This window comes from Cricetulus griseus, chromosome X (assembly GCF_003668045.3).
Source record: "Cricetulus griseus strain 17A/GY chromosome X, alternate assembly CriGri-PICRH-1.0, whole genome shotgun sequence".
NCBI lineage: Eukaryota > Metazoa > Chordata > Mammalia > Rodentia > Cricetidae > Cricetulus > Cricetulus griseus.
In genome coordinates, this window is record NC_048604.1 from 43,781,411 (window position 1) to 43,849,421 (window position 68,011).

At 42.1% G+C, this 68,011-nt stretch overlaps 1 long non-coding RNA gene and 2 other non-coding genes across 3 annotated transcripts; all 3 read right to left on the bottom strand.

The window, feature by feature from the left end:
• Nucleotides 1-14,800: 14,800 nt before the first annotated feature.
• Nucleotides 14,801-14,872, bottom strand: Trnaa-ugc. The gene has a single exon. It is a non-coding gene; the product is annotated as a tRNA-Ala (tRNA).
• Nucleotides 14,873-29,641: 14,769 nt separating this feature from the next.
• On the bottom strand, nt 29,642-53,937 carry LOC113837578. The gene is made up of 3 exons (XR_003488258.2): nt 53,824-53,937; nt 47,193-47,311; nt 29,642-29,728 (listed from the first exon to the last, which is right to left on the bottom strand). It is a non-coding gene; the product is annotated as an uncharacterized LOC113837578 (long non-coding RNA).
• Nucleotides 47,356-47,427, bottom strand: Trnaa-ugc. The gene has a single exon. It is a non-coding gene; the product is annotated as a tRNA-Ala (tRNA).
• Nucleotides 53,938-68,011: the final 14,074 nt, after the last annotated feature.

A 68,011-nucleotide genomic window follows, 5' to 3' on the forward strand; every position in this document is an offset into this window, starting at 1 on the left:
CTCAATGTTAGACCTGACACTTTTAGAGGAGAGAGTATATATTGGGATAGAGATTTCTTTCTGAAAGGGATTCTGCTTACCCAGGAATAAGACTGACAATCAACAATTCATGAAATTGGAAAGCATTTGTACTTCAAGGAAGTAGTTAATCAAATGAAGAGGTAGCCGACAGAATGGAGTAAAATCTTTGCCAGCAGTACATCTGACACTACATACAAAGAACCAAAAACAAACAAACAACAACAAAAATCCAAACACCAAGAAAACAAGCAGCCTGATTTTTATGATTTTTAAAAATAATGTGCTATGGAGACTTGAGAGATTGTTCAATGAGCTCCAGCTTCTCCTCTATTAGATCCCCAGCACCCACATGGAAGTTTACAAACATTAGTAAGTCCAGGCCCAAGGGATCTCATACCTTCTTCTCGCTTTTGTGAGAAATACATGCACATGTTACCACAGACATGCATGCAGGCAACACACCCATACATGTAAAATAAAATTAAAAATAAAAGTTGGCTATGAAAGCTGAAGAAGTATAAATGGCTAAGAGATATTTTTTTCAAGTGTTCATCATCATTAGCCATCAGGAAAATGCAAATTAAAACTACTTTGACATTCCACCTTACTCTATTTAGATTTGCTATGATAAAAGAAAAGAACTGCTGGTGAGGATGCGTGGAATTGGGAAGCCTTATGCACCATTGATAAAACTACAAATTGGTGTCGCCACTGTGGAAATCAGTGGGGTGGCTCTTAATAAAACTAGAAATAGATCTAATAAGCCAGGCTTTGGTGGCGTATGCCTTTAATCACAGTACTGGGGAGGCAGAGGCAGAGGCAGAAGGATCTCTGTGAGTTCGAGGTCAGCCTGGTCTACAGAGCGAGTTCCAGGACAACCTCCAAAGTCACAGAGAAACGCTGTCTCGAAAAAAACAAAAAAGGAAATATATCTAATATGTAAACAGATTATATCAATTCTGTGCATATACCCAAAAGACTCTATTTACTACTATAGACACATATGATCATTCATGTTCATAGTGGCTCTATTCTCAATAGCTAGGACATGGAAACAACCTAAAATCTCCATCAACTGATAAATAGATATTGAACACATGCAGCCTATATACAACGAAGTTTTATTCAGCTGTCAAAAATGAAATTATCAAACTTACAGTTAAGTGAAAGGAGCTGGAACACACTATACCATTATATTATTTATGGTTTACTAAAGCCTGCCTGAGGATTCAAAAAGCAAAGTCAGCCTCAAGCCATAGAAGCCAGGCACACACCTTTCATTCCAGCAGCCAGAAGCTAGAAGGTGGTGGCACACAGTTTTAATCCTAGGACTCAGGATTAAGAGGTAGACAGATCTCTGTGAGTCCGAGGCCACCCAGATCTACACAAGAGTGAATCAGCCTAAAAAAGAAATATAGCTCACACCTCTAATCTCAGCACTCATGAGAGATGTAGAAGTCAGTATCAGGATTCAGTGTGAGGATTCATTTTCCAGCCACAATGAGGAGAGACAACAGTTTGAGACTCTTGTGTAGATCAGCCCTTTCTGCCTGAGCTAGAGGTGAGAGCTAGTAGCTGGCTGCTTCACTTTTCCGATATTCAGCTTGAAGCTTGAACCCAATATCTGTCTCTGGGTCTTTTATTTATTCATGTTATATTTTGGAACCCCACATTGAGTACCACATGTAAATGGATGTTTCTGTCCCACCCTATTCCCAAAGTCCAAAATAAACACACAGAGGCTTATATTAGTTATAAACTGGTCAATGGCTTAGGCTTCTTATTGGCTATCTCTTTCTTTTTTTCTTTCTTTTTTTGATTTTTTTGAGACAGGGTTTCTCTGTGGTTTTGAAGGATGTCCTGGAACTAGCTCTTGTAGACCAGGCTGGTCTCGAACTCACAGAGATCCTCTGCCTCTGCCTCCCGAGTGCTGGGATTAAAGGCGTGCGCCACCAACGCCCGGCTATGTCTTTCTTAATTAACCCACAACTGCTAATCTATGCATTTCCACATGGCTTTATCTTACCATAGAATGCCCAGGCATCCTACCTTCCCAGTAGCTACATGGTATCTCTCTGGAGACTCGACTCTTTGCCTTCTTCCTCCCAGAATTCTCCTAGTGTGGTAGCTCTGTCTATACTTCCTTCATAGCTACATCCTGCCTGTCCATTGGCCAAAACAGCTTATTCACCAACCAATAAGAGAAATATATATTCACAGCATACAGAAGGACATTCTCCCATCTCCCATGTGTGCCCACATGCTGTCAATGACCTGTGTTTTTTGGGAGATCTCTTGGACACTTATTAGTTGATGAATAAAACACTGTTTGGCCAATGGAGGCAGGAAGATAGGTAGGACTAGAGACAAAGAGAAGTGCTGGAAAGAGTTGCCATGTGGAGACAGGGAGGATAGGATGTGCCAGGCATTCTCCAGTAAGATAAGGCCATGTAGAAATACATAGATTAGTAGTTATGGGTTAATAATTAATACAGAGCTACTCAATAAGAAGCTCTAGACACCAGCCAACAGGTTTATAATTAATATAGCGTCCATGTGTTTATTTGGGGCTGAGAAGGGTGGCAGAAACTGGCAGGACAAGAAAACTATAGCAACACATGGGCATGCATATTTATTCTGGTCACTCACAACCTACTATTTCTTGTCTCCCTTCAATCCATATCAACATCCTTCCTCCTTCCAGTAAAGTCTCCTATCACTGTAATCTCCCTTTGTTTTCTTTTTCTTTTGTTAACAACTCAGTTGAACAAGGGCTACCTACATAGGGATGGATGTAGAGCTAGCCACTGAAGTGTGGGAGATGCAAAAGTGGGTGTATCACTGAAGATAATGATGCCCATTTCCCTAGCAAACATCAGTTAATTTCCTGTATCTGCCAGGGAGAGGAGGGGCTCCAGGAGTCCCTCATTCATCTATGACTTAATGTTGGAGGCTCCATTCAAGCAAGCACACCTGATGTGAGATCATGAGAACAATAGTCACGTCATAACTAGAGAGAGTATTTTAGGGTTCTCCTCACTGTTATCTTTTAACTGCTTAGCCATATCTCTAGACAATCAATAAAAATTTAATTCAACTTTAAAAAGAAAGACACTAATGGCTTTACTGGACTTGTTCTTGCAGAAAGAAGACCAAGGTTTGGTTCACAGCATCCACCAGTAGGCCCACAACCATGTATAACTCCAATTCCTTGGGATTCTGGTACCATTTCTGACCACTTTGGATACCAGATACCTATGTGGTACACAGACACTTATGCAGGCAAGATACATTCATGCATTTATTAAAATAAATTTCAGAAGAAATAAAGGAGAAGGAAAAAAGAAAAGTTCTGAGGCAGATAAGCGGCAAATCTCCGCAGATGTCCCAAGGAAAACACTGTAGGCAGATCTCTGTGAGTTCAAGGCCAGTCAGGTCTACAAGAGCTAGTTCCACTACAGGCCCCAAAATGACAAAGAGAAACCCTGTCTCAAAAAACAACCAAACATACAAAAAAAAAATAAAAGAATCTAAGCAATAGTGGAGAGGCCTTCAGCTATAATGCAGTTGATGACTACCTTAGAAAGCTAGCTGATGGAAGCAGACGCAGACATTCACAGCTAAGCACTGAGCTGAACTCCTGGAATCCAGATGTAGAGAAGGAGAAGTGATGAGCAGCGTGGTGAAGACATGCTGGGGAAACTACAGAAACATCTGACCTGAGCAATTGGGAGCTCAAGGACCCTAGTCAGACAGACAGCAGGGGAACTAGCATAAGACTAAGCCAGGCCCCCTGAACGTGGGTGTCAGTTGGGGGCGTGAGCAGTCTTTTGGGTCCTCTGGCAGTGGAACCAGTATTTATCTCTAGCAGACTAATGGACTTTGGGATCCCATTCCCTATGGAGGCATGATAGTCTCTCAGCCTGGACACATGGGGGAGAGACTTCATAAAGAGATCATAGAACCCTGAAAGGCACAGGCAGAAAACTTGTAAGAGCAAGAGGGCATGGAGGCCACCAAGAGAACACGGACTCTAAATCAATTGAACAAAGCTCATATGCAGTCATAGAGACTGAAGCAGCAGGCACAGAGCCTGCATGATGGCTCTACACCTGGTCCTCTGTGTCCATAGCATACTTTCGCCTAAGCATCTTCATGGAACTCCAGACTGTGTGAATGAGTGGGTCTGTGATTCTCACACTTTCTTTTGGGCTCTCATTTCCTTCTGTTGGTTTCCCTTGTCCACCCCGTATGTTATAGTGTTTTTTTCTTAGTCTAATTAACTTTGCGATGTGTTGTTGCATCTGTTAGAAGCCTGTTTTTTATTTTCTAATCAGAATCACAAATGGGGAGGGACTGGATGACATGGGAGTAGGGCAGGAACTGGGGATACTAAAGGGAGAGGAAACTGTAATCAGGATATATTGTACAGGAAAAGAAAGTATTTTCAATATGAGGGGTACAGAAGAAATGCCCTGAGGGTAGCTATTTCATTGTCAAGCTTCAATCTCAACCATGGTGAGCAACTGTTCTTGCACAGGGGAAACGCCTCTTGAGATGTAGTCCTCCCTTGTCTCCATACATTTCACTCAAAGCTAAATGTCTTCCTTAGAAGGGAAGCAATTGAGAAGCATAACTAAGATGATGTAGTTACCACTCAGCAATCGACAGAACTCAGAATTTGGAAATAATGTATCTCCCTTCAGGAATTTCTCTATTATAGTTATGAGCTTATGGAACTACCATGGATACATAGCATGTGTAAAGGACTGTGGAACCCCTCTTTAGAGAGATGCCCAAGATGCACAATCCATCTGTGGAAGAAACTGCAAACTTTTTCTCTAAAGCCTTCACTAAATAGCCAAGTAACATTTCTTCAGTCTCTTATAGACATGGGTGTGCTTATATTCTCGAGTTTATATTCTGAAGAAATAAGATGGGAAGAGATGATGTACTCATTACTGATGTCACACTAAATGGCCAGACTACCCTAACTTTTCCATGTCAGACCATTATGTGTTTTGCTAATGATCAAATATTGTTATCCTATGAGGAGAAAAACTCCAAACAATCAAATAGTTCATCTCACACTTGTTATACATTTTAAGACATCTGGAAGTCTAGCATTGTGGTTTATGCCTATAATCCCAGCATGTGGAAGGTAGAGGTGTATAGGCCTGTGTAAGTTCAAGGCCAGCATGGTCTACAAATTGATTACCAGGACAGCCAAGGTTAATTTGCAGAGAAACCCTGTCTCAAGGAACAAACCAAAATCAATGACACTTATAATAAAACACACGAGAAAAATAAGCAGTACCTCTTGAGGTTCTGGGTCTCATTAATAAACAACTTTTTAAAAAAGACTCAAGGGAAGTGTGATGACAATGAAAACATACATTGTTATGGTCTTTTTTTTTAAATTTGTGTGCATTTTGCCTGCATGCATACATGTACTGCCCTTGTTTTCCTGGTGCTGGAAGAGTTCAGAAGAGGGTATCAGTTTCCCAGGAACTGATCTTCCATTGGGGTGCTGAGAACTGACCAAGGGCTTCTGCAAGAACAATGGTTCCTAAGAGCTGAGCCATCTCTCCAGCCTCTGGAAGACAATGCTAATGCCTTTAGAGCACTTGTTCTTGCAGAACACCCAGGTTTGGTTCCCAGCATTCAACAACAGGCTCATAACCATGTATAACTCAAATTCAGGGAACTTGTTGCCATTCCTGCCATTTCTGATTCTTTGGATACCAGGTGCCCACATGGTACACAGACACTTATGCAGGTAAAATACTCCCACACATACAATAAAATAAGTTGTCCTGAGGAGGAAAACAAAGAAAACAAAAACTGAAAATCCAGAGGACAGATAAGTTGCAAATCTCTGCAGCTATCCAGAGGAAAACTATGTAGCAGACAAAGAAGAAAAAGTGTACCATCTGCAGTAAGCATGCATGGATCACACACACACACACACACACACACACACACACACACACACACACACACACACACACACACGGTTCATAAGCAGTCACACAGTAGGGAGGGAGCTTCAGAGGAAGAGAGAAGCCCACAGTGTTGGCGAAGCAAGAAGAGTTTCTGAAACCACACCCAGAAGAGAGAAGAAAAGTGAGCAGATTGAAGAGGCTGCAAGATTACAGCTCTGAAGGACACTGCTGCAGGAGCAGAGCTTATGGGAAGGGAAGACACGTTGCCTCAAGAAAGGATAAGCATACTCCACTTTGTCTTTTAGTATGACTTAGGGGGATGGATTCCTGTTTCTGAGAAGGGCTCCTATAGCCTGCTGGTTTGCTGACACAAGTGGATTAACTCTTAACCAGGGAGAGAGTGTCTTGTCTCCCATTAGATGGAAATGTAATTCTTTTGGAAGGGAGGCAAAAACATTCCATTTAAGAGGCTTCAAGACTACTGTAAGGGAACCAGCCAAAGGGTAATATGTGGGGAGGATGAGGCTACCGACATAAGCACAAAGAGAGGCTCCTTGTTTACAAGTTGATAAAGCCTGGGGGTCAGACAACTTTTGTGATTGTCAGAGATGCAAGCTAGAAATCTCTGTGATGGAGATATTTTTTGAAGACCTAAGACTTCAGGCATGGAGTCATGCAACAGGAATTTCTTTAGAAGATTAAACTGGGAACAAGGCATGCCACAGATTAGGGGGCATATTCAGATGTTTTTAAAGGCAAGGTAGGTAGAGAAGTCAGAACCTCCCAGGTACACCTACCTTCCATCCACACCCCACTCGGGCAAAGAGAATCACTGAAAGAGAGGGCATGGTAAATTCTCTGCCATTCAACCCCCCAAAACATTTTAATACCCAAGGGGAGGTCTAGAGCTGCTGCCAGAACTGAGAAAAATCACAGAATCCAAGGGAGCATCTGGGATTGGAGCCCAAGATTTGAAAAGAAATGGTGGCTAAGGAGGAGGGAGAGGTGTTGCAGGAAAAGATGGCGAACAGTCCTGGATTCAGGACAGGTTCCCAGTCACAGATTTCCACTGAGTGCACAGACCCTGCCTGTGTGTGCAGTCTGCCTATTTGAAGCTGCTGTTCCCAGCTCCTCTGGACTCTCCAAGAGGGGAAGGACCCAGGCTTGTATCCCTGCAGGTCGGTATACATAGGCAGTATTGGAAATAAATGATTAAAAAAGGCACACATTGGCCTAGTCTCTTCATATTTCTCAGTTCTGTGTGATAGTTCATGAAAGAAATATAATGGGATGGGATATGATGTGGTCCTCTTTAGACATAGAGAAAATGTGTTGGAGACTCTGTTCTTAGAAGGGTTCAAGTGAAGGGAATATATTCACAGTAATATCAGAAAGTTTAGACATGCAGGCACTCACCAGGTCAGAGTGCCTCCAGTATAACACCGACCAGGAAGTCCTGGAACAGTTGATATAATATAATTTACTGCAAAGTACATGGTCCTACCATCCATCTGAGATGACAAGGCATTGATGCCTCAAAGGTTTGCTGATGAACAAAAGACTGGATAGTGTGATCGCCCTTAATGGATAAGGATGCAGGAAGACAAGTGACTTACCCATAATGTCACCATGTTCCAGTCACCCTTTCTGTCTGACAGATGTCACATCACAATGTATTCTTCTCTACCAGCTCCAGCTTCTGGGATGCAGAGATTAAATCCTTTGCTTTTATACTGGAAGGCAGCATAAGAGGAAATATTACACATTAAACAGCGGAAACCAGGATGAGACAGCACATAAAAGCCATGATACGGAATGGTGGTGGCTTGCCTGTGCAGACTCCATCAGTGGAAGTTATGCAATGATGGTCTTCCTCTTCCCAGTTCATCACATTCCCCTGAACACACACAGTGAGACCCATGAATGCACAGACATAATGGAAATGTGAGATTGTTCACTTCCCATTACCTTGAAAAGTATCCTATCCTTCTTTTCATGTGCTCATGTCCATTCTGTCCTGCCAGAGCCATCACACTGACAGCATGAAAGAGGCAAGGGGAGTGTGCCAAACAAGACACACGAAACACTAGGTTTTGTTTTCTGTCTCTTTAAGTCTTGAACATGATCCTTGGATGTGAGCATCATTACCTCCTTTATATACACGGGGTCAGTGAGTGCAATGTTTAGACTCAGCAAAGACTCCAGAGGCACCAGATGAACACTGATGCCATTGTAAATGGATTCCTCTGGCCAATACTGGGACAACTTGGTCATCAATATAGACAAGGGCAATATGAGAAGATAATAATAACGTGTATTCTGAGTCATACTGATAGAAATCAATATAGAAGTATATAGGTACGGAAGTAAGGAATTGATATATAAACACCAGAGCATCACTGAAGAAGCACTTGTTGAATTATGTCACATAAATCCTCTCATAGCATTATGTAATTTAACTCACTTTCACAAATATATTATTAGTCTCTTCCAAATCCCACAGAAGTCATTATGGCCCTGTGGTAATGATGTGGGTTAAAAAAAAAAGACAAGGTGTAAAAAAGCACAATAGCAAACTTGTTCCTAATATGCTCTTGAATCTATGAATGACACCAGCTCATCATTTAACCCTCAGTGAAGCACAAGTTGAATTTGCCTGGAAACTTCAGGGACAAGTTTGCCCACACAAACCATATACAGAATACACACTTACAGATGAGGAAATGGTAAGTTGGCTGTTAGGTAAAGCAGAGAATCCTCAGCACAGGTGTTAGCTGCTGTGTGATGACATTCAGTCCTTTGACTGGTAGACTATTAAGACTTTGTTTTAAGGTTATATGTTCTGGTTTTTAAAAAACTCTGTTAGGATGTCAGGTCCAACTTCATGTGTCAGTGACAAGACGTGAGGTAGTTCCAACACAGGGGGACCAAGGAGTGTCTACTCATGGGGTAAGGAGAGCACACACTGTAATTAGCCTCTGGGCTCCAATATTCATTCCTCTCCACATCACTCAAGTTCTGTCCATCAATCCTTCAGTCTCTGCAGTCCCAACATCTGTCTAGGAATTCCTGTTCCACAGACACAACACCTCTCCCTCTCACTATCCTAGCTCCCTGCTACCCATTACAGTGTTTACAGAGAGATCAAGAGGTGAAATCACATCTTGCAACAGATTCATCTCTAACCACACTCGGGATGCAGGAAGCTACTAAATATGTTCTTTCAGTGTGGTTCCTGTGTGGATGGCCCGAGGACTTGTCTCTGGGGCATTCCTCTCAATAGACTGTCAATGACCTCTGAACTCTGAAGAATATGGGTTGGAGCGTGCACCAAAGATGAACTGTGATCCAGGATGGTGAAGTCTCTTTATTCAAGAAAACACCAGGGCAAGACGCAGACCAGAGTGAGGTTACAGGAACCCAGCAAGCGAGGCCAGAAAAGGGCTAGGGTCTTCTGGTGCAGCCCTTAAAAAGCTCCCTTACATCACACCGGATTTCCTTCACCACACCCTTATGGGCCAGTCCTGGGTCCACCTGGCACCTGTCCCATGACTATTGGGCAGGGCTAGGGTGTCTCCCTACAGAACTCTGATTTGAAAATATGGGCAAACTGCATCAATCAACAAATAAGTTCTCTATCCATGGAGTAATCCATGCTTTCAACCAAATACATCTTTCATGGGTACCATTGACATTTGTTTACTGACAGTTATCAGAAATTTTAATAGCTAGTTCACAGAAAAATTATTAGGATTGAATTTTAATAATAATACCAGGTATAGGTGAATCAAAACAGTGCAAAACTAATGAATCCTTCTGCCATATCAATCTGTAATACCTATAGATTGAAACAAGTCAAAACATTGCTGAATTGAAGACAACCTACATAAATGAAGGACATATTATGGTCATGTGCCAATCATCTAATTATTGGTAAGATGTTTATTGATTCAAAACTGATCTACAGATTCAACGGAAAACAGTAAGATTACCCTATTTTAAATGGGTGGGGTATTCTAAACTTTGTAGATCAATGCATTGAATTAGGGATCTTAGAAACATAAAGATAGAGAAGAGCATTGCCTGATAGGAGTTCTGCATATGAAACTACATTAAGTGGGCCATCCTGCTATAGGAATCCAAGCAGGGAAGTAAAGATACATATCAACACTCCAGGGTTACACCCACACATTTACAGACCACTGCCTCTTTTGAGACAACATCTTTCTATGTATTCCATGCTGCCATCAAACTCGTGTGTCATCTAGGCTGAGAAGGACTGACAATACTCCCCCTGCAGCCTCTCAGGCACTGGGATTATTGATATATGTACCATCCCTGGATTGCTGGAGAACTGATACTTGACAAATATGCAAAGGCAATTTGGTGTAGAAAGAATGTTCTTTAAGCAAAGAATACTGGGGAAAGTGTATATTCATATCCCACAAATATAAATTAGGACCTACATCGTATCATGTGCAAACACAATCCAAAACTGACAAAAAAACCCAGAAGGCCTGAAGCTGGAATTCCAGGCAGCTGTGAACCTCCTGACATGCTAGATGTGAACCATACTTGTTTCCTCTGCAAGAACAGTTGTTCTTTTAACTGCTCAGCCGTCTTTCCAGCTTTGATTAAAAAAATTTTAAAGTGGGAATTTCATGTTGAACAACTGACCAAATCTGTCCTATTACATATAAGTTTAGGCCTAGGGGACATAAGCTTTCTTTACATTGGCATGTGTAGTTCAAGGAAGACCTTGGGCATAATTACCTCCTTCAAATCATATTTTTGTATTTCCTCTGGAACTTTAGTATAAATTACTGGGATATATATATATATAATATATATTATATATATATTGAATGAGCTCAAATGAATACTTCTAAGTAAGTAAAATAAGAAAAATGTGTTTATAGTCATTATGCTTCAGAGATTATTATGTGGAAAGATAGTATTGTAAATCATGGATAGTTGCAAATTACAGAATGAATACTTGGCTTTCTTTTTTCAAGTGTATTTTCTTTTTTTTATTAGAAAAGAAATTATTTTACATGTCACTCCCAGGTCCCTCTCCTTCCCCTCCTCCCCTGTCCCCCCCAACTAACACACTACCAATCTCATACACATTTTGATCCCCAGGGACGGTGAGGCCTTACCTAGGGGGTCTCAAAACATGTCATATTCTTTGGCCAAGCCAACCCCCTTGTGTCAAGGCTCAGGCAGTATCCTACTATGCAGGCTGGGATCCCAAATTGCATTCCTATGATAGGGATAAGTACTGATTCACTACCAGAGGCCCCATAGATTTCCAAGGTCTCCTCACTTACACCCACATTCAGGGGGTCTGGATCTGTCCCCTGCTGGTTATGCAACTATAGGTCTGGGGACCAAGAGCTCTCCCTTGTTCAGGACAGTTGTTTCTGAGTGTTTCACCAGCCTGGTCTGGACCCCTTTGCTCATCAGTCCTCCTCTGCAACTGGATTACAGTTCAGTTCAAGGTTTAGCTGTGGGTGTCTGCTTCTACTTCCACAAGCTGCTGCATTAAGGCTATACTATGGCTTATGAATTTGTCATCAATCTCATTATCAGGAGGGGCATTTAAGGTAGACTCTCCTCTGTTTCTTAGACTGTTAGTTGGTGTCATCTTTGTAGCTCTCCAAAAATGTCCCTAGTGCCCGAGTTCTCTTTAAACCTATAATGGCTCCATCTGTTATAGTATCTCTTATCTTGCTCTCTTCTGTTCTTCCCCCAACTCAACCTCCCTGTCCCATCTTGTCTTCCTCACCCCTCTTCTCCCTTTTTCATTCTCCTAGTCCCCTCTCCCCTCCCCCCATACTCCCAATTTGCTCAGCAGAAGTTGTCCCTTTCCCCTTCTCCAGGGGAACATGTATGTCTCTCTTAGTCTCCTCCTTGTTTACTGGCCTCTCCGGAAGCATGCACTGCAGGCTGGCAATCCTTTCCTCTGTCTAAAATCCACGTATGAGTGAGTAAATACCATGCCTGTCTTTTTGTGACTGGGTTACCTTGCTCAGAATGGTTTCTTGTAGTTCCATCCATTTGCCTAATACTTGGCTTTCTAGGGTGATGCTGTCATATAGGGTAACATGCTGATTTCCCAAATAAACACACATTTGTAAGGCTTACCTCTCAAACAAAGTAAGAATATAAACTTAAGCCTGTAAATGTCAAAGAGAACACAAAAGAGAAAATCCATGTCACTGTGCCTAGGTGAAGATTTGACAGGAAATAAATCTAATAAAAATCATAACTGGCAGAGAGAAATCTCGTGGGATCAAAAAGAAATACCCAAACAATGAATCTAAGAAAGTAGGGTATTGGTGGCAGACACCTTAGTCCTAGCACTCTGGAGCCAGAGGCTGGCTGATTTCTGTAGGTTCGAGGCCAGAGAGCTAAGCACTGAGCGGAACTTAATCCAGTTGTAAAGAGGAATCAGCAGCAATGAAATAGCTGACCTTTGCAAGTCGGACCACCTAGGCCCCCAGCCAGACACCTGCAGAGCCAGGATAAGACTGTCCAGGCCCCCTGAACACAGCTGTCAGTTGGGGGCTTGGGCAGTCTTTTTGGACCTCTGGAAGTACCACCAGTATTTTTGCCTGGAAAGCCTGGATACTCTCTCAGTCTAGACACACTGGGGAGGACACTCTCTCAGTCTAGACACACGGAGGAGGACACTCTCTCAGTCTAGACACACAGGGGAGGATACTCTCTCAGTCTACACACACAGGAGAGGACACTCTCTCAGTCTAGACATACTGGGGAGGGACTAGGGACTAGGTCCTGAACCTAAAGATGTGACAGACATTGATGATGACACCTTATGGGAGGCCTAATGCTCTCTCAGGAGTTGATGGGGGACTTGTGTGGGAGGGTTAGAGGATGGGAGCAGAGGGTTGTTACGTTAAATCTTTCTGCCAAAAGCCACCGAGCTCCACTGCCACATGTGCGCTTTACACCAGCAGCCCACCCGAGTTAGGCCCAAATGAACAACAGAAACTTGTATTAGGTTCAAATGCTGCTTGGCCAATGACTAGGACTTCTCATCTGCTAGCTCAGTCTTAATTATTATACATCTATATATTTTATAAGACTTATCTTTTCAGAAGCCTTACTGGTGTCCCTCCTTGCCTGTGGATCACATCGTGCTGCTGGAGGAGCAAGGGGAAAAAAGGGACCCTTCCTGTTTCTCCTTTGCTTAAATATGAGTCTCCTTGCTATGTCACTTACTGCCTGAATCACCACTTATTTACTACATTTCCCAGAATCCTCTTTGACTCCTAGTCCCGTCTAACTTGCTGTCTCATTGGCCAAACAGTATTTTATTTAACAATCAATAAGATAAACATACACAATACATACCCCATCAGAGGGTAGTGCAATTGGTATGTAATCTAAGATTCCTTTTACTTTAAATAAAAATTAATTTAAAAATAAATCCATAACTGAATGACCCCAGAAGGAGGGATACTTACAATTTAAAATAGCCTGCTCTTCCAAATACAAGGATGAGAACTGAAAAGATACAAGTCTATGAAGAGGAAAGTTAGACAATCATATACCATAAATAATTCCCATGAAACACAGAGAAAAGCTCGCAAAGACAGTCAAGAGAAATTGAGAAATTCAAAAGATGTAGGTGTGCAGTTCAAGGGGTCATTGATAGGTTTGGTTCTATTTATAAGACATTAAATAGGAATTTTAATGCCATAAGCAGAGAGTGTCAGGGCAGGGACACTGAGGAGATATCAGGGTTACAGGGGAAGGTGGGACCCGCAAAAAAGGAAATTAAATCACCAACTGGTGACAAGCATACAGTGTCCCACACGTGTAATCCCTTCATAGGACAACTGAGGCAGGAGATTCATTGAAAGTTCCCAGCCAGGGTAGGACACAATGAAACGTTGTCTCAAAACCAAACTACCTCACAAACTACTAAGGAGGAGCAATAATCCTCTAACCAACTGCATATTACAGAGTCATCTCAGGGTAATCACTGATTAGTCTTTAGACTCTCCTGCTTTATGTGCCTCAGATCCTGTGTGGGAGCAATCTGATCCCTTTTCAGGGAGCAGCAAGCTGGGATCAGAGAGAGCTCACTCTACTGTCTATCTCCCTGCTGCTCCCTCCCCCAGAACACTCCTCCTATGGCTCCAGCACAGCCAGGTCCAGACAGCACAGCACATGCAGGAGGCAGAATGGTCCCCACTCTCTCTCCTTCTGCAGACACCTGGCTGCAAATCTAGAAGGGAGAGTGAACATACTTGGGTATGGGAATGCCTGCATCTGCCTCCCCACCCTCAGGAAGATTCAGGTACTCACTTCCGGGAACCCAGAAGCTCGCTCAGTGCACACACCAGGAATTCTCCTTTCCATGACATCACCTGGGTAGACATTGAAATCGGTCGCCATAATGACACCAGGTTTCTATGACAACCACAAATGCTTCCTGTGTTCAGTAACCAGCAATGGCTCTGCCCAGCTCTTCCTCTCTATCTCTCACTACAAGAACTCTTCACCCTTGTTATCCCCCTAGAAATCATACCCTCTGGAGAAACTGCCACCAGCAGGAAAGCAGAGCTTAGCTTCTTTGTTACAAGAAAGCACATCCCTTGAGGCATGGCCACGTTCTCCTCACCAGACTATGGTGGTCTCCATGGAAATGTCCTCACAGTCATAGATGAACATTGTTGTCAGGTGACAGATGAGCAATTTCATCCACTAATTAGCTATGGAAATTTGACTTCACAACAGGAAGTTAAAGTCTGAAACAACTTATATGAATAGATCTGAAAAGGAACAATTAAAAAGGGAATGGGGGACGCCGGGAATCGAACCCGGGACCTCATGCGTGCAAAGCAAGAGCTCTGCCACTGAGCTACATCCCCACACAGTAACCCGGGCGATTAGAGCATATATGAATGTAGGCAGACTGATCCAGCACTTGTAGAGCCTGAAAGGAACTTCATTGTGTCTTTTGAGTATATTTTATGGCTTCCCATTGAATGTTTTAATAATAATTTTATGGGATTTCTTGGATGAGAAAACAATCTATTGTCATTCAAAGCATAATAATAATAATAATCATGATAAATTTTTTATTCTTCAAAACTAGTCAAGCTAACAATAAATTATACTTGCAATTATTCAGGCCCATCCACTTGAAATCAATTTCAGGTTGTGTTATAAGTTCAAGTTGACAGTATCATAATGACCTCAGTAAAAATGGCCTGAACACAGAGGGCCGAAAGCAGGTCACCTATTACCAAGCCTTCAATGAAGTGGTGACCTTCAGAGGCCCCTCCTCATGCCTTTCCACCGTAGATGTCTCCCTGGATGGACACCCTATCAACACTGTTGAGGGCAATGGAGGTGAGTTGGCTGACCACTCCACCCCATGGCCAGTACACCATATACAGCTGCAGCAGCTGCGACTTCCATGGTCCACACCAACGTGCAAACCATCGGGGTCACATCCATCAGCCCCTGGCTCTCATTCTGTCAGATGGAGATCCCCGCAGTGGTCTAGCTGAAGACTATGCTGTCACACTGCACGGCTGTCTTTAGATGGACAGAAGATACAGGAAATGTGCCACTTTGAAGGCATCAGCACCACAAGGTAGGACTGGCTTCCGTGGTGAAGTCATAGTTCTGTCTCATGCTTCTCAAAAAGGATGGCTGGCAGCTCTAGGTGAGCCTACGCTGAACTTTCTTCTGCTGTTATAGTCAGGACTTACTGGGCCCTTGCTGACTAAAGTAAAGCCCCTATGGAGCCCTAAGTGGCCTGACATCCAGGCTGATGGCTGTGGTAGCTTGTCCCCAGAGCTGTGCTATTTATAAGTGATTGTGAGTACAGAGTCCTCTGCTGTGATGCAGAGGAGAGCAGGGTCTGGAGCATGGTTAACACATCTAAAGAGCAATTGTTCACAAGTCTAGAAGCAAGCTGCTACAAGAATGACCCAGAACACATGGAATTTTCATGTAAAGTCTTAATGTTTCATTTTAATATTTAAAAATTTATTAGTTGTTAATGAAGGCCTCATTACTAATTTAAGATTCTTTCAATAAATAAAATGTTTATAACAAGAAAAGATCAGGATCCTGAGAAATAAGAAGAAAACACAACAAAATAAATTAGAATAAGACAAAACACAACTATCAAATAGAAGTTGGAAATCCAAAGCAATTGGAGGAAAAGAGTCCACAAAAAACCCCAAATACTCAGAGACGCACTTGTTCACACAATCAGAGATTCAACAAAATACAAATAAAAATTACTCCCAATATACTAAAGCCACGATACATACATAGAAGACCTGGTGCAGACTCATGCAAGCCCAGTGTTTGCTGCTTCAATCTCTGTGAGCTTTTCTCCTTTGATTTACAGTGACTACCACTCCACATGGAAATCAATCTACCTCTCCTTCCAGAGATACCAGTCTTGGGCATGTTCCACAAGGACGCTTCAGCTACCAAAATGACACTTTCTCAATCATGTTCATTCTTGTTGGACTCACAATACCCAGAAATTCAAAACTACCTAGATGTGCCTCAACTGAAGAATGGTTAAAGATAAAATAGTGCAATCATACAACAAAAAATATTACTCTGCTGTTTAAAAAATGATGCCATGAAATTTTCATGCAAATGGATGGAGCAAAACAAAATCATCCGAAGTGAGGTTACCCAGACTCAGAGTGATAAATATGATATGAATATGTTTATATGTGGATATTATAGGTTAAAAAAGGACACCCAAGCCCCAGCCTAAACTCCAAGAGAGACTATGGATAGCAGGACAGACTATGAGCAAACAAAGATCTCCTTGATAGCAGGAAATCTTTGAGAGTTTTTTTGTGGACTGGAAGGCTTAGAACAGGAGCATAGGGTTGGGATGGGGAGGGAAATGGGTTTGAGAGAGGGAATTCAGGGGGACACAGGTTGAATTGAGGGGCACTTGAGGGGTGGTAAGGAAACCTAGTGCAGTGAAGTCTTTGCAAAATATAAGAACACAATCCTGATGATGTCTGCAAATAATGGGAGGAGACAGAGTCCCAGTGTAAATCTCTTGTCATTAAACAAACTACCAGGACTGGTTTATATAACATTGAGAAGTTGGCTAAAGGGGACCCATGGAAATCCCCAAACACCTCAAGCAGATGTCAAGGCATTAGGTTTATCTGCATATATGGACAGCAAGGGCCCATAGCTGAGGGATACTCACACACAACTCATTGGATGTGGACAGGTCAAGCTGCTGCCTATATACAACCATCATTACTACATCACAGTGTCTTTAGTATAGGAAGGTACTGTTCAGGCTTCCAAAAGAGAAATAAAACTCTCAACCATGCCAAAGTCCTTTGATCTACATTGAAGTCCTGCTTACAAAAAATGCTAGGGCCATGGAAGCACAAAACTTATGGGAATAACCAAGCAATGTCTGGTTTGAGTTAAGGCCACTCTACCACATGGAGCACCTAACTTGTACTGCTTTCGTGACCACAAACCAGACACTAGATAGCCCTGAAGTCAAGTGTTAAAGGAAACAATGCTGGTTTTTCCCCAATAGTGAAAATAAATCCTAATGGTGTTCTGCCATAGTCATCAGATTTCAGTCCTCTTCAGAGAAGTCTTATTCTGCAACAACTAGAAACAATTACAGAATCCCCAGGGAAGACACGTGAGAGATAGAAACAGAGAACAAAAAATAGAAAGACGGACAGACAGACAGACTGACCTTGGAACAAAAAGATCTTAAAGGGATGTCTCTATGATGTTTCCATCAAATAACTTCTCTCAGTGATCATAGAACCCTGAAATGCACAGAGAGAAAACTTGTAAGAACAAGAGGGGATGGAGGCCACCAGGAAAACCTGGACTCTAAATCAACTGAACAAAGCTCATATGCAGTCCTAGAGACTGAAGCAGTAGGCACAGAACCTGCATGATGGCTCTGCACCTGGTCCTCTGTGTCCATAGCACAGCTTTCAGCTTATCATCTTCACGGAAATCCAGACTGTGTGAACCAAGTGGGTCTGTGATTCTTTTGCCTTCTCTACTGCTCTCCATTCATTCTGTTGGCTCCCTTGTCCACCCTGTATCCAATTTTTTTTCTTAGTCCAATTAATTTTGTGATGTGTTCTTGCATCTGCTAGAAGCCTGTTCTTTTCTAATAAGAATCACAAATGGGGAGGGACTGGATGACATGGGAGTAGGCATGAACTAGGGGTAGTAAAGATAGAGGAAACTGTAATCAGGATATATTGTACAGGAAAAGAAGGATTTTCAACATGAGGGGTACAGAAGAAATGCCCTGAGGGTAGCTATTTCGTTGTCAAGCTTCAATCTCAACCATGGTGAGCAACTGTTCCTGCACAGGGGAAATGCCTCTCGAGACATAGTCCTCCCTTGTCTCCATACATTTCACTCAAAGCTAAATGCCTTCCTTAGAAGGGAAGCAATTGAGAAGCATAACTAAGATGGTGTAGATGGGACCACAATAGACATTTCTCAGCATTTGGAAATAATGTATCTCCCTTCAGGAATTTGTGTATTGTAGTAGTGAGCTTATGAGACTACCATGGTTACATAGCATGGATGTATGATAGGACTGTGGAACACCGCTACAGAGAGATGCCCAAGATGCGCAATCCGTCTCTGGGAGAAACTGCAAGGTTTTTCTCCAAAGCCTTTACTAAATAGCCAAGGAATGTTAAAAAGCAAAACAACAACAACAAAAAATCCATGCCAAGCATTGATGGCACACACCTTTAATCCCAGCACTCAGAACGCAGACGTAGGTGGATCTCTGTGAGACCGAGACTAGCCTGGCCTACAGGAGCTAGTTCCAGGATAGGCTCCAAAGCCACAGAGAAACCCTGTCTCGAAAAAAATATCCCCCAGAAAACATTTAACTCAGATTGTTGGCACAAGCCTAAAATTCTTGCACTGAGCAAATGGAGAAAGGTGTATCAGATCCATGAGAAAACAGTAAGGAGAGGAATATAATGATTATTTTCTTTATATTGCTCAATAGAAATACAAACATATCAGAATATTACTAACAAAATAAAGCAATAATTCCCAATTTAGCAATGCTCCCTTGATGAGGGAAGTGTTTCTATGTATGTGTTTGTCTTATTGGGTGATAAATAAAGTACTGATCGGCCAATGTGGCTTTAAGTTAGGCTGTACTACGAGTCAAGGAGTATTCTGGGAAATGTATTAAAGAAGTGTGATTCAGACAGGAAGTGACATAGCAAGGAGACTCATATATAAGCAAGGGCAAGGAGGATGTTGGCCCTTCTCTCTTCCTCCTGTTCTCTGCTCTGGAGTAGCCATGTTTTCTGCCAGCAAGAGAGGGCACCAGTGGAAGGCTTCCTCTACAAGATAAGTCTTATAAAATATATAGCTTTATGATAATTAAGACTGAGCTAGCAGATGAGAAATCCTAGTCATTGGCCAAGCAGCATTTGTGCCTAATACAAGTCTCTGTGTGTCATTTGGGACCTTAACGTGACAACGGGCAGAACTCGGGCACCCTGGCAAAATGTGCCCAGGTGGTGGCAGGGCTCAGGGTGCTTGCATTAAAGCCTTATTGTTACAGAATGCTACCAGTGAGTGGGATCACTCCATGCCCTGAGTTTCACAGAGGAAGAGGGCAACCTGCCACCACATGCCGCCAGGTGGGGCAAGCTACCTTCCCTAGACTATCGAACAGTGACAGAGCCCAGGAAGCTGGAGGTGGTGTTACAAACTTCCATGTAAACTTCACAAAAGCAGAAAAAGGGATTTTTGGCAGCAAAATGTCAGAGATAAGCACAACTTCTTGGTAGCTGCATTTTCTTGGGTGTTCTCTGTTTTGCTAGAGACAAGCAGAGACTTGGTTCCTGTAAAAGACTTTATGACTCAGCCTTGGTGGAAAAAAACACAGGGCTCCCTTATAAGAGGCCCGGCTAGCTCAGTCGGTAGAGCAGGAGGCTTTTGTTGTTGGTTTGTGCCCCACGCAGCTGACAGTGGCAGTGACCACATCTCTAAGCCGGCAGAATGTTCCTTGGAAGACATTGCCTAAGAAACCTGCCACTTTAATTTTAGCAGTGTTGTTTTACAGTTAAAAGATTATGTGGACTGAAAAAGGTAAAGATTTATAGTAAAAGCAGATTCAGATGAAGAAAAACCTCTAAATATTTACACTGTGTTAAAAAATATATGTAGGCTTGTGTGAGAAAAAGAGGAAGAAAAAATTAGAGTGACTGTGTGATGGTGGCACATGCCTTTGATCACAGCATTCGGGAGGCAGAGGCAAACAGATCTCTGGGACATCATGGCAAGCCTGGTGTACAGAGTAAATTTAAGGGCAGCCAAAATTACACAGAGAAAATCTGTCTCATAAAAGGAAAAAATAAAAGTAAAAGTAATAGAGTCATAAAAATCTAGGTAATGATGGAAAATACACAGTGAATCTGGTACTATAGTCTATATTGTTGACTTTAAATTGTTTGATTGCCGAGGAAAGAGCAAAAGCTGCTACAATACACTTGATTATCAATGATGCTAAATTAATCCAACATATACATTTTAACAATGCTTTGACTTCAAAATTTATGTCAGGACAGGCTACTTGGGAAAAGATTTCTTGCTTGAGTTTCCACAGAAAATGAACAACTATGGATTCCTCCCAGACTAATATGGTTTGATCAAGCAAGACCCCCTGAAGCAGTGGCCCAACGGATCCTACATCTAAAAGATCTGAGACCATGCAGCACTTCAGACCACAAAACAAGGACTTGATGAGATTTCTGTGTTTTATCATGATCCCCATGATATGGACATCACCACCACCCAGCAGGAAGCAGTTTGGAATGAGCCCAAATTCCCAAATATGGTTCATAAATGATTGTTTTCATTTGAATGGGTTTGGTCACAGTCAATCTATTTTTATATGAAAAAATGGGAGTAGGATATAGGAATGTATACTTTGCATTAGTATGACTTTTCATTTATTGATACAAATTTAAGGTCAATTTTGTGACACGTATATTTCTCCTCTTGTTAACTATTGTTTTATACTGATCTTTTACAATGTAATAATAATGAAATAAAGATTATATAGTCACCTGTAATAGTCAGAACTTATAATTAGGTTAGTTAGGTTTTCTAGATAAACAGAGACATATTTGAGATGGACAGGTATTCTTCAAATCTTTGAAAGACCTACAGAATACATGATATTAAAATGGTTTAGAGTTTTCTTGACAGTGAGACACAACTGTTCCTGGCACACCAATTACTTCACAAAGGAGGATGGGCATTGAAGAACCTGGTTATGGAGTTCGCCTTCAATATGGCAAGATTAGCCATTTGGGCAAGAAACTGCTCTTGCCTGGACTGTTTGTTGCTATATAAACTGGACATGCAGGACCCACAAGAAAGTGAGTGCTAAACTTACTAAACAAGACAGTACTAAAGGATTCCTGCTGAAATGGAGAAGAGTGCCAGACACACTGTGGCCTATGGGCTGAAGATGGATGCACCAACGTTACAGAGGAACTTTGGGTGACTGTCCAGGTAGTGAGATGTCTCTGTCAATTCTAGAGTATATATATTATCCTTCTGTGGTATTTGATGAAGTTGAAAACAGATAGTTATGGTTGCAGTTTTCTTCAGTTATTATAAAAGATAAATTACCCTGCTTTTTATTTAGACAGAAAAGAGGAGATGATAGAGGTGCTTCTGTGTAGGTGTTTGTCTTATTGGGTGATGAAAGTACTGTTTGGCCAATGAGGTAGCAAGTTAGGCGGTACTAGGAGTTAGGGAGGATTCTGGGAAATGTAGTAAAGAAGTGGTCTGCGAAGGAAGTGACATAGCAGGGGCACTCATATATAAGCAAGGGCAAGAAGGAATTCAGCCTGTCTCTCTTCCTCCTGGTCTCTGCTCTGGAGTCCCCATGTGATTTGCCAGGAACAGAGGGTGCAGCCAGAAAGCGTCATCATAAGATAAGTCTTATGATTATGTTTGATAATTAAGACTGAACTAGCAGATAAGAAATCCTAGTCATTGGCCAAGCATCATTTGTGCCTAATGTAAGTCTATGTATGCTACTTGGGAACTTAACGGGGTGCAGGGTTGAATTCGGGCAGCCTGGCAAAAAGCATCCATGTTGCATGGCTGTGCTCAGATAGCTCAGACAGATGGAGTAAAGATTTATTGTTGCACTCTGTTTCTTACTTTTAGAATGATTCTTTTAATATAGAATTTGGGGTACATTGTTAGCCACTGTGATCCCTATTTTCATCATCCATAAAATGAGAATTAGGAAACAATAATGAGGCTTTGTGGATTTGAAAGTCTCCATTGAAAATTTTGGTGTTATTCTTTTGAGGCTGCCTATATATTTAACTCTGGTCAGCCAATTGTTAGTACTGACTCTGTTTGAAACATACCTCCACAGAACAGGAAATGGACCACAGCAAAATCAGTGTGCAAACTCTGAACACAAACATATTAAACAACCTTAAGTATTAAAAAGCATACAGCAGTCTTCTTTACAATGTATGGTTACCCAACAGAAAAGAGTGATAACATATATTTCTTTTTTTATAATAGAAACTAGGGTATACAAGCATACCTATGTCCATAAAAGACTTAAGAACTAAGAAGAGAGGAGATAATGGACTTATTAATGATATCACACTAAATTGAAAGACTTCCCAAAGTTTTCCACGTCATATATCATGGGTTTTGTTTTAATGGCCAAATATTGTTATACTAAGACAAGAAAAACCCCAAACAAACGAATCTTTCATTACACAGTTAATATACATTTTAGGACATCTGGAAGACTAGCATTGTGGTGCCTTCCTATAATCCCAGCACTTGGAGGTAGACGTGGGTAGACCTCTGAGAGTTCAAGGCTAGCATTGTCTACAAAATGATGTTAAGGACACCTAAGGCTATTTTGCAGAGAAACCCTGTCTCAAAAAAGAATACAGAAGCAACAACACTAATAAAAAAAAGACATATTGATAACAGAAAAATCAGCAGTACCTCTTGAGGTTCTTGATCTCATTAATAATGAACTTCTTAAAAAAGACTCAATGGTATCTTTTTTAAATTCTTTTTTTAATGACTCAAATTTCCTGTCCTACAGGTCTTTCACCTGTTTGGTTAGACTTGCCCCAAAATATCTTATGATGTTCTTTGTGGCTATTGTAAAGAATGATGTTTCTCTGATTTTTTTTCTCAGCATAATTATTGTCTCTATATATTAGGGCTACTGAATTTTTTGAGTTAACTTGTATCCTGCCACTTTTCTGAAGGTGTTTATCAGCTGTAGTTGTCCCCTGGTAGAATTCTTCAGGTCACTTATGTAGACTCTCATATTATCTGCAAATAGTGATAGTTTGAATTCTTCCTTTCCAATTTGTATCCCATCGATCTCCTTTTGTTGTCTTATTGCTCTAGAACGAACTTCAAGTACAGTATTGAAGAGGTATGGAGAGAGGGGACAGCCTTCTCTTGTTCCTTATTTTAGGGGAATCGTGTTGAGTTTCTCTCCACTTAGATTGATGTTGGCTGTTGGTTTGCTGTATATTGCCTGTTTTCCGTGATCTCTCTAAGACCTTTATCATGAAGGGGTGTTGAATTTTGTGAATGCCTTTTCAGCATTTAGTGAGATGATCATGTGTTTTTTCTTTTTCAGATTGTTTAAATGGTAGATTACAATGATGGATTTTTGTTTGTTGAACCATCCTTGCATACCTGGGGTGAAGCCTACTTGATCATGAAGTGTGATTTCCCAGGATTTTATTGAGTATTTTTGCATCAATGTTCATGAGGGAGATTGATCTGCAGTTAGGTGTCTTAGTTGTGTCTTTGTGTGATTTGGGAACCAAGGTAATTGTAGCCTGGAAAAAAGACTTTGGCAATGATCCTTGTTACGATAAATTTTTCCGCCAAAAGCCATCCGAGCCCCACCGCCACGTTTGAGCTTTATGTCATCTGCCTGCCCAAGTTAGGCCCAAATGAATACAAAGAAACTTGTATTAGGAACAATGCTGCTTGGCCAATGACTAGGATTCTCATCTGTTAGCTCAGTCTTAATTATCATAAATCTATATATTTTATAAGACTTATCTTATCGGATGCCTTTTTGGCGTCCCTCCTTGCCGGTGGATCACATTGTGCCCCTGGAGCAGGAGCAGAGGGGAAAAGAGGCCACTTCCTGTTTCCTGGTTTAGATATGAGTCTCCTTGTTATGTCACTTCTTGCCTGGAACATCACTTCTCTACTACATTTCCCAGAATCCTCTTTGACTCTTAGTCCTAACTTGCTGTCTCATTGGCCAAACAGTATTTTATTCAATAATCAGTAAGATACACATACACAGTACATTCCCCTTCAGATCTTTCTGCTTTTATTGTGGGGAACAATTTGAAGAGTACTGGTATTAGCTCTTTGAATTCCTGGTAGAATTCTGCTCTGATACCATCTAGCCCTGTACTTTTTTCGGTTGGAAGTCTCTTGATGACTGCTTCTATTTCCTTAAGGGTTATAGGTCTATTTAAATAGTTTATCTGTTCTTGATTCAATTTTGGTAAGTGATATCTATGCAGAAAATTGTCCAATTCTTTTAAATTTTCCAATTATGTGGAGTACAGGTTTTCAAATTATAACATGATAATTCTGTGGATTTTCCTAGTATCTGCTGTTATGAACCACTTTTCATTTCTGATTTTGTTAATTTGAATGTTCTCTCTCTGCCTTTTGGGCAGGTTCGAAGAAGCTACCAGAAAGTGGAAAGATTTCCCATGCTCTTGGATAGGTAGATTCAACATAGTGAAAATGGCAATCTTACCAAAAGCAATCTACAGATTCAGTGTAATTCCTGTCATAATGCCAGCACAATTCTTCACAGACTTTGAAAGGACAATTCTCAACATTATATGGAAAACAAAAGATCCAGGATAGCCAAAACAAACCTGCACAATAAAGGAACGTACAGAGGTAACGCCATCCCTGACTTCAAGCTTTACTATAGAGCTATAGTAATGAAAACAGCTTGGCATTGCCATAAAAACAGACACATAGACCAATGGAATTGAATTAATGACCCTGATATTAACCCACACACTTATGAATACCTGATCTTTGACATAGAAGCTAAAACTATACAATGGAAAAAGGAAAGCATCATCAACAAATTGTGCTGGCATTAACTGGACAATGGCACATAGAAGACTGCAGGTGGATCCATATCTATCTCTATGTATGAAGCTTAAGTCCAAATGGATCAAAGACGTCAACATAAATCCAGACACACTGAAACTCTTAGAAGAGAAATTTGGAAGTACCCTTGTACAAATTGTACAGGAGTCCTCTTCCTGAATATAACACAAGTATCACAGTCACTGAGATTGACAATTAATAAATGGGACCTCCTGAAACTGAAAAGGTCCTGCAAGGCAAAGGACACAGTCAACAAGACAAAACAGCAGGCCCAGAATGGGAAAATTTATTCACCCATGCCACATCTGACAGAGAGCTGATATCCAAGATATACAAAGAACTCAAGAAACTAGTCTACAAAACACCACATAATTCTATTAAACAATGGGGTACAGAACTCCATAGAAAATTCTCAATAAAGGAATCTAAAATAGACGAAATACACATAAGAAAGTGTGAAACATCCTTAGCCCTCAGGGAAATGCAAATCGAAACGACTCTGAGATACCATCTTACTCCTGTCAGAACAGCTAAAATCAAAACCACCAGTGACACTTTATGCGGGAGAGGATGTGGAGAAAGCGGAACACTCCTTCACAGCTGGTTGGAGTTCAAACTTGTACAGCCACTTTGGAAATCAGTATGGAGATTCTTCAGGAAATTGGGAATCACAAGATCCAGTAATTCCATCCTTAAGCATATACCCAAAAGATGCACATTACTACAATAAGGACATCTGTTCAACTATGTTCATAGCAGAATTATTTGTAATAGCCAGAAACTGGAAGCAGCCTAGATGCCCCTCAACTGAAGAGTGGTTAGAGAAAATGTGGTACATTTACAAAATGGAGTACTACTCAGCAGAAAAAAACAATGGAATCTTGAAATGCGAAGGCAAATAGATAGCACTAGAAGAAATCATCCTGAGTGAGGTATCCCAGTCACATAATGACAAACATGGCATGTATACACTCATTTTAGACATGGAGCAGGGTATTGCCAGCCTATAATCCACACATCCAGAGAGTATAGGAAACAGGGAGGACCAAACATAGACATACATGCTACTCTGGAGAAGGGAAATGGGAAAGGATCTCCTAAGTGGATTGGTAGCATGGGGTGAAGGACAGAGGGAGCTGAGAGAAAGACGGGGGAGAAGAAGAGGGGAGAGGAGTACATGGGGGACCAGGAGGGTTGAGTTGGGGGAAGAATAGAGGAGAGCAGGATTACAGGTACCATAACAGATGGATTCACTATAGGTTTGGGGAGAGATATGGCACTAGGGAGATTTCCAGAGTTCTTCAAGGATGACACTAACTTGCAATCTAAGCAATAGTGGAGAGGCTACCTTAAACACCCTTCCCCAATAATGAGATTGACGACTACCTTATATGCCATCCTGGAGCCTTCATCCAGTGGTTGATGGAAGTAGAGTCAGACACCCACAGCTAAGCACTGAACTCCTGGCATCCAGTTGCAGAGAGAAAGGAGCAATGAGCAAAGGGGTCAAGACCGGCCTGGTGAAACCCACAGAAACAGCTGACTTGAACAAATGGGAGCACACAGACCCCAGACTGATAACTGGGAAATGAGCATAGGACTGTTCCAGACTCCTGAAATTGGGTGTTTGTGAGGATGCCTGGATAATCTATGGGGCCGTGGCCAGTAGATCAGTATGTATGCCTGGCACATGAATGGACTTTCAGAGCCCATGCCACATGGAGGGATGCTCTCTCAGCCCAAACACATGGGAAAAGGCCTCGGACCTAGGCTTGGCCTGTAGTGGAATGACAGACTTTGGAGATTGTGCATGCAGGGCCTCTCCCTCCCTGGGGAGCCGAGGGAGGATGAGGAGGGGGGATTAGAGGATATGGTGGGTGGCAGGGAAGTAGGTGAGGTTGAGGGATCTGGGATTGAAGTGTGAAGCAAGCTTGTTACTATTTACATGAAAATTAAATTAAAAAAAACACTCAATGGAAAATTGGCCACAATGAAAATGAAGATTTAATTATGGCCTTTTCTGTCTATGGACACTTTGTTTGCATGCATACATGTACTGTCCTTGTTTTCCTAGTGCTGGAAGAGTTCAGAAGAGGGTATCAAATCCCCAGGAACTGATCTTCCATTAGGGTACTGAGAACTGACCAAGGGCTTTCTGCAAGAACCAGGGTTCCTAAGAGCTGAGCTATCTCTCCAGCCACTGGAAGAAAATACTAATGCCTTTAGAGGACTTGTTCTTGCAGAACACCCAGGTTTGGTTCCCAGCATTCAATAAAGGCTCATATCCATGTATAACTCAAGTTCAAAGAATCTGGTGCTATTCCTGCCATTTCTGATTCTTTGGATACTAGGTGCCCACATGGTACACTTACACTTATGCAGGTCACATACCCTCACAATACAACAAAATAATTTGTTCTAAGGAAGAAAACAAAGAAAGCAAAAACTGAACCTCCAGAGGACAGAATAGTTGCAAATCTCTGCAGCTGTCCAGAGGAAAACTATGTAGCAGACAAAGAAGAAAAAGTGTACCATCTGCAGTAAGCCTGCAGGGATCACACACACACACACACACACACACACACACACACACACACACACACACACACACACACACACACACACAGAGTTCATAAATCATCACACAGTAGGGAGGGAGCTTCAGAGGAAGAGAGAAGCCCACAGTGTTGGGGAAGCAAGAAGAGTTCCTGAAACCACACCCAGAAGAGAGAAGAAAAGTGGGCAGATTGAAGAGGCTGCAAGATTACAGCTCTGAAGGAGACTGCTGCAGGAGCAGGGCTTATGGGAAGGGAAGACACGTTGCCTCAAGAAAGGATCAGTATAGACCCCTTTGTCTTTTAGTATGACTTAGGGGGATGGATTCCTGTTTCTGAGAAGGGCTCCTATAGCCTGCTGGTTTGCTGACCCAAAGGAATTAAGTCTTAACCAGGGAGAGAGTGTCTTGTCTCCCATTAGATGAAATATAATTCTTTAGGAAGGGAGGAAAAACAATTCCATTAAAGAGCCTTCAAGACTACTGTATGGAGTACAAAGGCTTTTGTTTGGGGAGGGTGAGGGTACCCATATAAGCACAAAAGAAGGCTCCTTGTTTACAAGTTGATAAAGGCTGGGGGTGAGACAATTTTTGTAAATGTTACTATCAACCTAGAAATTTTTGTGATGGAGATATTTTTTGAAGACCTAAGACTTCAGGCATGGAATCATGCAACAGGAATTTCTTTAGAAGTTTAAACTGGGAACAGGGCATGCCACAGATTAGGGGGCATATTCAGATGTATTTAAAAGCAAAGTAGTTAGAGAAGTCAGAACCTCCCAGGTACATGTACCATTCCTCCACACCCCACCAGAATACCCAGTCTCCCCTCACTGACTCTTCTTTGCCTCATCTCAGAGTCTGGCATAAAGAATCACTGAAAGAGAGGGCATGGTAAATTCTCTGCCATTCAACCCCCCAAAACATTTTAATACCCAAGGGAGGTCTAGAGCTGCTGCCAGAACTGGGAAAATCACAGAATCCAAGGGAGCATCTGGGATTGGAGCCCAAGATTTGAAAAGAAATGGTGGCTAAGGAGGAGGGAGAGGTGTTGCAGGAAAAGATGGCGAACAGTCCTGGATTCAGGACAGGTTCCCAGTCACAGATTTCCACTGAGTGCACAGACCCTGCCTGTGTGTGCAGTCTGCCTATTTGAAGCTGCTGTTCCCAGCTCCTCTGGACTCTCCAAGAGGGGAAGGACCCAGGCTTGTATCCCTGCAGGTCGGTATACATAGGCAGTATTGGAAATAAATGATTAAAAAAGGCACACATTGGCCTAGTCTCTTCATATTTCTCAGTTCTGTGTGATAGTTCATGAAAGAAATATAATGGGATGGGATATGATGTGGTCCTCTTTAGACATAGAGAAAATGTGTTGGAGACTCTGTTCTTAGAAGGGTTCAAGTGAAGGGAATATATTCACAGTAATATCAGAAAGTTTAGACATGCAGGCACTCACCAGGTCAGAGTGCCTCCAGTATAACACCGACCAGGAAGTCCTGGAACAGTTGATATAATATAATTTACTGCAAAGTACATGGTCCTACCATCCATCTGAGATGACAAGGCATTGATGCCTCAAAGGTTTGCTGATGAACAAAAGACTGGATAGTGTGATCGCCCTTAATGGATAAGGATGCAGGAAGACAAGTGACTTACCCATAATGTCACCATGTTCCAGTCACCCTTTCTGTCTGACAGATGTCACATCACAATGTATTCTTCTCTACCAGCTCCAGCTTCTGGGATGCAGAGATTAAATCCTTTGCTTTTATACTGGAAGGCAGCATAAGAGGAAATATTACACATTAAACAGCGGAAACCAGGATGAGACAGCACATAAAAGCCATGATATGGAATGGTGGTAGCTTGCCTGTGCAGACTCCATCAGTGGAAGTTATGCAATGATGGTCTTCCTCTTCCCAGTTCATCACATTCCCCTGAACACACACAGTGAGACCTGTGAATGCACAGACATAATGGAAATGTGAGATTGTTTACTTCCCATTACCTCGAAAAGTATCCTATCCTTCTTTTCATGTGCTCATGTCCATTCTGTCCTGCCAGAGCCATCACATTGACAGTATGAAAGAGGCAAGGGGAGTGTGCCAAACAAGACACACGAAACACTAGGTTTTTTTATGTCTGTTTAAGTCTTGAACATGATCCTTGGATGTGAGCATCATTACCTCCTTTATATACACGGGGTCAGTGAGTGCAATGTTTAGACTCAGCAAAGACTCCAGAGGCACCAGATGAACACTGATGCCATTGTAAATGGATTCCTCTGGCCAATACTGGGACAACTTGGTCATCAATATAGACAAGGGCAATATGAGAGGATAATAATAACGTGTATTCTGAGTCATACTGATAGAAATCAATATAGGAGTATATAGGTACGGAAGTAAGGAATTGATATATAAACACCAGAGCATCACTGAAGAAGCACTTGTTGAATTATGTCACTTAAATCCTCTCATAGCATTATGTAATTTAACTCACTTTCACAAATATATTATTAGTCTCTTCCAAATCCCACAGAAGTCATTATGACCGTGTGGTAATGATGTGGGTAAAAAAATAAAAGACAAGGTGTAAAAAAGCACAATAGCAAACTTGTTCCTAATATGCTCTTGAATCTATGAATGACCTGAGCACATCATTTAGCCCTCAGTGAGGCACAAGTTGAATTTCCTGGAAACTTCAGAGGCATGTTTGCACACACACAAGCATATACAGAATGCACACTAACAGATATAAATTAAAAAAAATACAGCTCTCTCCTCTAAAGAGGAAGAGAGAATTTATTCTAGGGTTAAATATGACTGAGAAAATAAGAGTGAGACTGATTAAGATAGTACAATTTCTATGTTACAATGTGGGAACACTTATATATACTTTTTATAATAACGGACCAAAGACCACTATGAATCCAGTCACCGGTTTAATACTTTTGAGGAAATGGTAAGTAGGCTCTTATGTAAAGCAGAGGAACCTCAGCTATAGGTGTTACCTGCTGTGTGATGACATTATGTCGTTTGAATGGTAGACACTTAAGACTTTGTTTTAAGGAGGTATGTTCTGATTAAAAAAAAAAAAACTCTGTTAAGATGTCAGGTCCTACTTCATGTGTCAGTGACAAGACGTGAGGTAGTTCCAACACAGGGGGACCAAGGAGTGGCTACTCATGGGGTAAGGAGAGCACACACTGTAATTATCCTCTGGGCTCCAATCTTCATTCGTCTCCACATCACTCAAGTTCTGTCCATCAATCCTTCAGTCTCTGCAGTCCCAACATCTGTCTAGGAATTCCTGTTCCACAGACACATCACCTCTCCCTCTCACTATCCTAGCTCCCTGATACCCATTACAGTGTTAACAGAGAGGTCAAGAGGTGAACTCACATCTTGCAACAGATTCATCTCTAACCACACTCGGGATGCTGAAAGCTACTAAATATGTTCTTTCAGTGTGGTTCCTGTGTAGATGGTCTGTGGACTTGCCTCTGGGACATTCCTCGAAATTGACTGTCAATGACCTCTGCACACTGATAGGGAAATGTGGGCAAACTGCATCCAGCATCAAATAAGGTCTCTATTCTTGGAGTGATCCATGCTTTCAAACAAAAAGCTTTCATGAGTATGGATGACATTTGGTTCCTGACGGTTCACAGAAAATCTAATAGCTAGTTCCCAGGAAAAAAACAATAATTAGGAATTGAATTTTAAAAATACTATCAGGTTTGGTGAATCAAAACAGTGCAAAACTTAAGAATGCTCCTGCCCTATAAATCTGTAGTATCTGTAGATTGAAACACGTCAAAACATTGCTGAATTGAAGACAACCTACATGAATGAAGGACATATAATGTTCATGTGCCAAACATCTAATTATTGGTAAGATGTTTATTGATTCAAAACTGACCCTCACAATCCATGGAAAACAATAAGATTATCCTATTTTAATTGGGTGGGAAATTTTGAACTTTGTAGATCAATGCATTGAATTGGGGATCTTAGAAACATAAAGATAGAGAAGAGCATTGCCTGATAAGAGATCTGCATATGAAACTACATTAGATGGGCCATCCTGCTATAGGAATCCAAGCAGGGAAGTAAAGACACAAATCAACACTCCAGGGTTATACCCACACATTTACAGACCACTGCCTCTGTTGAGACAACATCTTTCTATGTATTCCATGCTGCCATCAAACTTGTGTGTAGTCTAGGCTGAGAAGGACTGACAATACTCTCCCTGCAGCCTCTCAGGCACTGGTTTTATTGATATATGTACCATCCCTGGATTGCTGGAGAACTGATACTTGTCAAATATGCAAAGCAATTTGGTGTAGAAAGAATGTTCTTTAAGCAAGAATACTGAGGCAAGTGTATATCCATATCCCACAAATATAAATTAGGACCTACATTGTATCATGCACAAACAAAATCAAACCTGAAGAAAAAAAAAAAACACAGATGGACTGGAGCTTGAGTTCCAGGCAGCTCTGAACCACCTGACATGCTTGATGTGAACAAATCTTGTGTCCTCTGCAAGAACAGTTATTCTCTTAACTGCTCAGCCATCTTTCCATCCTTGAGTAAAAGAATTTTAAAATGTGAATTTCATGTTGAACAATTCGCCAAATCTGTCCAATTATATGTAAGTTTAGGCCTAGGTGAAATAAGCTTTCTTTACATTCTCATGTGAAGTTCAAGAAGGTGCTTGGACATAATTAGATCCTTCAAATCATATATTTGGTTCCCCTCTGGAACTTTAGTCTAAGCTACTAGATAAATATTGAATGATCTCAAATGAATACTTCTAGGTAAGTAAAATAAAAAGAAAAATGCGTCTAAAGCCAATGTGCTTCAGAGATTATTAGGTGGAAATATACTTTGGAAATCATGGATAGTTGCAAATTACAAAATGAATTTTTGGATTTATTTTTCAAGTGTATTTTCTTTTTATTAGAAAAGAAATTATTTTACTTGTCAATCTGAGATCCCTCTTATTCCCTTCCTCCCCTGCCGCCCCCAACTAACACCCTAACTATGCCATACAATTTCTGCTCTGTCATATTTTTGGCCTATCCAACCCCCTTGTGTCTAGGCTCAGGGAGCATCCCTCTATGTGGGTTGAGCTGCCAAAGTCCATTCCTATACTAGGTATAAGTACTGATTCACTGCAAGAGGCTCTATACATGTCCAAGGTCTCGTCACTGACACCCACATTCAGTGAGTCTGGATTAGTCCCATACTGGTTTCCCAGCTATCAGTCTGGGACCAAGAGCTCTCCCTTGCTCAGGACAGTTGTTTCTGTGTGTTTCACCAGCCTGGCATGGAACCTTTTGCTTATCAGTCCACCTCTGCAACAGGATTTCAGCTTGGTTCAAGGTATGGCTGTGGGTCTGCTTCTACTTCCACCAGCTGCTGGATGAAGGCTCTAATAAGGCATATGAATTAGTCATCAATCTCATTATTACGAGAGGGCATATGAGGTAGCCTCTCCTCTGTTGCTTAGATTGTTAGGTGGTGTCATCTTTGTAGCTCTGCAGACATTTACCTAGTGCCTGATTTCTCTTTAAACCTATAATGTCTTCCTCTATTATAGTATTTCTTATCTTGCTCTCTTCTGTTCTTCCCCCAACTCATCATTCCTGCCCCATCTTGTTTTCCTAACCCCTCCTTTTCTCCCCTTCTTATTCTCCTAGTTCCCTCTCCCTTACCACTATACTCCCAATTTGCTCAGGAGATAATGTCCCTTTCAACTTCTCCAGGGGACCATGTATGTCTCTCTTAGGGTCCTCCTTGTTGCCCAGCCTCTCCTGAAGCATGGAGTGCAGTGTGACAATCCTTTAGACTATGTCTAAAATCCACTTATGGTGAGTACAAAACATGCCTGTCTTTTGGTGACTGGATTACCTCGATCAGAATGGTTTCTTCTGTTTCCATCCATTTGAATAATACTTGGATTTCTAGGGTGATGCTGTCATATAGGGTAACATGGTGATTTTGAAACGAAACAGTATTTGTAAGGCTTACCTCTCAAACAAAGAAGAATATAAACTTAAGCCTGTAAATGTCAAAGAGAACACACAGAAGAAAATCCATGTCACTGTGCCTAGGTGAAGATTTCACAGAAAAGACATCTAATAAAAATGGTAACTGGGCCGGGTGTTGGTGGCACACGCCTTTAATCCCAGCACCAAGGAGGCAGAGGCAGAGGCAGGCAGATCTCTGTGAGTTCAAGGCCTGCCTGGTCAACAGAGCGAGTGACAGGATAGGATCCAAAGCTACACCCAGAAACCATGTCTCGATTAACCAAAAAAAAAAAAAAAAAAAAAAAAAAAAAAAAAAAAAAAAAAAAAAAAAAAAAAAAAACTGGCACAGGGACCTCTCCTGGAATCTAAAAGAAATACCCCAACTATGAATCTAAGCAAGCAGGATGTTGGTGGCTCATGACTTAGTCATAGAACTCTGGAGGCAGCTGCTGCCTGACCTCTGTGAGTTCGAGACTAGACAGCTAAGCACTGAGTCAAACATAATCCAGTTGGAAAGAGGAATTAGCAGCAATGAAATGCCTGACCTTACAAAGTCAGTCCGCCTAGGCCCCCAGCCAGACACCTGGGGAGCCAGAATAAGACTGTCCAGGCCCCCTGAACACAGCTGTCAGTTGGGGGCTTGGGCAGTCTTTTCATGCCTCTGGAAGTACAACCAGAATTTTGTCCTGTGGAGGCAGGAAACACTCTCAGTCTACACACACGGGGGAGGACACTCTCTCAGTCTAGACACACGGGGGAGGACACTCTCTCAGTCTCCACACACGGGGGAGGACACTCTCTCAGTCTCCACACATGGGGGAGGACACTCTCTCAGTCTCCACACACAGGGGAGGACACTCTCTCAGTCTACACACATGGGGGAGGACACTCTCTCAGTCTACACACACGGGGGGGGGACACTCAGTCTAGACACACGGGGGGAGGATACTCTCACGGGGGAGGGACTAGGGACTAGGTCGTGAACCTAATGATGTGACAGACTTTCATGATGACACATTATGGGAGGCCTAATGCTCTCTCAGGAGTTGATGAGGGACACGTGGGGGGGTTAGATGATGTGAGCAGAGGGTACTGCAATTGGTATGTAATCTAAGATTCCTTTTACTTTAAATTAAAATTATTTACAAAATAAAACCATAACTGAATGACCCGGGAAGGAGGAATACTTAAAATTTAAAATTGGCTGAACTTCCAAATGCATGGATGAGAACTGAAAAGATACCATTCTATGAGGAGGGAAGTTAGACAAACTTATACCGTAAATAATTCCCATGAAACACACAGAAAAGTTTACAAAGTCAGTCAACAAACAGAAATTGAGAAATTCGAAAGATTTAGGTGTGCTGTTCAAGGGGACATTGATAGGTTTGGTTCTATTTATATGACATTCCATAGAAATTTTAATTCCATATGCAAAGAGCGTCAGGACAGGGACACTGAGGAGAGATCAGGGTTACTGGATAGATTGGGACCCACAAAAAGGAAATTAAAATCCCAAACTGGTGACAAGCACACTGTGTCCCACACCTGTAATCCCTTCACTGGGCAACTGAGGCAAGAGATTCATAGAGAGTTCCCAGCCAGGGTAGGACACAATGAAACCTTGTCTCAAAACCAAACTAACTCACAAACTACTAAGGAGGAACAATAATCCTCTAACCAACTGCATATTACAGAGTCTTTAGACTTTCCTGCTTTATGTCCCTCAGATCCTGTGTGGGAGCAATCTGATCCCTTTTCAGGGAGCAGCAAGCTGGGATCAGAGAGAGCTCACTCTACTGTCTATCTCCCTCCTGCTCCCTCCCCCAGAACACTCCTCCTATGGCTCCAGCACAGCCAGGTCCAGACAGCACAGCACATGCAGGAGGCAGAATGGTCCCCACTCTCTCTCCTTCTACAGACACCTGGCTGCAAATCTCGAAGGGAGAGTGAACATACTTGGGTGTGGGATCCCTGCATCTGTCTCCCCACCCTCAGGAATATTCAGGTACTCACTTCCGGGAACCCAGAAGCTCACTCAGTACAAACAGCAGGAATTCTCCTTTCTAGGACATAGCCTGGGTAGCTATTGAAATCGGTAGCCATAATGACCCCAGGTTTCTATGATAACCACAAATGCTTCCTGTGTTCAGTAACCAGCAATGGCCCCGCCCAGTCCTCCCTCCCTTTTTCTCACTACTAGAACTCGTCACCCTTGTTTTCACCCTAAAAATCATACTCATGGAGAAACTACCACCAGCAGGAAAGCAGAGCTTAGCTTCTTTGTGTTAAGAAAGCATATCCCTAGAGGCATGATTACTTTCTTCTCATCAGACTATTGTGGTCTCCACGGAAATACCCTCACAGTCATAGATGAACATTTCTGTCAAGTGACAGATGAGCAAATTCATCCACTAACTAGCTATGCAAATATGAGTTCTCAAGTCTGGGACACCATATGGAATAGATCCTGAAAGAGAAAAATTTAAAAACCTTAACTTGGAGACACTGGGACTGGAAACCGGGACCTCATATATGCAAAATAAGCGCTCCAGCAGCTAAGTTTCATCCCCAAACACTCACCTGCATTTATTAATGTTTATATGAAAGCAGAGAGAGTGAACCATCATTCCTATTCTCTTTTAGAACAAGCCTCAGCTTTCAGTGCTTGAAAACATTTTTTTCTACTTGGGGCAGGCCAGTCATCTTGTTTCATATCTTTCCCACACTACTCATCTCTTCAATTATTGCAATAACTTAAAATGAGCTAATTATTTGTTCTTAAAATGTAATGTGCTGTCCCTTCTGTATGTTTAGGTATCTCCCCAACTGCATTGTAGGTCTAAAAATAAAATTTTATTGCAATATGTCCCGCTCTTCTCAGGTCATCTTGTAAATGTCTCAACAGAAAACATCATTAATAGACTATTTTATATAACATGAGAAAAGTATAAAGGAAATAGAACTAACCCGAGAAGATTCCACAGCATACAAAACTGCCCAGCTCTGCTGCCTTTCTCTCACAGCAAGAACACTTGACCCTTGTTATCACCCTAGAAAGAATACCCATTAAAGAATCTGCCAGCAGAAGGAAAGCAGAGCTTCCACATTTTGTTAGATCCAAGAACAAAACAAGATCCTGGAGACATGATTAGTTTCTACTCATCAGACTACAGTGGTCTCCATGGAAATGACATCACAGTCATAGATGAACATTGTTGTCAGGTGACAGATGAACAATTTCATCCACTAATTAGGTATGGAAATTTGACCTCACAACAGGAAGTTAAAGTCTGACACACCTTGTACAAATAGATCCTGAAAGGGAACAGATAAAAAGAGAATAGATTCTGAAAGGAAGCAGTTGGAGACGCCGGGTATCAAAGCCGGGGCCTCACGTGTGCAAAGCAAGAGCTCTTCCATTGAGCTACACCCCTTTCAAGAATGAGAGGGTGATTACAGCATATATGTAGTTAGGGAGATGGATCCAGCACTTGTAGGGCCTGAAAGGAACTGCATGTTTTCTTTTGAGTATATTTTATAGCTACCCATTGAATGTTTTAATAATGATTTTATGCCATTTCTTGGATGAGAAAAAAATCTATTGTCATTCAAAGCATAGTAATCATAATAATCATAATAAACTTTATATTATTCAAAAAACGCAGGCTAACAATACATAATAGTTGCAATAATTCAGGCCCATCCTCTTGAATTCAAATTCAGGTTGTAGTATAAGTTTAACTTGACGGTGTCATAATGGCCTCAGTGAAAACGGCCTGGACACAGAGGGCCGAAAGCAGGTCAAGTACTACCCAGTCTTCAATGAAATGGTGATCCTCAGAGGCCCATCCTCAAACCTGTTGAATGTAGATGTCTACCTGGATGGACAACCTAGCAACACTGTTCAGGCAATGGAGAGGTCATCTCCACGCCATGGCCAGCACACCATATACAGCTGCAGCAGCTGCGACTTCCATGGTCCACACCAACTTGCAAGCCACCGGGGTCACATCCATCTGCCCCTGGCTCTCATTCTGTCAGATGGAGATCCCTGCAGTGGTCTAGCTGAAGACTATGGTGTCACACTGCACGGGTGTCTTTTGATGGACAGAAGAGACAGGAAATGTGCCATGGAGACAGCATCAGCATCACAACCTCCTGATACCAGCTGTCCTCTTTCTATGTTTGCACCCTGTGATGGACTGTATTGAGAACCTGGCCCAGTGTCTGCATTGGAATGTTCCAAAGAAGCAAGCTCACTTCCCAGAGGATGAGGATCAGGACCAGGAGGGTGGTCAGGGGATGGGAGGAAGGTTTAAGTGTGAGGGACATGAATTTGGGACCTCGTCTAGTTATCTTGCTCCCTGCTGGACCCGTCCAGCAGGTCCAGTTATTCAGGGTCTGAAGAGGTACTGCCTGAAAAGAATCATGGGCGGGGGAAAAGAAGGAGACCATACGAGCATAAGTTTTTGTCACGGTCTCATTTTATTGAAGAAGCAGTAAGACTTATATAGGAATGTGGCAAGGAGGGAGTGGGGAGGGAGGCGGGAACGGGGAGCGAGCTTGTAGTGGCCGCTGGCCTCTGGCGGTGGGGCTACTGGGATGTGCACTGCATGCAACATGGAGGAGGAACTGAGGAGGGAGCAGGGAGTTAGTACATCTGGTGATTTGCGCAAACGGCTATCTAAAGAATGTCTGTTGCCCGAGAACCTCCTATGTTTCTTGTCCTCAGAGCTGCTTATCTCTTCCCGGAATAGAACAGCCAGTGGTGGCAGTTGCCAGGTGGCAAGTCCTTTAAGAGTCTGTAATTTTCCACTGCTCTGGATGGCCCCTTAACTTATGGCTCCCAACACCTGCTGACTGGTTAGGGTGATCTGAATGACTAGCAATTTCCTAATTGAACTACCTTTATATCTTGACCTGACTCCGTATTGCCATTCCACTTTATCTGGTGTCAGAAGTCCATGCCCCTGTCCTGTTGTTGTTCGCTTTGGGACATACATGCAGGTCCTACCAAAACAGTGAGCCAGCCACCTGCCAGGCATGAGCCATGCAGGTACTCTCATTTCTTCCTACCTCGCCTCGCCAGGAGAGCTTTCTTTTCTGCAGGCCTCCAAAGCCGAAAAAGCTTTAGTGACATGGTTTCTGCAGTCTGCAGCCACTGGCACAGAAGCTGTGCTGCAGAGTCCAGCCCCGTTCACCCATCAGGCTCAGAAGCAGCACAGCAAACTCGTGCTGCAACAAGGCTGACTACCCAACCAAGTGAGTGTAGTGGGCCACCAAAACCAGGCCACCTCAGCCCTCTGCCTCCTCAGCTGCTCTCAGAAAAGCCACTCAGACGCCAGGGGCTGAGCAGACCTTGTCGGTACGGCTTTGGAATTCGCAGATGATCACCTTGCTCCCATTCACATTGCCAGGCAATAGCAATAGCAGCGGGTTCAGGCTTGGACATCTCCTTCAATAGGCAGCTAGTTCTCACTTCCCGGCCTCCAACCTCAAGCCCGTGGGTGCCTTCCGCCTTCCTTATCTTGTTCTCCCCGTGGTCTTCTGGCTCAGCTGGCCTTGTCAAACCCGATGGCTGTTCACGTATCTGTGGCCTGCCTGCCTGTGGGAGAGCTTGAGTCTGCCTTCGGAAGAACACATCAGTCTTTAATGTTTTTAAACATTTCGCATTTCCAGAGAAGCAAAATAAGACTGGGCTGGGTGTCCTACATCTCTCTCATGGGCCCCATGAGATCCCAGGTCAGGAATTCCCATAAATCAGTCTGTTGAAATTCTGAGGGGGTCAAAATGGATTGATCTTCAGTTTGATAATGAAATTAACGTCTCAGCCAGAAATCTTCCTTTAGGTGCAGTGCTTTCATCCAGAGCTGCTAGGTGCCTTGCCCCCTGCATCTCTTGGGTTCACCTGGCAGCTTTGCTATGGGTTAGCAAGGCATGTGATGGGTAGGTGCCTCTGAGTCTGGCCCAAAGCCTCTTATTCCTTCCAGAGAAGGAGCCATCTGGCAACATCACATTCCTCCTGTAGCAGGGAAGCAGCTCCTGAGACAATTTAAATACTGTGTACAGTTTTTCGAGTTTCTTTTAAACTTTCTGAAGTCATTGTGTACATATTTGAGTGTACATGCTTTGTGAAGATTTAGAGGGGACTGCCTCTTTTCAGTGTTTACAATGTGTCCAGCCCAATGCACAGTCCAGGACAGGGCTCTGTGCTTCCAATCTTCCTTAAGCAGGGGCGAGAAATTATCCCAGGCCACCTTACTATTATCATCAGGGTTGTGGGACTGTCCTCTTTCTTCCACAAGAGTCTTAGGCTTGCATCTGAGCAGCAGCCATATGGATACCTGTGTGCAGACATGTATGTAAAATAAATAGCGTACATGGGAGCCACAAGGATTGGGGAGACTTTGTGGACTCAGTGGTCAGCCAACTCACCTCATTTAGGTGTCTGTTTCAGTTTTGTCTTCAGCTCTCATTGCAGGAATAAGAAGGGAGGACTGCCCAGTCTTCGACTGGCTTCCGGGGTGAAGTCAGGCTTCTGTGTCATGCTGTTCAAAAATGTTGGCCGGCAGCTCTAGGTGTGACCCTGCTGAGCTTTCTTCTACTGGTCCCTTGTTGACTAAAGTAAGCCCCTCTGGAGCCCTAATTGTTTGGATTCAGTGCTGTTGGCTGTGGTAGCTTGTCCCCAGAACTGTGCTGTTCATATGTGATTGTGAGCACAGAGGCCTCTGCTGTGATCCACAGGAGAGAAGGGTCTGGAGCATGGTTCACAATCTAACAAGCAAGTGTTCACAAGTCTAGAAGCAAACTGCTAAAAGACTGTTGTATAACACATGGTGTTTTCATGTAAAGCCTCATGTTTCATATTAATATCTTAAAAAAACTTCTTGGTTGTTAATGAAGACCTCATCACTATTTTCAGATGCTTTCAATAAGTAAACTTATTTAAAAAGAAAATTACAGGATTCTAAGTGATAAGAGGAAAATACAACAAACTGAATTAGATTAAGACAAAATATAACTATCAAATAGAAGTTGGAAATGCAAACCAACAGGAGGAAAAGAGTCTATAAAAAACCCCAAACTCAGAGACCCACTTGTTCACAAACTCAGAGGTTCCAAAAATACAAATAAATCTACCCCCAATATACTAAAAGGTATGAAACATACATAGAAAACCTGGTGGAGTTTAGATGTTTACAAAGTGGAGTCAGAGATAGGTTGATAAAGGTAGTTTAATAGGGAAAAGTACTCACCCAAGGGAGCCAGTGACCAGGTTTGCACCAGAGCAGGACAGACCCTGAAATGAGTCCTAGTCAGCTCAGACAGGCGAAAGAGAGCCACCAGCGCCTCTGTCCTTCTTAAAGCCTTGCTACATAACTCAGACCACACCCAGGAGGGAGTGATCAGCTTCAACTTTAATCAATAGTTCTCCCTACAGGTGCAGACTCATGCAAGCCCAGTGTTTGCTGCTTCAGTGTCTATGAGTGTTTATGATTTAAAGGGTCTTTCACTCCACATGGAAATCAATCTACCTCTACTTCCAAAGATAACACTCTTGGGCATGTTCCATAAGGATGCTTCTTCCTACCAAAATGACAGTTGCTCAATCATGTTCATTCTTGTTGGACTCACAATAGCCAGAAAATTGAAAATACCGAAATGTCCCTCAATTGAAGAATGGTTAAAGAAGTTGTGGTGCACTTATACAACAAAATATTACTCCAAGGTTTAATAAATATCACCATGAAATTTGCATGCAAATGGATAGAGCAAAAAAATCATTGTGAGTGACGTTACCCAGACTGAGTGATAAATATGGTATATATTTGCTTATATGTGGATAAGACTGGTTAAATAAATGATACCGACACTACAACCTACACTCTCATAGAGATTGGATATAGAAGAAGAGATTATGAGGATACAAATATCTCCCTGACAATGGGAAATAGATAAGATTTTATGGGTGGTATGGAGGGGGCTAGAAGAGAGCTTAGGGTTGGGAGGGGGAAAGAAATAGGTTTGAGAGAGAGAATTCAGGGAGACACAGGTAGAATTGAGGGGCATTTGAGAGGTGGTATGGAAATCTAGTGCAGTGAAAACTTTGTAAAATATATGGAGGCAATGATGATGAAATCTGTGTTGTGCCCACCAAGAGAGGGACCCCAAATCCTAAAGGACCCGAAGAAACCGGAATGTAAGCACGAGAAGGATTTTATGTAGAAAGCAAACCAGCTAGCTGGGGCTCAACTCAGTCTTGATAGTTGATGTCCTGAACCACAAAGGCAAGATGCTTTTAAAAGGGACAAGGAGAGGGGGAAGTGTGAGAATGCAAGTCCCAGTTCCAAAGGTTCCCATAGTTACAGAGATTACTTAGCAAAAAGCTTCCATACAAGGTTATCACAACATCAAGGGCCAGGAAGGAGGCAGTAATTGTCACCTGGTTAGGTAAGATTAATTGGCACAACTGTGGGCTAGGGATTTGTAACTGGAGCATATCCTTCAATCTAAAAGTTTTAGGACCAGCAGGTCATGAGGCTGTCTAATTTCCAGTGTTCCCAAGGCAAGTGCGTAGGGGCAGATTTCGGAGCAGTTGGTGGTGAGCTTATGTTCCCTGTTTGTCATGGGAACTGCTTGTGCCCTCCTGTCATGTTGCTTAGACTTAGAGATCCCACACTTGGTTGGGGTCTTCAACTTTTCCCATTACATTCTGGAAATAATGAGGGAGACAGATTCCCACTGTAACTCTCTTATCATCAAAGAAAACTTCCACTACCAGGAGTGGTTTAAATAAAATTGAGATGTTGGCCAAAGGGCACCATGGAAATCCCCAAACACCTCAGGCAGATGTCAAGACAATAGGTGGATGTCCATATACTGACAGCAAGGGCCAATAGCTGAGGGATACTCACCCACAACTCATTGGATGTGGACAGGTCAAGCTGGTACCTATATACACCATCATTACTACATCACAGTGTCTTTAGTATAGGAAGGTACCAAAAGAGAAATACAACTCTCAACCAGGCCAAAGTCCTTTGATCTACATTGCAGTCTTGTTTACTAAAAATGCTAGGGCATTGAAGTACAAAACTTATGGGAATAACCAACCAATGTCTGGTTTGAGTTAAGGCCACTCTACCACATAGAATTCCTACCGAATACTGCTTTGGTGACCACAAACCAGAATATATAAACACCAGATCATCACTGAAGAAGCACTAGTAGAATTACACCACTTAAAATCTCTCATAGGCACCTGGGCAGTGGTGGCACATGCCTTCACTACCAGCACTCAGGGGGCAGAGGCAGGCTGATCACTGTGAGTTAGAGACCAGCCTGGTCTACAACAGCTAGTAACAACTAGTTCCAGGACAGCGTCCTGTCCCGCGCGATCGTCTCACCAGCAAGAACGACACAGGACACTCGGATCCTTCTGCAGTAAAGCTTCAATGCGTCTTGAGAGAGAGAGCATAAGCTTACAGAGCAGAGACCCCGAACTCCCAAAAACCCATCCCTTATAAAGGCTGGCAACCGCCGCCTCGGACGTGTTACCCTCTGACTCGCTGTAGCTCATCGGACCATATGACTCCAAGGAAGAGGCAGAGACCAAGGGATGGAAAGTTACCCAGCGCCTGCGCATTAACTTGTTTACATTCGGTGCCTGCCGGATGCAGGCGCCATCTTGTAATGGAGAATGCAGGGACGGCTCCCTACAGCCTCCAAAGCCACAGAGAAACACCGTCTCAAAAAACAAAAAAGAAACACACAGAAGAAAATTGATGTCACTGTGCTGGGTGAAAATTTGACAGAAAAGACATCTAATAAAATCCATAACAGGCACAGGAAAATCTCCTGGAATCAAAAAGATATACCCCATCTATGAACCAGGGCAAGCAGGAAGTTGGTGGCTCACGACTTAGTGCTAGCACTCTGGAACAAGAGGCTGCCTGATCTCTGCAAGTTTGAGACCAGAAATGTAAGCACTGAGCCAAACAATAATCCAGTTGGAAAGAGGAATCAGCAGCTATGAAATGCCTGACCTTACAAAGTCAGAACACCTAGTCTCCCAGCCAGACACCTGGGGAGCCAGAATAAGACGGTCCAGGCCCCCTGAACACAGCTGTCAGTTGGGGTCTTGGGCAGTCTTTTCCTGCCTCTGGAAGTACAACCAGAATTTTGTCCTTTGGAGGCAGGAAACTCTCCCAGTCCACACACACGGGGGAGGACACTCTCTCAGTCTCCACACACTGGGGAGGACACTCTCTCAGTCTACATACATGGGGGAGGAAACTCTCTCAGTCTACACACGGGGGAGGACACTCTCTCAGTCTACACACACAGGGGAGGAAACTCTCTCAGTCTAGACACACGGGGGAGGACACTCTCTCAGTCTCCACACACGGGGGAGGACACTCTCTAAGTCTAGACACACACACAGGGGAGGAAACTCTCTCAGTCTAGACACACGGGGGAGGACACTCTCTCAGTCTAGACACACGGGGGAGGACACTCTCTCAGTCTCCACACACGGGGGAGGACACTCTCTCAGTCTAGACACACGGGGGAGGACACTCTCTCAGTCTAGACACACGGGGAAGGACACTCTCTCAGTCTAGACACACGGGGGAGGACACTCTCTCAGTCTACACACACGGGGGAGGATACTCTCTTAGTCTAGACACACAGGGGAGGATACTCTCTCAGTCTAGACACAAGGGGGAGGACACTCTCTCAGTCTACACACAAGGGGGAGGAGACTCTCTCAGTCTAGACACACGGGGGAGGGACTAGAGATTGGTCCTGAACCTAATGATATGACATACTTTCATGATGACACCTTATGGGAGGCCTAATGCTCTCTCAGGAGTTGATGAGGGACTCGTGGGGGGGGTTAGAAGATGGGAACAGAGGGTAGTGTAACTGGTATGTAATCTATGATTCCTTTTACTTCAAATTACAATTATTTATAAAGTAAAACCATAACTGAATGACCCGGGAAGGAGGAATACTTAAAATTTAAAATTAGCTGAACTTCCAAATGCATGGATGAGAACTGAAAAGATACGATTCTATGAGGAGGGAAGTTAGACAAACTTATACCGTAAATAATTCCCATGAAACACACAGAAAAGTTCACAAAGTCAGTCAAACAGAAATTGAGAAATTAGAAGACATTGGTGTGCTGTTCAAGGGGACATTGATAGGTTTGGTTCTATTTATAAGACATTAAATAGGAATTTTAATGCCATATGCAGAGAGCGTCAGGACAGGGACACTGAGGAGAGATCAGCGTTACTGGATAGGTTGGGACCCACAAAAAAGAAAATTAAAATCCCAAACTGGAGACAAGCACAAGTGTCCCACCGCTGTAATCCCTTCACAGGGCAACTGAGGCAGGAGATTCATTGAGAGTTCCCAGACAGGGTAGGACACAATGAAACCTTGTCTCAAAACCAAACTAACTCACAAACTACTAAGGAGGAACAATAATCCTCTAACCAACTGCATATTACAGAGGCATCTGAGGTAATCACTGATTAGTCTTTAGACTTTCCTGCTTTATGTCCCTCAGATCCCGTGCGGGAGCAATCTGATCCCTTTTCAGGGAGCAGCAAGCTGGGTTCAGAGAGAGCTCACTCTACTGTCTATCTCCCTGCTGCTCCCTCCCCCAGAACACTCCTCCTATGGCTCCAGCACAGCCAGGTCCAGACAGCACAGCACATGCAGGAGGCAGAATGTTCCCTACTCTCTCTCCTTCTGCAGACACCTGGCTGCAAATCTAGAAGGGAGAGTGAACCTACTTGGGTGTGGGATCCCTGCATCTGCCTCCCCACCCTCAGGAAGATTCAGGTACTCACCTCCAGGAACCCAGAAGCTCACTCAGTGCAAAGAGCAGGAATTCTCCTTTCCAGGACTTTGCCTGGGTAGCCATTGAAATTGTTCGCCATAATGACCCCAGGTTTGTATGACAACCACAAATGCTTCCTGTGTTCAGTAACCAGCAATGGCTCTGCCCAGCCCTCCCTCTCTTTCCCTCACTACAAGAACTCTTCACCCTTGTTATCCCCCTAGAAATCATACCCACTGGAGAACCTGCCACCAGCAGGAAAGCAGAGCTTAGCTTCTTTTTTACAAGAAAGCATATCCCTGGAGGTATAATTACTTTTTTTCACCAGACTATGGTGGTCTCCACGGAAATACCCTCATAGTCATTGATGAACATTGTTGTCATGTGGCAGATGAGCAATTTCATCCAATAACCATCTATGCAAATATTTGCTTACAAAAAGTAGTTAAAGCCTGGGACACCTTATGTGAACAGATCCTGAAAGAGAAAAATTATAAACTTTAACTTGGAGACACAGGGACTCAAAACCGGGATCTCATATATGCTAAAGAAGGGGTCTAATGGCTGAGCTTCATCCTCAAACACTCACCTGCATTGATTACTGTTTTTATGAAAGCAGACAGAGTGAACCATAATTCCTAGGGACTGCAATTTTCTATGTCAGACCTGTGCCTATAGTTTGGGGCTTCCAGTTTCGTAATTTAATAACAATTTTAGTACATTTATTGGATTAGAAAACAACCTAGTTTCAATCAAAGAAGGATAATAATAATAATGATAATAATAAGGCTCATATTATTCAAAACAAGGCAGGCTAACAATAAATACTTCTTGGATTTACTGAGGCCCATTCATTTTAATTCATATTTAGACTGTAGTATTATTTCAACTTGACAATATAATGTGGAATTAACAATTATGTGTTGCTGACTAGCAATATGCTATCATGTTTGAGAGCATGGGTAGTTTCCAGAAACCGTCCTGATCATATATCTATTCTCTTTTAGAAAAAGCTTCAGCTTTCAGTGCTGGAAAAACATTTTTGCAGCAGGCCAGTCATCTTGTTTCATATCTTTCCCACACTACTCATCTCTTCAATTATTGCAATAACTTAAATTGACCTAATTATTTGTTCTTAAAATGTAATGTGCTGTCACCTTCTGTATGTTTAGGTATCTCCCCAACTGCATTGTAGGTCTAAAAATGAATTTTTATTGCAATATGCCCCCTTCTTCTCAGGTCATCTTGTAAATGTCTCAACAGAAAACATCATTAATAGACTATTTTATATAACATGAGAAGATTATAAAGGAAATAGAACTAACCCGAGAAGATGCCACAGCATACAAAACTGCCCAGTTCTGCTGCCTTTCTCTCACAGCAAGAACACTTGACCCTTGTTATCACCCTAGAAAGCATACCCATTAAAGAATCTGCCAGCAGCAGGAAAGCAGAGCTTCCACATTTTGTTAGATTCTAGAACAAAATATGATTCTGTAGACATGATTAGTTTCTACTCACCAGACTACAGTGGTCTCCATGGAAATGTCGTCAAGTGATAGGCGATGATCTTTGTCAGGTGACAGATGAGCAATTTCATCCACTAATTAGCTTTCACGGGAAGTTAAACTTTGACACACCTTGTAGGAAAAGATTACGAAAGGGAACATATATTAAAAAGACAGGGGGACACCAGGAATCGAACCCGGGACCTCATGCGTGCAAAGCAAGAGCTCTACCACTGAGCTACATCCCCACACAGCAGAAGTGGTAGATTAGAGCGTATATGAAGACGGGGAGACTGACGTGGCATTTGTAGGACGTGAAAGGAACTGCTTCAGGTTTTTTGAGAATATTTTATGGCTACCCATTGACCGTTTTACTAAGGATTTTATGGCATTTCTTGGATAGGAAAACAACCTATTGTCATTCAAAGCATAATAATAATAATCCTAATGATAAACTTTATATTCTTCAAAACAAAGGCAGGCTAACAATAAATAATACTTGCAATTTGAGAATTTATGGGTGGACTGGAGAGTCTAGAACAGCAGCTTAGGGTTAGGAGCGGGAGGGAAATGGGTTGGAGAGACGGAATTCAGGGAGACACAGGTTGAATTGAGGAGCAGTTGAGGCATTGTATGAAAATCTAGTGCAGTGAAGTCTTTGCAAAATATAAGAACACAATCCTGATGATGTCTGCAAATAATGGAAGGAGACAAAGTCCCACTGTGAATCTCTTCTCATCAAACCAATCTTCCATTATCAGGAGTGTTTTCCATAACATTGAGAAGTTGGCCAAAGAGGACCCATGGAAATCCCCAAACACCTCAAGCAGATGTCAAGACAATAGGTTGATTTGCATATACTGACAGCAAGGGCCCACAGCTGAGGGATACTCACCCACAACTACTTGGATGTGGACAGGTCAAGCTGGTGTCTACAGCCAACCTTCATTACTACATCACAGTGTCTTTAGTATAAGAAGGTACTGTTCAGGCTTCCAAAAGAGAAATACAACTCTCAACCATGCCAATATCCTTTGATCTACATTGCAGTCATGCTTACAAAAAATGCTAGGACCAAGGAAGCACAAAGCTTATGGGAATAACCAACCAATGTCTAGTTTGAGTGAAGGCCACTCTACCACATGGAACCCCTACCTGATACTGCTTTCGTGACCACAAACCAGACACTAGATAGCCCTGAGACCTACTGTTAAAGCAAACAATGCTGGTTTTTCCCCAGTAGTGAAAAAATAACTCCTAATGGTGTTCTGCTATAGTCATCAGATTTCAGACCTCCTCAGAGAAGTCTCATCCCGCAGCAACTAGAAACAATTACAGCAGCCCCAGGGTAGACACGTGAAAGATAGAAACAGAGAACCAAAATTAGAGAGAGAGGAAGACAGACAGAGAGACAGACAGATCTTGGAACAAAAAGACATTAAAGTGATGTCTCTATGATGTTTCCATCAAATCACTCCTCTCAGTGATTATAGAACCCTGAAAGGCACAGGTAGAAAACTTGTAAGGGCAATAGGGGATGGAGGCCACCAGGAGAACACGGACTCTAAATTAATTGAACAAAGCTCATATGCAGTCATAGAGACAGAACCAGCAGGCACATAGCCTGCATGATGGCTCTACACCTGGTCCTCTGTGTCCATAGCAAAGCTTTCACCTTAGCATCTTCATGGAACTACAGACTGTGTGAACCAGGGAGTCTCTGATTATTTTTCATTCTCCACTTCTCTCCATTCATTCTGTTAGCTCCCTTGTCCACCCTGTATGGCATAGTTTTTTTCCTTAGTCCAATTAATTTTGTGATGTGGTTTGCATCTGCTCGAAGCCTGTTCTTTTCTAATCAGAATCACAAATGTGGAGGCACTGGATGACATGGGAGTAGGGCAGGAACCGGGGGTAGAAAAGATAGAGGAAACTGTAATCAGGATATATTGTACAGGAAAAGAAAGGATTTTCAATATGAGGGGTACAGAAGAAATGCCCTGAGGGTAGCTATTTTGTGTGACACTTCATTCACAACCATGTTGTGCAATTGTTCCTGCACAGGGATATGCCTCTCGAGACATAGTCCTCCCTTGTCTCCATACATTTCACTCAAAGCTAAATGCCTTCCTTAGAAGGGAAGCAATTGTGAAGCATAACTAAGATGGTGTAGATGGGACCACAATAGACATTACTCAACATTTGGAAATAATGCATCTCCCTTCAGGAATTTGTGAATTGTAGTCATGAGCTTATGAGACTACCATTGTTACATAGCATGGATGTATGACAGGACTGTGGAACACCGCTACAGAGAGATGCCCAAGATGTGCAATCCGTCTGTGGGAGAAACTGCAAGGTTTTTCTAAAAACCTTCACTAAATATACAAGGAACATTAAAAAGTAAAACAACAACAAAAAATCCTCCCCAAAACATACAACCCAGATTCTTGGCACGTGCCTTAAATTCCTGCACTGTGCAAAGGAGAACGGTGTATCAGATCCATGAGAAAACAGTAAGGAGAGGAATATAATGATTGTTTTCTTTATATTGCAAAATAGAAATACAAACATACCAGAATATTACTAACAAAATAAAGCAATAATTCCCAATTTAGCAACCCTCTCTTAATATGGGAAGTGCTTCTGTGTGTGTGTTTGTCTTATTGGGTGATAAATAAAGTACTGTTTGCAAATGAGGCAACAAGTCAGGCTGTACTAGGAGTCAAGGAGTATTCTGGGAAATGTAGTAAATTAGTGGTGATGCAGGCAGGAATTGACATAGCAGGGGGAATCATATATAAGCACCGGCAAGAAGGAAATTGACCCTTCTCTCTTCCTCCTGGTTTATGCTCTGGAGTTGCCATGTTATCCACCAGGAACAGAGGATGCAGGCAGAAAGCATCTTCATAAGATAAGTCTTATAACTATGGTTGATAATTAAGACTGAACTAGCAGATAAGAAATCCTAGTCATTGGCCAAGCATTATTTGTGCCTAATATAAGTCTATGTGTGTTACTTGGGAACTTAACAGGGTACAGGGCAGAACTCAGGCAGACTGGAAGAAAGCACCCACATTGCAATGCTTGGCTCGTATAGCCCAGACAGATGGAGTAAAGACTTATTGTTGCACTCTCTTACTTTTAGAAGTAAGATTCTTTTACTACCGAATTTAGGCAAAATTGCTAGCCTCTGTGATCCCTATTTTCTTCATCCAAAAAATTAGAATTAGGTCCCATTAATGAGGCTTTGCGGATTTGAAAGTCTCCATTGAAAATTTTGGTGTTATTCTGATAAGGCTGCCTATATATTTAACTCTGGCCAGCCAATTGGTAGCACTGACACTGTTTGAAACATACCTCCACAGAACAGAAAATGAACCACAGCAAAAGCAGTGTGCAAACTCTGAACACAAACATGTTAAACAACTTTAAGTATTAAAAAGCTTACAACAGCCTTCTTTACACTGTGAAGTAACCCAACAGAAAGGATAACATGTATTCCTTTTTTATAATATAAAATAGAGTATATATAAGCATTCCTATGTCCATAAAAGACTAAGGAACTAAGAAGAGAAGAGATAATGGACTCATTACTGATATCACACTAAATTGAAAGAATTCCCAAAGTTTTCCATGTCAGATATCATGGGTTTTTTTTTAATGGCCATCTATTGTTATACTTAGACAAGAAAAACCCCAAACAAACGAATCTTTCATTACACAGTTAATATACATTTTAAGACATCTGGAAGCCTAGGATTGTGGTGCCTGCCTATAATCCCAGCACTCAGGAGGTAGAAGTGGTTAGACCTCTGTGAGTTCAAGGCCAGCATGGTCTACAAAATTGTTTTGAAGACAGCTAGGGCTATTTTGCAGAGAAATCCTGTCTCAAAAAAGAATACAGAAACAACAACACTAAGATAAAAGACATATTGATACCAGAAAAATCAGCAGTACCTCTTGAGGTTCTTGGTCTCATTGATAAAGGACTTTTTTTAAAAAAAAAGACTCAATGGTATCATTTTTAAATTCTTTGTTTTAATAATTCAAATTTCCTGTCCTACAGGTCTTTCATCTATTTGGTTTGACTTACCCCAAGATATCTTATGTTGTTTGTGACTATTGTAAAGAATGATATTTTTCTCATTTCTTTCTCAGCATGATTATTGTCTACATATAGTAGGGCTATTGAATTTTTTGAGTTAACTTGTATCCTGCCACATTTCTGAAGGTGTTTATCAGCTGTTGGAGTCCCCTAGTAGAATTCTTCAGGTCACTTATGTAGACTCTTATATTATCTGCAAATAGTGATAGTTTGAATTCTTCCTTTCCAATTTGTATCCCATCGATCTCCTTTTGTTGTCTTATTGCTCTAGAACGAACTTCAAGTACAGTATTGAAGAGGTATGGAGAGAGGGGACAGCCTTCTCTTGTTCCTTATTTTAGGGGAATCATGTTGAGTTTCTCTCCACTTAGATTGATGTTGGCTGTTGGTTTGCTGTATATTGCCTGTTTTCCGTGATCTCTCTAAGACCTTTATCATGAAGGGGTGTTGAATTTTGTGAATGCCTTTTCAGCATTTAGTGAGATGATCATGTGTTTTTTCTTTTTCAGATTGTTTAAATGGTGGATTACAATGATGGATTTTTGTATGTTGAACCATCCTTGCATACTTGGGGTGAAGCCTACTTGATCATGAAGTGTGATTTCTCTGATGTATTCTTGGATTCGATTTCCCAGGATTTTATTGAGTATTTTTGCATCAATGTTCATGAGGGAGATTGATCTGTAGTTAGGTGTCTTAGTTGTGTCTTTGTGTGATTTAGGAACCAAGGTAATTTACCCTGGTAAAAAGAGTTTGGCAATGATCCTTCTGCTTTTATTGTGTGGAACAATTTGAAGAGTATTCGTATAAGCTCTTCTTTGAATTCCTGGTAGAATTCTGCGCTAAAACCATCTAGCCGTGTACTTTTTATGGTTGGAAGTCTCTTGATGACTGCTTCTATTTCCTTAGGGGTTATAGGTCTATTTAAATTATTTATCTGTTCTTGATTTAATTTTGGTACATGATATCGATACAGAAAATTGTCCATTTCCTTTAAATTTTCCAATTTTGTGGAGTACAGGTTTTCAAAGTATAACCTAATAATTCTGTGGATTTCCCCAGTATCTGTGTTATGAACCCCTTTTCATTTCTGATTTTGTGAATTTGCATGTTCTCTCTCTGCCTTTTAGTTAGGTTGGAAGAAGCTACCAGAAAGTGGAAAGATTTCCCATGCTCTTGCATAGGTAGGATCAACATAGTAAAAATAGCAATCTCCATTGCACTAAATGGATTAACTCTTAACCAGGGAGAGAGTGTGCTGTCTCCCATTAGATGAAATTTAATTCTTTTGGAAGGGAGGCAAAAACATTCCACTAAAGAGGCTTCAATACTACTGTGAAGGAAACAGCCAAAGACTTGTGTGTGGGAGGTTGAGGGTACAGACTTGAGCACAATGAGAGGCTCCTTGTTTACAAGTTGATAATGCCTGGGGGTCAGACAATTTTTGTGATTGTCAGAGATGCAAGCTAGAAATCTCTGTGATGGAGATATTTTTTGAAGACCAAAGACTTCAGGCATGGAGTCATGCAATAGGAATTACTTTAGAAGATTAAACTGGGAACAAGGCATGCCACAGATTAGGGGGCATATTCAGATGTATTTAAAGACAAGGTAGGTAGAGAAGTCAGATCCTCCCAGTTACACCTACCTGCCATCCACACCCAACAAGAATACCCACCCTCCCCTCACTGACCCTTCTCTGCCCTGCTTCAGAGTCCTCATCTCAGACTTGGGCATAGAGAATCCCTGAAAGAGAGGGTGTGGAAAACTCTTCTGCCATTCCCCCAAAACATTGTAATCTCCAAGGGGAGGTCTAGAGCTGCTGCCAGACCTGGGAAAATCACAGACTCCAAGGAAGCATTTGGGATTGGAGCCCAAGCCTTGAAAAGAAATTGTGGCTAAGGAGCAGGGAGAGGTGTTGCTGGAAAAGATGGAGAACAGGTCCTGGATTCAGGACAGGTTCCCAGTCACAGATTTCCACAGAGTGCACAGACCCTGCCTGTGTGTGCAGTCTGCCCATTTGAAGCTGCTGTTCCCACCTCCTCTGGACGCTTGAAAAGGAGGAGGACCCAGGCTGGAATTCTTGCAGGTCGGTGCACAGAGGCAGAACTGGAAACATATGATTTTAAAAGGCACACATTTGTCTTTTCTCTTCATATTTCTCAGTTCTGTGTGATGGTTCAAGCAAGAAATATAATGGGATGGGATATGATATGGTCCTCTTTAGACCTAGAAAAAATGTGTTGGAGACTCTGTTCTTACAATGGGTGATGTGAAAGGAATATCAGGAATATCTTCACAATTATAGCAGAAAGATTTGGACATGCAGGCACTGTCCAGTTGAGAGTACCTCCAGTATAACACTGAACAGGAAGTCCTGGAATAGCTGATGTAATATAATTACTGCAATGTACATGGTCCTACCATCCATCTGAGATGACAAGGCATTGATGCCTCAAAGGTTTGCTGATAAACAAAAGACTGGATAGCGTGATCGCCCTTAATGGATAAGGATGCAGGAAGACAAGTGACTTACCCATAATGTCACCATGTTCCAGTCACCCTTTCTGTCTGACAGATGTCACATCACAATGTATTCTTCTCTAACAGCTCCAGCTTCTGGGATGCAGAGATTAAATCCTTTGCTTTTATACTGGAAGGTAGCATAAGGAGAAAGAATAAACATGAAATAGAGGAAACCAGGATGAGCCAGCACATAAAAGCCACGATATGGAATGGTGGTGGCTTGCCTGTGCAGACTCCATCAGTGGAAGTTATGCAATGATGGTCTTCCTCTTCCCAGTTCATCACATTCCCCTGAACACACACAGTGAGACCCATGAATGCACAGACATAATGGAAATGTGAGATTGTTCACTTCCCATTACCTCGAAAAGTATCCTATCCTTCTTTTCATGTGCTCATGTCCATTCTGTCCTGCCAGAGCCATCACACTGACAGCATGAAAGAGGCAAGGGGAGTGTGCCAAACAAGACACATGAAACACTAGGTTTTGTTTTCTGTCTCTTTAAGTCTTGAACACGATCCTTGGATGTGAGCATCATTACCTCCTTTATATACACGGGGTCAGTGAGTGCAATGTTTAGACTCAGCAAAGACTCCAGAGGCACCAGATGATCACTGATGTCATTGTAAATGGATTCCTCTGGCCAATACTGGGACAACTTGGTCATCAATAAAGAGAAGTGCAGTATGAGAGGATAATAGTAATGTGTATTCTGAGTCATACTGATACAAATCAATATAGGAGTATATAGGTACTGAAGTAAGTAATTGATATATAAACACCAGAGCATCACTGAAGAAGCACTAATTGAATTATGTCACTTACATCCTCTCATAGCATTATGTAATTTAACTCACTTTCACAAATATATTATTATTATCTTCCAAATCCCACAGAAGTGATTATGGCCCTGTGGTAATGATGCAGGTAAAAAAAAAAAAGACAAGGGGTAAAAAAGCACAGTAGCAAACTTGTTCCTCATATGCTCTTGAATCTATGAATGACATGAGCACATCATTTAGCCCTCAGTGAGGCACAAGTTGAATTTGCCAGGAAACTTCAGAGACATGTTTGTACTCATACACATACAGAATACACACTCACAGATGAGGAAATGGTAAGTTGTCTGTTAGGTAAAGCAGAGAAACTTCAGCACATGTGTTAGCTGCCATGTGATGACATTCAGTCCTTTGACTGGTAGACTATTAAGACTTTGTTTTAAGGTTATATGTTCTGATTAAAAAAAAAACTCTGTTAAGATGTTATGACCAACTTCATGTGTCAGTGACAAGACGTGAGGTAGTTCCAACACAGAGGGACCAAGGAGTGGCTACTCATGGGGTAAGGAGAGCACACACTGTAATTAGCCTCTGGGCTCCAATCTTCATTCCTCTCCACATAACTCAAGTTCTGTCCATTAATCCATCAGTCTCTGCAGTCCCAACATCTGTCTAGGAATTCCTGTTCCACAGACACAACACCTCTCCCTCTCACAATCCTTGCTCCTTGCTACCCATTACAGTGTTTACAGACAAGTCAAGAGGTGAACTCACATCTTGCAACATATTCATCTCTAACCACACTCGGTATGCTGAAAGCTACTAAATATGTTCTTTCAGTGTGGCTCCTGTGTACATGGCCTATGGACTTGTCTCTAGAACATTCCTCCCAATTGACTGTCAATGACCTCTGAACTCTGATTTGAAAATATGGGCAAACTGCATCAATCAACAAATAAGGTCTCTATTCATGGAGTAATCCATGTTTTCAACAAAAACATCTTTCATGGGTACCGATGACATTTTGTTCCTGACCGTTCACAGAAAATCTAATAGCTAGTTCCCAGGAAAAAAACAATAATTAGAAATTGAATTTTAAAAATAATATCAGGTATATGTGAATCAAAACAGTGCAAAACTCATTGAATGCTCCTGCCATATAAATCTGTAGTACCTATAGATTGAAACACGTCAAAATATTGCTGAATTGAAGACAACCTACATAAATGAAGGACATATTATGTTCATGTGCCAAACATCTATTTATTGGTTAGATGTTTATTGATTCACAACTGATCTATAGAATCAATGGAAAACAATAAGATTACCCTATTTTAATTGGGTGGGGTATTCTAAACTTTGTATATCAGGCATTGAATTGGGCATCTTAGAAACATAAAGATAGAGAAGAGCATTGCTTGATAAGAGGTCTGCATATTAAACTACATTAGATGGGCCATCCTGCTGTAGGAATCTAACCAGGCAAGTAAAAATACATATCACCACTCCAGGATTACACACAAACATTTACAGACCACTGCCTCTTTTGAGGCAACATATTTATATGTATTTCATGCTGCCATCAAACTTGTGTGCAGTCTAGGCTGAGAAGGACTGACAATACTCCCCCTGCAGCCTCTTATGCACTGGGATTATTGATATATGTATTATTCCTGGATTGCTGGAGAACTGATATTTGACAAACATGCAAAGGCAAGTTGGTGTAGAAAGGATGTTCTTTAAGCAAAGAATACTGAGGCAAGTGTATATCCATATCCCACAAATATAAATTAGGACCTACATCATAACATGTGCAAACACAATGCAATACTGCCGTTCACATACTGGTCTCCCCATATTCCCCCTACCTGTGTTGCATCCCCCTGCTATGAAAGAAAACAAAGCAAAGTAAACAAGTAAGCAAACAAAAGCAAAAATAACAACAAAAACCTAATAAACCAAAACAGAATAAAAAAATACTCAGAAGGCTTGTAGCTGGAGTTCAAGGCAGATGCGAACCCCCTGACATGCTAGATGTGAACGAAACTTGTGTCCTTTGCAAGAACAGTTGTTTGCTTACCTGCTCAGCCGTGTTTCTAGCCTTGAATAAAAGAATTTTAAAGTGGGAATTTCATGTTGATGAACTGAACAAAATCTATCCTATTACATGCAAGTTTAGGCCTATGGGAATTAAGCTTTCTTTACATTGTCTTGTTAAGTTCAAGAAAGAGCTTGGACATAATTAGATCCTTCAAATCACATTTTTGTTTCCCATCTGGAACTGTAGTATAACTTACTAGATAAATAATGCATGATCTCAAATGAATACTTCTATGTAAGTAAAATAAGAAGAAAATGAGTTTAAAGTCAATATGCTTCAGAGATTATTAGGTGGAAAGACAGTTTTGTAAATCATGGATAGTTTCAAAGTACAGAATGAATACTTGGCTTTCTTTTTTCCAAGTGCCATTTATTTATTATTTATTTGTTTGTTTGTTTATGGAGACAGGGTTTCTCTATGTAGCTTTGGATCCTATCCTGGCACTTGTAGGGGAAGCTGTAGCCACTCCTGCTTAGGGACTGACTAAAGGTGTGCCTGACCATGCCTGGGAGGCATGCTCAGGGTGAAGTAGAGAGAGAGTTGGTCAGGTGGATTGTTTCTTGTTTCGGTTTCACTTTCGGCTTGCTGTATAGACTGCTGTGCCCTGGCTGGCTAGGTTGCTCTGTAAGTGAGGCTTTTCCTTATTAAAATCCCTTGTATTTCTACCTGGCTCTGTATTGGTAATTTCCCAAAATTGGCACTTGGTCTTGAGTCCAGGCTGGCCTCGAACTCACAGAGATCCACCTTCCTCTTCCTCTCGAGTGCTGGGAGTAAGGTGTACACCACCAATTCTTGAGTTATTTTCTTTGTTTATTAGAAAGAAGATTATTTTACATGTCAATCCCAGGTCCTTAACCATCCCCTCCTTCCCTGACCCCACCCCCAACTAACACCCTACCTATCCCATACCCTTTCTGCTCCCCAGTGTGAGTGAGGCCTTCCATGGGGGGGGGGGTCATCAAATTCTGTCATATTCTTTGGCCTAGGAAAACCCCCTTGTGTCTAGGCTAAGGGAGTATACCTCCATGTGGGATGGGCTCCCAATTCCATTCCTATGCTAGGGATAAGTACTGATCCACTACAAGAGGCCCCATAGATTTCCAAGGTCTCCTCACTGACAATGCAAACTCAAGGGGTATGGATCAGTCCCATGCTGGTTTCCCAACTATCAGTCTAGAGACCAAGGGCTCTCCCTTGTACAGTACAGTTTTTCCTTTGTGTTTCTCCACCCTGGTATGGAGTCCTCCTTCTCTGCAATTGGATTTCAGGTCAGTTCAAGGTTTAGCTGTGGGTGTCTACTTCTACTTCCACCAGCTGCTGGATGAAAGTTATACTATGGTGTATGAATTAGTCATCAATCTCATTATCAAGAGAGAGCATTTGAGGTACCCTCTCCTCTGTTGCTTAGATTGTTAGTTGGTGTCATCTTTGTAGCTCTCCAGACATTTACCTAATGCCTGATTTCTCTTTAAACCTATAATGTCTCCCTCTATTATGGTATGTCTTATCTTGCTCTCTTCTGTTCTTTCCCTAACTCAACCTCCCTGCCACATCCTGTCTTCCTCACCCCTGTTCTTCTCCCCTTCTCATTCTCCTAGTTCCCTCTCCCCTCCCCCCATACTCCCAATTTGCTCAGGAGTTCTTGTCCCTTTCCCCTTGTGCAGGGGACCATCTATGTCTCTCTTAGGGTCCTCCTTGTTGATGAGCCTTTCCAGAAGCATGGACTCCAGGCTGGCAATCCTTTACTCTATGTCTAAAATCCATGTAAGAGTGAGTACATATCATGCCTGTCTTTTTGTGACTGGGTTACCTTGCTCAAAATGGTTTCTTCTGTTTCCATCCATTTGCCTAATACTTGGATTTCTAGGGTGATGCTGCCATGTATGGTAACATGCTGATTTCGAAACTAAAGAGACATTTGTACAGCTTACCTCTCCAACAAAGTAAGAATATAAACTTAAGCCTATAAATGTCAAAAAGAACATACAGAAGAAAATCCATCTCACTGTGCCTAGCTGGAGATTTCACAAAAAAAGACATCTAATAAAAACTGTAACTGGCACAGGAAAATAATCTGGATTAAAAAGAAAAACCCCAACTATGAATCTAAGCAAGCAGGCTGTCAGTTGGGGGCTTGGGCAGTCTTTTCTGGCCTCTGGCAGTACAACCAGTAATTTTCCATATGGAGGCAGGATACTGTCTCAGCCTAGACACACCTGAGAGCGACTACTGACAAGGTCCTAACCCTAATGATGTGACAGACATTGATGATGATCCCTTATGGGAGGCCTAACCCTCCCTGAGCTTGTTGTTAGACTCGAGGGGAGGGGTTAGAGGAGGGAAGCATAGGGTAGTGCAAATGGTATGTAATCTAAGATTCTTTTTAATTTAAATAAAATTAATTAAAAATAAAGCTATAACTGAATGACCCGGGAAGGAGGAATACTAAAAATGTAAAATTGCCTGCTCTTCCAAATGCAAGGATGAGAACTGAAAAGATAAAAGTCTATGAGGAGGAAAGTTAGACAAACGTATACAATAAATGATTCCCATGAAACACACAGAAAAGCTCACAAAATCAGTCAACAAATAGAAACTAAAAAATACGAGAGAGGTAGGTGTGCTGTTCAAGGGGACATTGATAGGACTGGTTCTATTTATAAGACATTCAATAGAAATTTTAATGCCATATGCAGAGAGCATCAGGACAGGGACACTGAGGAGAGAACAGGGTCACCGGGAAGGGGGGGACCCACAAAAAAGGTAGTTAAAAATCACAAACTGGTGACAAGCACACAGTGTCCCACACCTGTAATCCCTTCACAGGGCAACTGAGGCAGGAGATTCATTGAGAGTTCCCAGACAGGGTAGGACACAATGAAACCTTGTCTCAAAACCAAACTAACTCACAAACTACTAAGGAGGAACAATAATCCTCTAACCAACTGCATATTACAGAGGTATCTGAGGTAATCACTGATTAGTCTTTAGACTTTCCTGCTTTATGTCCCTCAGATCCCGTGCGGGAGCAATCTGATCCCTTTTCAGGGAGCAGCAAGCTTGGATCAGAGACAGCTCACTCTACTGTCTATCTCCCTGCTGCTCCCTCCCCCAGAACACTCCTCCTATGGCTCCAGCACAGCCAGGTCCAGACAGCACAGCACATGCAGGAGGCAGATGGTCCCCACTCTCTCTACTTCTGCAGACACCTGGCTGCAAATCTCGAAGGGAGAGTGAACCTACTTGGGTGTGGGATCCCTGCATCTGCCTTCCCACCCTCAGGAAGATTCAGGTACTCACCTCCAGGAACCCAAAAGCTCGCTCAGTGCACACACCAGGAATTCTCCTTTCCAGGACATCGCCTGGGTAGCCATTGAAATTGTTCGCCATAATGACCCCAGGTTTGTATGACAACCACAAATGCTTCCTGTGTTCAGTAACCAGCAATGCCTCCGCCCAGATCTTCCTCTCTTTCTCTCACTACAAGAACTCTTTACCCTTGTTATCCCCCTAGAAATCATACCCATGGAGAAACTGCCACCAGCAGGAAAGCAGAGCTTAGTTTCTTTGCGATAAGAAAGCATATCCCTGCGGGCATGACCACGTTCTCCTCACCTCACTAGTTTTCAGGTGACAGTTAAGCAATTTCATCCACTAAGTAGTTATGCAAATACAAGCTCGTAACAAGAAGTTAAGTCTGACACACCTTGTGCAAATAGATCCTGAAATGGAACAATTAAAAAGAGAATAGATCCTGAGAGGGAACAGTTAAAAAGAGTAGATAATAGCGGGAATCAAACTCGAGGCTTCGGGCATGTATAGCATGAGCTCTGCCACTGTGCTACACCCCTAATCGCGGTACTAGGGGGATTAGAGCATATATGAAGGGTGGGAAATTGATCCAGTACTTGTAGGTCCTGAAAGGAACTGCATGCGTCCTTTTGAGTATAATTTATGGCTAAAACATACATAGAGTGTTTTAATAATAATTTTATGGCATTTCTTGAATGAGAAAACAATCCATTGTCATTCAAGGAATAATAATAATAATTATCATGATAAAGTTTTTATTCTTCCAAACAAGGCAAACTGATAATAAATAGTACTTGCAATTTTTCATGCCTATCCACTTGAATTCAAATTTAGGTTGTAGAATAAGTTCAAATTAATAGTATCATAATGGCTGCAGTGAAAACGGCCTGGACACAGAGGGCCGAAAGCAGTTTATGTAATACCAAGCCTTCAATGAAGTGGCGATCTTCAGAGGTGCCTTCTCATGCCTATAGAACCTAGATGTCTACCTGGATGGACACCCTATCAACACTGTACAGGGCAATGGAGAGGTCATCTCCACCCCATGGCCAGCACACCATATACAGCTGCAGCAGCTGCGTCTTCCATGATCCACACCAACGTGCAAGCCATCGGGGTTACACCCATCTGCCCCTGGTTATCATTCTGTCAGATGGAGATCCCCGCAGCGGTCTAGCTGAAGACTATGGTGTCACACTGCACGGGTGTCTTTTGATGGACAGAAGAGACAGGAAATGTGCCATGGAGACATCATCAGCATCACAACCTCCTGATACCAGCTGTCCTCTTTCTATGTTTGCACCCCATGACGGACTGTACTGAGTACCTGGCCCAGTGTCTGCACTGGAATGTTCCAAAGAAGCAAGCTCACTTCCCAGAGGATGAGGATGAGGACCAGGAGGATGAAGACAGCTAGGTTTACCTTTGCAGCGTGCAACCTGAGTCCTCAAGCCCTTGGGTGCCTTCCTTCTCTTAATCTTTCCGTGGCCTTCTGGCTCAGCTGGCCTTGTCCAACCACATGCCTGTTCAGGCATCTATGGGCTGCCTGCCTTGGGGGAGAGCTTGGGACTGACTTTGGAAGAACACATTGGCCTTTAAAGTTTTTCAACATTTTGCATTTCTAGAAAAGCAAAATAAGAACTGGGTTGGGTGTCCTACATCTCTCTCATGGGCCCCCTGAGATCGCAGATCAGGAAATTCCCATGAATCATTCTGTTGAAACTCTGAGGGGGTCAAAATGGGTTGATCTATCATTTGATAATAATTAAAACTTTTGGTCAGAAATCATCCTTTAGATGCAGTGCTTTCCCCCAGAGCCGGTAGATACCTTTCCCCCTGAATCTCTTGGGGTCACTTGGCAGCTTTGCTATGGGTTAGCCAGGCATGTGATGGATAGCTGTCTCTGAGTCTGGCCCAATAATTAGGAATCCTTCCGTAGAAGACAGTGGCAACACCTTGCACAGGTATCTGATAACACCATATTCCTCCTGTAGCAGGGAAGCAGCTCCTGAGACAATATAAATCCTGTGTACACTCTATAGAGGTTCTTTTAAACTTTCTGAACTCATTGTGTACATATTTGAGTGTACATGCTTTGTGAAGATTTAGAGGGCACTGCCCTTTTTTCAGTGTTTATAAATAGAAGTCCTGGCACATACTCTTACTTTCCCAGTGTTTACTGCTTCAGTCTCTTCTCCATTGATTTAGAGTGACTATCAATCCATATTGGAATCAATCTGCCTCTCCTTCCAGAGATACCAGTCTTGGGCATGGTCAAACAGGACCCTTCAGCTACCAAAATGACACTTGCAAAATGTGCATTCTTGTTGGACTCACAATACCCATAAATTCAAAACTACCTAGATGTGCCTCGACAGAGACAGACAGACAGAAAGACCTTGGAACAAAAAGATATCAAACGGATGTCTCTATGATGTTTCCATCAAATAACTTCTCTGAGTGATCATAGAACTGTGAAAGGCACAGGTAGAAAACTTGTAAGAACAAGAGGGGATGGAGGCCACCTGGAGAACACGGACTCTAAATTAATTGAAGAAAGCTCATATGCAGTCAAAGAGACAGAAGCAGAAGGCACAGAGCCTGCTTGACTGCTCTGCACCATGTCCTCTGTGTCCATAGTATAGTTTTCAGCTTAGCATCTTCATGGAACTCCAGGCTGTGTGAACCAGGGGGGGTCTCTGATTCTTTTGCCTTTCCGACTTCTCTCCATTCATTCGGTTAGCTCCCTGTTCCACCCTGTATGCCATAGTTTTTGTTTCTTAGTTTAAATAAATTTGTAATGTGTTGTTCCAACTGCCGGAAGCCTTTTCTTTTCTAATCAGAATCACAAATGTGGTGGGACTGGATGACATGGAAGTAGGGCAGGAACTGGGGGGACTAGAGGGAGTTTAGAGGATGGGAGCAGAAGGTAGTGTGATTGGTATATAATCTAAGATTCCTTTTACTTTAAATAAAAATTAATTATAAAATAAGAGTATAACTGAATGCCCCGGGAAAGAGGAATACTTAAAATTTAAAATTGCTTGGCTTCAAACTGCATGGAAGAGAACTATAAAGATACAAGTCTATGAGGTGGAAAGTTACACAAACTTATACTGTAAATAATTCCCATGAAAAACATACGAAAGCTCCCAAATTCAGTCAACAAAAAGAAATTGAGAAATTCGAAGATGTAGGTGTGATGTTCAAGGGGACATTGCTATATTAAAGGGATGTCTCTATGACGTTTCCATCAAATAACTTCTCTCAGTGATGATAGAACCCTGAAAGGCAGAGGCAGAAAACTTGTAAGGGCCATAGGGGATGGTGCCACCTGGAGAACACAGACTCTAAATTAATTGAACAAAGCTCATATGCAGTCATAGAGACTGAAGCAGAATACACAGATCCTCCATGACTCTGCCCCAGGTCCTCTGTATACACAGCACAGCTTTCAGCTTAGCATCTTCATAGAAATCCAGACAGTGTATACCAGGGGTTCTCTGATTCTTTTGCCTTTCTGACTTCTCTCCATTCATTCTGTTAGCTCCCTGTTCCACCCTGTATGTCATAGGTTTTGTTTCTTAGTTCAATTAAATATGTGATATGTTGTTCCCACTGCTGGAAGCCTTTTCTTTTCCATTCAGAATCACAAATGGGGTAGGACTGGATGACATGGGAGTAGGGCAGGAACCGGCCGTAGTAAAGATAGAGGAAACTGTAATCAGGATATATTGTATAGGAAAAGAAAGGATTTTCAATATGAGGGGTACACAAGAAATGCCCTGAGGGTAACAATTTTTGTGTCGCACTTCTTTCACAACCATGTTGTGCAACTGCACAGGGGAAACGCCTCTTGAGACGTAGACCTCCCTTGTCTCCATACATTTCACTCAAAGCTAAATGCCTTCCTTAGAAGGGAAGCAATTGAGAAGCATAACTAAGATGGTGTAGATGGGACCACAATAGACATTACTCAGCATTTGGAAATAATGTATCTCCCTTCAGGAATTTGTGAATTGTAGTAGTGAGCTTATAAGACTACCATGGTTACATAGCATGGATGTATGATAGGACTGTGAAACACTGCTACAGAGAGATGCCCAAGATGCACAATCCGTCTGTGGGAGAAACTGCAATGTTTTTATCAAAGCCTTCACTAAATTGACAAGGAACAATAAATAGCAAAATAACAAAAAAAAATCGCCCAAAACAACAACAGCAAAAAAAAAATAAAAAATAAAAAAAAAACTAGGTTTACCCCAGATTTGATGGTGGAAGTACTTCTGTGTATGTTTATGTTATTGATTGTTGAATAAAGTTCGGTTTGGCCAATGAGACAGCAAGTTAGACAGGACTAGGAGTCAAAGAGGATTCTGGGAAATATAGTAGAGATGTGGTGATCCAGGCCGGAAGTGACATAGCAAGGAGAATCATTTAAGCAAGTAGATACAGGAAGTGTCTCCTTTCCCCTTTGCATCCTCCAGTGGTGGGATGTGAGCCACCGACAAGAGAGGGTGCCAGCAAAAGGCCTCCTCTATAAGAGAAGTCTTGCAAAATATTTAGATTTATGATAATTAAGACAGAGCTAACAGATGAGAATCCTAGTCATTGGCCAAGCAGCATTTGAAGCTTAATACAGGTTTCTGTGTATTAATTTGGGCCCTAACTCAGACGGGCGGCTCACTTAAAGCACACACGTGGCAGTGGGTCTCAGAACTTGTGGCACAAAGATTTACTATAATACAGATTGGTGGCACGTGCCTAAACTTCCTGCACTGATGGAATGGAGAAAGGTGTATCAGATCCATGAGAAAACAGTAAGGAGTAGAATATATTGTTTCTTTTCTTTATATTGGACCATAGAAATACAACAATACCGGAATATTACTAACAAAATAAAGCAATAATACCAAATTTAGCAACACTCTCTTGATGTGGGAAGTGCTTCTGTGTATGTGTTTGTCTTATTGGGCGATAAATAAAGTACTCTTTGCAAATGAGGCACCAAGTTAGGCTGTACTAGGAGTCAAGGAGGATTCTGAGGAATGTAGTAAAGAAATGGTGATTCAGGCAGGAAGTGACATAGCAGGGAGACTCATATATAAGCAAGGGCAAGAAGGATGTCAGCCCTTCTCACTTCCTCCTGGTCTCTGCTCTGGAGTAGCCATGTAATCTGCCTGCAAGCAAGGGCACCAGTGGAAGGCTTCCTCTAAGAGATAAGTCTCGTAAAATATATAGCTTTATGATTATTAAGACTCAGCTAGGAGATGAGAATTCCTAGTCAGCATAATTATTGTCTATATATAGTAGGGCTACTGAATTTTTTGAGTTAAATTGTATCCTGTCATTTTCTGAAGGTGTTGATCAGCTGTAGGAGTCCCCTGGTAGAATTCTTCAGGTCCCTTATATATAGATTCTCATATTATCTGCAAACAGTAATAGTTTATCTTCTTTGTTTCAAATTTGTATCCCCTTGGTCTCCTTTTGTTGACTTATTGCTCTAGAAAGAAATTCAAGCACAGTATTGAAGAGGTATGGAGAGATTGGACAGCCTTGTCTTGTTCCTTATTTTAGGGGAATCATGTTGAGTTTCTCTCCCACTTAGATTGAAGTTATCAGTTGGTTTGCTGTATATAGCCTTTATTATGTTTAGGAATGTTCCTGTTATCCCTGATCTCTCCAAGACCTTTATCATGTAGGGGTGTTGAATTTTGTGAAAGGCTTTTTCATCTTCTAGTGAGATGATCATATGGTTTTTCTTTTTCAGATTGTAAACACAATCCAAAACTGACAAAAAAGACCCAGACGGCCTGGAGCTGGAGTTCAAGGCAATTTTGAACCTCCTGACATGCTAGATGTGAACGAAACTTATGTCATCTGCAAGAACAATTGTCTAGACACACGGGGGAGGACACTCTCTCAGTCTAGACACACGGGCGAGGGACTAGGGACTAGGTCCTGAACCTATTGATGTGACAGACATTGATGATGACACCTTATGTGAGGCTAAATGCTCTCTCAGGAGTTCATGGGGGACTCATTGTGGGGGGGCCGGGGTTAGAAGATGTGAGCAGAGGATAGTGTGATTGGAATGTAATCTAAGATTCCTTTTACTTTAAAATAAAATTAATTTAAAAATGAAGCCATAACTGAATGACCCCGGAAGGAGGAATACTTAAAACTTTAAATCGCCTACTATTCCAAACACAAGGATGAGAACTGAAAAGATACAAGTCCATGAGGTGGAAAGTTACACAAACTTATACCATAAATAATTCCCATGAAAACCATACAAAACTCACAAAGTCAGTCAATAGAAACTGAGAAATTCGCCTGGGTAGCCATTGAAAATGCTCGCCATAATGACCCCAGGTTTCTATGACAAACACAAATGCTTCCTGATTTCAGTAACCAGCAATGGCTCTTCCTCTCTTTCTCTGTCTACAAGAACTCTTCACCCTTGTTATCACCCTAGAAATCTAACCCACTGGAGAAACTGCCACCAGCAGGAAAGCAGAGCTTAGCTTCTTTGTTACAAGAAATCATATCCCTGGAGGCATGGCCACGTTCTTCACCAGACTATGGTCGTCTTCACGAAAATGTTATCAAGTCATAGATGAAGATCTTGAAGATCTTTGTCAGGTGACAGATGAGCAATTTCATCCACTAATTAGCTATGGAACTTTGACCTCACAACAGGTAGTTAAAATCTGTCACACCTTGTACGAATAGATACTGAAAGGGAACAGCTAAAAGGTGGGGGAGGCACCGGGAATCAATCCCTGGACCTCATGCTTGTAAAGCAGGAGCTCTACCACTGAACTACATCCCCACACTGTAGAGAAGAGGGATTGGGGTATATATGAAGGCATGAAGAGTGGTCCAGCATTTATACTGCCTGAAAGCAACTGCATCACTAATTTTGAATATATTTTATGGGTATCCATTGAGTGTTTTAATAATAATTTTATGGCATTTCTTGGATAAGAAAACAATCTATTGTCATTCAAAACCTAATAATAATAATAATCATGATAAACTTTTTATTCTTCAAAAAACGGCAGGCTAAAAATAAAAAATACATGCAATTATTCAGGCCCATCCTCTTGAATTCAATTTTAGGTTGCAGTATAAGTCTAACTTGACAGTATCATAATGGCCTCAGTGAAAACGGCCGGGACATAGAAGACCGAAAGCAGGTCACCTAATACCAAGTCTTCAATGATGGAGTAATTCTCGGAGGCCCTCCTCATGCCTGTCGACCGTAGATGTCTACCTGGATGGACACTCTATCAACACTGTTGAGGGCAATGGAGAGGTCATCTCCACCCCATGGCTAGCACACCATATACAGCTGCGACTTCGATGGTCCACACCAACGTGCAAGCCATCGGGGTTACACCCATCTGCCCCTGGTTATCATTCTGTCAGATGGAGATCCCCGCAGCGGTCTAGCTGAAGACTTTGTTGTCACACTGCATGGGTGTATTTTGATGGACAGAAGAGACAGGAAATGTGCCATGGAGACAGCATCAGCATCACAACCTCCTGATACCAGCTGTCCTCTTTCTGTGTTTGCACCCCGTGATGGACTGTATTGAGAACCTGGCCCAGTGTCTGCACTGGAATGTTCCAAAGAAGCAAGCTCACTTCCCAGAGGATGAGGATGAGGACCAGGACGATGAAGACAGCTAGGCCTAACTTCCCAGCCTACAACCTGAGCCCTCCAACCCTTGGGGGCCTTCCTTCTCTTGTTCTCCCTATGGCCTTCTGGCTCAGCTGGCCTTGTCAAACCATAGGGTTGTTCAGGCATCTGTGTCCTGCCTGCCTTGGGGGAGTGCTTGGGTCTGCCTTTGGAAAAACACATCAGTCTTTAATGTTTTCACACACTTTCCTTTATAGAGAAGAAAAATGCCTCTTGAAATGTTGTCCTCCCTTGTCTCCATACTTTTCGCTCAAATCTAAATGCCTTCCTTAGAAGGGAAGCAATTGAGATGCATAA